General features: G+C 40.3%; 3 protein-coding genes and 1 long non-coding RNA gene across 7 annotated transcripts; all 4 read right to left on the bottom strand.

Moving 5' to 3' along the window:
• Positions 1-11,430: 11,430 nt before the first annotated feature.
• On the bottom strand, positions 11,431-37,319 carry impg2a (interphotoreceptor matrix proteoglycan 2a). The gene is made up of 23 exons (XM_004551226.3): positions 37,238-37,319; positions 36,992-37,102; positions 36,661-36,891; positions 35,403-35,569; positions 35,289-35,314; positions 35,143-35,175; positions 33,581-33,627; positions 33,194-33,258; positions 32,951-33,106; positions 31,852-31,910; positions 31,703-31,723; positions 28,935-29,143; positions 26,741-26,784; positions 24,672-24,843; positions 23,560-24,500; positions 23,178-23,465; positions 22,852-23,071; positions 21,872-22,082; positions 20,276-20,464; positions 18,116-18,317; positions 17,552-17,631; positions 16,901-16,964; positions 11,431-13,938 (listed from the first exon to the last, which is right to left on the bottom strand). Exons 1-22 carry the CDS (start codon positions 37,302-37,304, stop codon positions 16,922-16,924), a joined length of 3,582 nt encoding a protein of 1,193 aa, XP_004551283.2. The 5' UTR covers positions 37,305-37,319; the 3' UTR covers positions 11,431-13,938; positions 16,901-16,921.
• Positions 37,320-38,546: 1,227 nt separating this feature from the next.
• senp7 (SUMO specific peptidase 7) lies at positions 38,547-58,802 on the bottom strand. Of its 4 annotated transcripts, none has more exons than XM_004551392.4 (23): positions 58,684-58,802; positions 54,579-54,663; positions 53,671-53,736; positions 53,477-53,592; positions 52,447-52,701; positions 51,939-52,060; positions 51,494-51,594; positions 48,899-49,229; positions 47,488-47,636; positions 46,334-46,468; positions 46,212-46,245; positions 45,412-45,639; positions 44,884-45,293; positions 44,592-44,719; positions 42,651-42,767; positions 42,420-42,536; positions 41,952-42,047; positions 41,668-41,855; positions 41,513-41,559; positions 41,382-41,425; positions 40,351-40,419; positions 40,094-40,244; positions 38,547-40,010 (listed from the first exon to the last, which is right to left on the bottom strand). In XM_004551392.4, the coding sequence occupies exons 1-23, from the start codon at positions 58,785-58,787 to the stop codon at positions 39,855-39,857; spliced, it is 3,249 nt and encodes a 1,082-aa protein (XP_004551449.3). In that variant the 5' UTR covers positions 58,788-58,802; the 3' UTR covers positions 38,547-39,854. The 4 variants fall into 4 exon arrangements, with proteins under 4 accessions (XP_004551449.3, XP_024661205.2, XP_024661204.2 ...); XM_024805437.2 differs by having other exon boundaries at positions 58,627-58,799; XM_024805436.2 differs by lacking the exon at positions 53,671-53,736.
• Positions 58,803-60,964: 2,162 nt separating this feature from the next.
• Positions 60,965-62,462, bottom strand: LOC101473701 (uncharacterized). Its single transcript, XR_191186.6, has 3 exons — positions 62,308-62,462; positions 61,955-62,044; positions 60,965-61,594 (listed from the first exon to the last, which is right to left on the bottom strand). It is a non-coding gene; the product is annotated as an uncharacterized LOC101473701 (long non-coding RNA).
• Positions 62,463-63,826: 1,364 nt separating this feature from the next.
• On the bottom strand, positions 63,827-70,328 carry atp6ap2 (ATPase H+ transporting accessory protein 2). Its single transcript, XM_004551225.5, has 9 exons — positions 70,181-70,328; positions 67,560-67,690; positions 67,322-67,450; positions 67,129-67,224; positions 66,898-67,035; positions 65,453-65,506; positions 65,205-65,354; positions 64,995-65,114; positions 63,827-64,684 (listed from the first exon to the last, which is right to left on the bottom strand). The coding sequence occupies exons 1-9, from the start codon at positions 70,254-70,256 to the stop codon at positions 64,490-64,492; spliced, it is 1,089 nt and encodes a 362-aa protein (XP_004551282.1). The 5' UTR covers positions 70,257-70,328; the 3' UTR covers positions 63,827-64,489.
• Positions 70,329-71,491: the final 1,163 nt, after the last annotated feature.

Raw genomic sequence — 71,491 nt, 5'->3', positions numbered from 1 at the left:
AATAAGAACTCAATGTGAAAAAAAAAAGAAAATACTGATAATAAACTATAGGGAGAAACTTTATCCTTTCAGAAATAATGGTTTTAAAAAGAGAAGAAGTGAATGGAATTAATGAACCTATTTGACCCTGAAATAAATTTGGCTCTCGATGGTTTTGCATGAGTAGTCAACGTTAAAAATCTGTTACAGCAAACAGAGGCTCAGCTTTGGCTTTGATCATTGTTTGACTTTAATTTTAAACACAGTTTTCTCACAGATAAACTATACTCAGGACAGACATTCATCCACTGATCCACTTTCTGCTACTTATCCTAGGCTGGGTCATGAGGGCAGCAGTCTAAGCAGAATACCCCAGTTCTCTCTCTCCCTGGCCACCTCCTCTATCTCATCCAGGGGGACATCAAGCAGTTCCCAAGGCTGCCAAAAGATATCATCTCTGCAGAATATCCTGAGTCTTCTACAGGCCCTCTCCCTTTATGGACATGTTTGAAACACCTCAACCAAGAAATACCCAGAAGACATCTAAATAAGATGCCCCAACCACCCAAATTGGGTCCTTTCAATGTGGAGAAATACCAGCTCTCCACAGTGACTGAGCCTCTCACCTTATAGCTGCTTGTATTGGCATTCTCTTTCTTTCAGTCACTACTTAAAACTTGTGAGTCCATGGAAGCCAGAGTTTTGTAATTTCACTCAGAAAGCTGACTAAAAAAGGAGGAATGTTTGAAACTTTGATCTCACTTTGAGTGACCGTCTTCCCTCATTAACAGTACGGAGCAGACCGTTCCAACCAAAAACAACAAAGATCCAGATGTCATAAAGCCATTGCTTTAAAAAACTATAACCTCACATTCAGACATTATTAAGGAACTTTGTTACTTTGTTATTAGGGATTTTTCCCCTATTTTTAGGATTTAACAGTGTTGCTACTGAAATCTAAATAGGGTAATACAGTGAGCTCAAAGGCCATTCAAGCAGCTTCTTCCTAATGCAAACAAGCAATACATGTCTCCCTCTATAAGCTGATGCGCCAGAGGTTTCCCTGCGGCATCCTTTTCCCTATGAACCATTTGTTCCCACTCACCCCGAGGAGGACTCTGCTGACAGAAAGTCTGGAACAAGATAGCTGAGATCATGTTTTTCACACTCTTGTATTTCCAGTTCAGTTATAAATAATGCAGTCTCCATTACACACATGTAACTGAAAAGGATCATAATTGGAAAAAGTGTTGGAAAAAAGTATTCACTTTGCATTTTTTATGTCACTGGGGACAAATCCCTCACTACATCAAAGGTTTGTTGTTGTTTTTTTAAACCTGTGACTATTCCAGCCTATGACTGAACCTTTAGTGTTTGAACAACATACCAACAATCACCAAAACAAAGGAACAAATGGTGCCAACAAATCAAACTGATACTGAAAAATACTCAGCTGGTTAGTGTTGCTGCCAAAAATCCTGCTCCGAGCCTAACCCTGATTAAAGAAGGATGAGAATCAAAGCTGTTTGTGACAGAAAGACTTGTGACCTAAGATAAGCCTGTGCTTCTGTAGAGAAGGTATAGCGGATAATCTTAAAAAAAATCAGTTACTACATGAAAATTAATAACACCAATCAGTGTTAGCGAGGAAAAATGACTTCCTGCAAGCTCCACACCACCTGTGTGGGCAGCTGCACTGGAGCATTGGACTTGTGAAAGGTCAAGCACAGGTGAGGAAAGCGCAAAACTACAAGTCAAGTATTTTCTGTGTGGACACACCTCACTCAGAGTGTAGCTTGAGTTCATCTGACAATGCTATACATTTGTGATAAAATCTTTGACTCTAACAATGCACAACCGCACAAATTTGCTTTGTCTGGATGCTTTTAGAATGGAATCGCATTCCTCTGAAGAAGAAAAAAAAAAAGAGTAGAAAACAGTATCCTAACTGTTTTCCTTTCCGACTTCTTTAGACACCTCTGTTTCACAGCTAAAGGCATTACACTCATCACACAGACACTGAACTACTTCCCAAGAGCTCATCCCTGAACATCTGTGTCGTATAAATCACTCGCAGAGAAGTTACCTCACAAAACACCAGGTCTCAGGGTGACAGAGTGAGAGCGAGAGAAGCCCTAGGCTGTGACTGCCAAGCAAGAAAAGGAATCTAACACGCAAAATGCAATACATCATTTTAATCGCCAAAATACTGGAATTATGCTCAGAGAGGGATTTGTGGATAGATTCAGGCTGAAAAATGAGGGATGCAACAACAAAATGAAATCAACACGCTGTTGTGCTAAAATGTATCTCCAGACTCTAGTGCAGAGACATCCAAGGCTAAACTCTATAATGAATTATATCAAGCAAATATTCTACCTGACTGATACCTGGATGAAGCCCATCTACTGCCTAAGATTTGGTGTCAGCATTATGATCCAAAAAAGTTTTTATGGAAAACCAAATGCAGAATGACACACATTTATGTGATTTCATGGGCCACAGAGCAGAGGGGCAATACAGAAAAGAGTGAAGAGTCTGATGATGGCTTACAATATTATTATTATGATATTATTACTCTTATTATTGTTTGTTAAACAAAAACTTGACCAGTCCCGTTAGCAAGCAAACCAGGAAAACTGGCACATTTTTAGCATTTATGCAAAGCACATTTTAAAAGCATTGTATCATGCTCAGAACAACATCATCTACTTCTTTAACAAATGTACTTCATTAAAAAGATTACCATTCAAATATGACACCATCATGTTGTTTGTCAATGGACTAAAATGATATTTTTATAGTAGAGCAGGACCTATGCATCGCAGGGGACACATAAAAATAATATGTATAAAATCAGTCCCATATTTATCTCCTACTTATTTGTATAAATAAATAGGAGAAATATAAATATTAAACGACTGCAACAGCTATTTTTCCAAGATGACTGATCACTTTGCCAACAGCACAAACAGACCAAACAATTCTGCAGCATGTTAATTTCAGATACTGTCCATGTCTATTAGTGAGCAATCTTCTCTCTTTTCCTGCCTTTCTTGGCACATTAACTCCAACTCATGGTACCACCAGTAGGACACTGCCTCATGTCAACAACATATAGCTAAGATACAAACAAAATAAAGAAGCGCTCATGGAAACTTGACTCCAGAGCGCCACTGGATATATTTTTTCTCTTTTTCTTTTTTTAAATACTGCAGAAATAAAAGGCCAATCGTTTCCCAAAGTTCAGCCACACGTAAAGTTTGTATGCTTTCATAGTGATTACAGAGACGTGAAACAGTGAGCTAAACAATGCCAATTCACACAACCATCTGTTGAAACTGAGCCGCTTGGTCTAGTTTTAAAACTGAGAAGGCTGTGCCCTGTGGCAATGTCCATCAACTCAGTGAGACAGCTAAAGGTGACATAGATGCATATGAACCCATTACATGCAATACACTGCTGGTGAAGCACGTGGACTGAAACAGAGAAGTACTAAAGCCATGTGCCTTTTCTGACTCTTTCCTTGATCTGATTTGCTCCCGCCTTCCATCCCTCAAACTCGCTCCCACAAGAGATACACTGGAAACAATTATGGGTCTTGATCAGGCATACAGAGAAAAAAAAGTAATGACAAGGAGGGACCTGGTGAAAGGAGCAGGAGAGAATGAATAATAAGAAAGACAATGCTATTAAAAGTGATAAAGTTCTAATACAACTTGATCATAAATGTCTAGGGCTGACCCGAACACCATTTCTTTGGCTCCAGAGATTTTCGCACAGCAGGATCGCAGACTGACAGGAATATAAGTGTCCACCACCAGCCTGCATGTAGGAAACAACTTCAGCTAGGAGGAAACTCTTTTTCACATCTACAGGAGACAAAATGCAACATGTTTCATAACAAGGTTGTTCATGTTTTCCAAAGTTTCTAGTGGGGCTCATTTGGAGTCTTTGCTGGGCTAATTCTGGCCCCGGGGCCTTATGTTTGACACCCCTGACCTGACTGTAGTACTTCACTGACAAGCTGCTAATACCTAAACAAATTGATGCAAAACACCTGTTTATACTTCAAGGAATGCTGTGAATTATGGTTCGACACGATGGATGCTCATGCGCTGTCCCTGTTTGATGTGTGTGAAATTACTGATCCAAAGATAATAGAAATTGAAAAGAGGTCCTGCAAGTAGTTAAAACTGCTCTGGAGTCCAGCTGCTCTGAAGGCCAGCCACTTTGAAGTATAACATACAGCACAGTACATTAGCAGGCTTCCTTCTGCGGTACTAAAAGAGGCCAACACAAAGGAAATTGTTGGATTTTAGAAGGAGGCTTGATTTGAACACCACTCTAGAAAAGGTAGAGGTGGTGAAGAGCTGCAACAGAGTGGACTAGAAGTGTAACACTGAGGCTGTGTACAAAAAAGGACAGAGCAGGCTCTACTTGACAAAGTTCAGGTCTTTTAATGTGTGCAGCAAAATGTAAAATGTTGCATATTTTCTCGGTGTTGCCAGTGCAACTTTGCAGTTGTGGTAGCATCACAAGAGCCAGTGACACCAGGAGGCTAAACAAGCTGATTAGAAAGCCTGGCTCAGTGTTGTGTAGCCCCTACAACACTTGAGAGAAGGATGTTTCAAAAACCGCTGAACATACTGGACAACACCTGTCACAGCACACCAGTCAAATAGAAAAACTTTCAGCAGCAGGCTCCTTAACCTCCTAGGACCTGGCTTCCACATATGTGAACATCACATTTTGGGTTATTTAGACTAAAATACTAAATTTTGCTCTACATGGGCCTGATATCCACTTACGAGGACATAATACTGTTACTGTTCTATCAAAAATTTAAACGAATATCCTCATATGTGGCTCTTATTTTTCTTAAAAACAAAAATAAGGTTAAAAAAATCTGGTAATTCTTTGTTTTTACATTCATCGGGCCCCAATATGCCCAAATATCAAAGAGAAATTACAAATGCATGTCGTGGAAGAGTTCCTGTCTTAGGAGGTTAAACTACAAATAAGTACAGAAAATAGGAAATCTAACTTAACTATGTAATGATTTTAAGACACACTAGTTCATTGGGAAAGAAAGATGTAACTCACTGTTTGATGTTAAAGTCCGTTTTCTTCTGTCGTTGATGGCCCTGCTGCCCTGGTTGTTTGTTATTTAGGTGACAGCATCCCAACACTGCTAGCTAAAATACAAAACAAAAAACCGAAGCTAATAGCTGCCCGTTTCTGTTTTTGTTAGTTTTCCTTTGGTAATAATGTATGGCCACAGACTGACTTATTTCACATTTAACGTTTTAACGTTAACAGTTACTTTGTTGAAATAAATGGATTACACGGCGGTATTTTCCTGTTTCATATTGTCACGGGTCAGGACTCTTTGGGTTTTGTTTGACAGCTATGTTCTGTTGTTGCAGGCGGCAGCGTTACGGTTACCACGGTTACAGGGTGACTGTGTGTTTCCTGGGTGAGAGAGCGCCTTTTTGTTGTTGTTGTTGTTGTTGTGCTAAGCTAATAGGCAGAATGCTACAGGCATATCCCTAAAGAATGTAGCCTCATGGGCAGTATAGTCCGTGCTGCAGGGAGAATGGACTGCCATACACGTTATGTGTCTGTGAGCGTGAGGAGGGAGAAAAGGGAGAGTGGAAAAGTACGAGTTGTCATCGAGCTGAAACGGGAGCTGGAAGCATGTAAGTATAATAATAACCACTGCAGCCAAGAAGAGTGCCTGACGAGCCCAGTTGTAAGTAAGCTATTAAGACTCGACTGTACACTGTGTTCGTGTTTTCCTCCGAAAACAATAAGTTCCGTTGGAGCAGCCTTTCAACGCCTCTCTCTGTCTCTCACTAGCAAAGTTGACCCAGACAACAAAGTAAAGCTATTTTTTGGCTAAGAGCCCAACACGGAACGACGTATTGACCAGAGGTCCCTTTACTATGGTTCGGAGCTGCGGACCTTCAGTAATAGTAATAACTCACATTCATGTAGTTGTAAAAAGCATGATAATATATTAAGTAATTCAAAGTATTCAGAATACGTTACTCTCATTGAGTAACGTAACAGAATACGATACAAAATACATTTTGGGGCATGTATTCTGTAATCTGTAGTGGAATACATTTTAAAAGTAACCTTCCCAACACTGACCACAGAACACCACCGAGCCACTGTTCCAGGCATGCAGATGACACTTGTGTGAAAAACAAGTCATTGGACATGCCACAAATCACTGAACACATTAACTCAGTGGACAAACATATCAAGTTCACCAGAGAGGATATAAAAAAAAGACAGACTTGCATGACTAGAGTGTGAAATTACCATTTACCATTACCATAAACCAATGCGTACAGTATTTGAAATTTGACTCTTATAATCCATTGGAGCACAAACTGGGTGTCATCTGGACACAACAACACAGAGACACAGTGGCAAGGGAAGCAGAATATCCTGTCCAAAAGGCCCTGAGTAAATGTGGTTATCCCAGGTGGCCATTTGTCAAAACTGAGAAAATGCCTAAAGAATTCTCCAGGCAATCCAGGAGAGAGAAAGGGCAACTCCAGCCTAAGATATAAACTGGGGAAACCAAACAACTTCTGGCTAAGCAGATATCACAACACAGAAAAGCTGCCTCATCAGAGCCAGTCTTTCAATGATGAGGATGTGCATTTCTTCTTGGACAGGGAGAAAGGCTGCTTTGAGCAGAGTCAGGGAAGCTATCTATGTGAAAAGGGAACAATCATCTCTGAAGCAGGGAGAGGGCCTAAGAGTACATCTTTCCTGACTTTACGGTGCTGTGATTGCTGCCATTCCACAAATCTCTGTGAATAGTACTCATAGTCAGTTAGGCAATTTGCATATTGACAATAACGAAGCTGAGCTCGTTGTTCGTTGTTAGGCAGGGGTGCTAGTTTGAGTCATTGTGAAACTGTAGTGTTCATATGGCTGGGAAAACCTTCAGTAAACCGAGACTGAAAAAGTCAGTTCTTTGACTGATGAAGCTTTTCTCCCACTAAAATCACTGCGTCCAGATGAACAAAATCAACTTTCTGGCATGTGCCCAAACAATATAATACATGTACAATAGAAACATACATGCAAATTATTTCAAAACTGATGTCATGTTTAAGTGAGCTCAGAGTAGGGTTGCCAACTCCCTGAAAAATAAATAAGGGACACCTCGTGGCCAGGGCCGGGCGACCCAGTTGTCTTCACCCTTCCCAGTGTGGTGAATTTTCTAGCTCTTTTTTTGTGTGTGAAATTATTTTTTTAACCATTTGACTTGAAGTTGATTTAAGTAGATGCATATTCTATTCTTTGTGATATGAACACATGTGAAACAAATGATCATTTAGCCATTTATTTTTAGCTCAAAATGACAACATTAACACAGTAAAACAGGTCTCTTTCTTAAACAGAAGCCTGTCATGCTTAACTTTTGAGAATATAAGTAAATCTTTCTTTAAAAGCACTCTGTCCTGCTTAACTTAAAATAATAGAAAACAATAGAAAGAAAAATATTCTTGTAACAGTGCACATTTAGTGCATTTAGTACAATTGGCTTCAGTTGAGGTATTATTTCAGCTTTTCTAATGCTAATCAGCTGCTCCTGTTTGTAAACCCGCTTGTTCCCATGATTACGCATCATAACTCATCATCATTATTCATCTATGTATTACTTTTATGTATTAGTCATCAATTTGTTGTAATCATCTATCCTTGCAGTTGTTTATTACACAAAATAAATTATATTATCACACTTCTGGCCACATAGCGCTGATATTCACTGCACATGCCCATATTAACGTTTTCCAGCCAGGTGTTTTCCTTTTCCCATTCTTCCCTTTCTCTGAGGGGAACAAACATTGCTGCTCTAATGCTGGGCTCACACTGTGCGATTTTTGGCCTATTTTGAGCCGATTTTTGAGTGATCGGACCGATTTTGGCCTTCATCGTGCGTCGTGTAGTATACGTGGGGTAACGAGAAGTGATTAACACCTCACGACCAGCTCCCGATCATCAATCGCTCGTGAGGGTGTCACCACAGGCGCTCACACTGCTCACGCGCAAACGTAAACGTTGGTGAAAAAGACGGCGCAGCACGGCTGTGCAGCGTGTGATCTGGACACAAGCGATGGAGGCACAACTTGTAGAACTTTGGAAAGCTCATCCAAGCCTTTTCGATGTGGCATCACAAAATTATCACGACCACAACAACCGTGAAAATAGTCGGATCTACACTGCTGCTCAATCACAGCTGCCTGATCAATGTTTTTCATTAGCAATTTAGCAAAGTTGATGGTGGTGGTGTGTCTGTGTGAGTGAAAGACAGAGAGAGCGAGCGACAGATTTTCTGTTATAACCTTCATGTTATGGAGGCACAGTGTGAGCACTCAGGTCGCATCAGAGCATCGGGCGGTATAGTGTGAGAGTACATCGTGACATACGAACTTCTAACCCCTGCGAGTCAATCGTGCAGTTTGAGCAGGAGCTGAATAACGTGACTGAAAAAAATCGCACAGTGTTTGCCCAGCTTTAGGTGTACTGTCATCCGAGACTTGCACCGCAGAGTCGGCGTTTGTTTCCCTGTTGGCCATGCTTGTTGTTGTGGTCATCTGTTGTCTTCCGGTATTTTCTCCGCAAGCGACCTTTCCTCGACCAATGAGATGAGCGGTAATCTGAATTGTCATACTCGAATTGTCATAAGTGTGCTGTCAGCTCATTGGTCACAAAGCAGGAGAGGGGCTGGGAATTATGTTTTCAAACAAAGCGTTAATTCCATAAACATTTATAGACTACTTTTGATTCTCACTGTATTACGGGACAAAGTGCGTCCCTTATTAGCTCAATACGGGACGTGTACTTTTGTTTCGAAATACGGGACGATTCCGTATTTTAAGGGACGGTTGGCAACCCTAGCTCAGAGAAACTATGAAACAGATAAAATACACAAAAAGGCCATCTAGGCTAAAGACTGAATCTTATATTTTCCTGTTTTCACATTTTATAGGCATTGACACCCACTGATCTTCACCCAAAGCCACCAAATGGTCCGAAAATGATAATTTATTACTCCTTATTTTACTGTGATTACTCATACAGCAGGGTTACAAGGTTTACGAAAATCCAAACCTTTTTCTGAAGAAATTGGTTTGTCATAAATTAGAGACACCCGCATAATTGGCAGTAGGTTGAACAGACGTCAGCCACAGCAGTTCAGGAGTTTCCCCTCACTGCTGGAACTTCATATGTGTTTGTCAATCTTCTAATGAAATTACTTGGTGTTTTCCCTTTTTCGCTCATGTTGCCCAGCTATGAATCAATGTCAACCTGATAAACAGTCCAAACTGGAAATGATCAAGATTCATTCAGTGCTCCTTCCCATTTTTATTAATATTTAACACTCTGAGACCAAAAGTAGGCACACCCTCCTGCTTGATTACCATGGTGATTCAGCTTTTCTAATATTAAAATTAAGTGATGTTATTGCTGACAGCTGGAACACCCACTGACCTCACCAAACCACACCAAATACAATCCAAACCTCTGGAACAATAGCTCATACCAAAAACATAACAAAAAGAGGGCAGCTGCATCCAATTTTCTATGTATGCAGCACATTGACACACTGTTCAGATCTGTATTGTTTCACCAGACTAATGGTATGTTTACACAGTGTCCCAGGCTTGTGCATAGGCGTTAAATTACGCAGCCAGATCCTGGATCTGTATATATGTGTATGTCACAGACTGATTACTCATACATACTAATTTAGAAACTGTCATGTAGTAGACAAACCTGCAGTGCTGAGGTTTGTCTGCTCTTCAGATTATGTGGGATAGCCTCATACTCTACAGGAGAAAGTAAAATTATTAGCGAAATCTTTGTACAAGCAGCAATGGGAGTATTAATATTTAAGTGTCTGTTCAGAACTGTACTAATATATTCAAGTTCTATCTCATTTTTCTCAGAGTCGAAAGAGACTAAAGTATGGTGTTCAGAATGTCGGAGAATTATTGAGTCTGTTATAGGACTGTTGCTATTTCAGCTGTGTCAACATGCAAGCAGCATTTTTTAAACATACTCCAGACAGACAACATCAAACTCACCTCTCAGTCCTGGCAGATCAACTAATAAAAGCTGGTCTCAGTGCCAGCACACATCATGTAGTCATTCAGCTTCTTCTACATTCCTTCTTCATATCCAACTGGCAAATGCTATTTAAGGCACACAACTTCAGCTGCCTTAGACTGCCTGCCAGCAGTCGCTGCACATATGCAAGCCACTTTGCAACCCACCTCCTCCTTTTGATGTCATGTCTGACACCTGCAAGGTCCGCTGAGCTCAGTATGTTTGGATCTTGCATCAGCTGCTGTTCTGTCTAATGACAGAGCAATGCCACCAAATATAAATGAAAGCAGATATTTACTCACTGCCCACTTGAAAAGGTACATTTTGCTAGTACTGGGTTGGACCCCCTTTTGCTTTCATAACTACCTTAATTCTTCATAGAATAGATGTAACAGGGTGCTGGAAACAATTTTTCCTTAGTGGTATGATAGCAGTAGATAGATGTGTCAGCCCCACAAGCAGCAGCTTGAACTGCATAGATCCATGCTTTTTGACTCATCAGACCAGCCAACGTCTTCTTTGACCAATTTTGATGAGTTGGTGAAAATCCTTACTTTCCTGTTTTTAGCTGACAGGAGTGATACCAGGCGTGCTCTGCAGCTGTAGCCCATCTGCTTAAAGATTTGATGTGTTTTGATACAGTGATGCTCTTCTGCATACTTGTAACGAGTGGTTATTTGACTTACTGTTACCTTCCAATCAGCTCAAAGCAGTCAGGGCGTTCTTCTCTTACTTCTGAAATTAAAACATTTTCAACCAAAGAACATGTCAGATAAGTATTCCCTTTTAGAGCATTCATTGTAAACCCTAAGATGGTTGTGTGGGAAAATCCTAGTAGATCAGCAGTTCCTGGTATGGACCTATGGACCAGACCATCTGACACCATGACAATCTGACAATCATGTCACGTTCAAAGTCACTGAAATCACTTTCCTTCCTGATGTTTGGTTTGAAATTCAGCAGGTCATCTTGGCCATCTCTGCTTAGCTAAATGTACTGAATTGCTGCCATGTGACTGGCTGATACACATTTTCATTAACTGCAGCAGTTGAATAGGTGTACCTAACAATGTGGCTGATGAATATAAATAGCAATGTTCTTTTAACAAGATTCCTGCTGACTGAAATGTAATATTTGCTGCTAGGTTTATGCTTAGCAGTTGCCAGCATGACATCGTAATTTGCAGACAGTGTGTAAATAATGTCCAGTACCATGGTGGTAAATGGAAAGTAAAATTTTAACGTAAATGTGCTTCGTGATTCTTCACACAGGAGTGGATTCTTCATTTTATAATAAAATATTTTATTTTTGTACTTGTTACACCTTATTAGTCCTTTACACAGCTGCACAGCATGATAACACTGTTAACATGGTGTCATCAGTATAAAAAGAAAATGTTGAAACACTGCAAACACACACAATTTACATCCTACAGGACAACTGCTATTTTAATGGCAGGACACTGTATGTGATGATTGGCTTGTTTGTCCAGGTAGCGGATGTTATAAATGGTGGTGGTAAAAACTGTATGCAGACAAAAAAAAGCATACATATACAAATTGAAAATAAGTTGCAAAAGGCATGACAATATCATAAGAGTCCGTTCCACCAGTGTTGTTTTTCTCACTTGTGTAGAGCTCTAACAGAAGACCAAAGGATGGGATATGTGCTATGTAAACAAGAAGCTAGGACATTATTTATATCCAACATTATAATATTGTGGCCTCCTATAACAGAATCAGCGGATAAACTGGATGACGATAAAAACTAACTGGGTTGTAGCTATTAGGGTCCTCTAAAAGGACCAAAAGGGTCAAGTCCAACAAATCCAGGGAGGAATGGATGGGAATGCCAAAGAAAGCACTGGGTTTAGTCTGTCAGAAGGTTTCAGATTAAAGAAGAGTATCGTGGCCAGATAAGCAGACAAAGGACAGATCACTTTTTTTAAAAATCGCTGGTAACCGTACAGCTTCTCTCAGCAGAAGACATAGCTTGAGGTCATCTTTCCAAAGAGCATATGTTGTTTATCAGTTCGCTCATCCTAGTTTTTCCTGTTCTTCCAGTTTGCATTGCATTTTACATCTGAAAGCACATCATTTGGTCAAATCCCTGGGCCGCTTGCCTTGGAGCATTTTTCCACTGAAACGTGTTTTCACTTATTTCTGAGCTGTAGAAGGTTCATGCTCTCTGCCTTTCTTCCCTCACCAGCATTTTTTTCACTCTTGTCTGCTTTGTCATACACTATAAACAAACACCAAAGTTTGTCATTTATGAAGAGAAACAGAAACAGTCTAACACTTAACAAGTTCGCTGCTTTTGGCCACCTTAAAGGAATAGTTTGATTTTGTCACATGCATTGTTCCTGGAGTATGTTTAGAGGAAGATGAATACCTCTTCGATATCTGCACATCCAAACGTACAAAAACTGAATATAAGCAGAAACTTTATTGCCTGGCTCTGTCTGGAGCACCGCTAAAGGCAAATCCACATATAAAGTTTTTCAAGTGGCGAAAACCCTCTTTTTATGTTTTTGTTCTTTGACGCACATAGTGAAGCATATTTTTGTACAGACGGCTATAAAGATGTAACAAATCTTCAATATTTATATAACACTATATGTAGAAAAGTACTTGCCCACCTACACATTACATCTGGACGACCTGCTCAGCCAATGAGACCTATGACACGAAGCTCTTGGCGCACAGTTACGGTGCTGATGTTAACAACAGAGGAGGTTTGGAGTTTTTGTTACACCAATTTCAGTTGATTGTAGTGGGAAGAAATTTTATGAAGTGATTTGTTGTACGGTGGCATCATATCCTCAAAATCAGAGAACTCATTACAAAGACCCATTCTTTCACAAATGCTTGTGAAGGCAGACTGTGTGGCTATTTTTCAGCTATTTCACCTGTCGCAATTGGACTGAAGACAAATGAATTCAAAGATTAATACTGTTCTCTTTACACATAGTTGTAGTTGTGGCCTTTTAGCTTTTTTTCAGGAATTACTGATCAGAATTCCACTGCCAGCTTTCTGGTTTCACTTTGACAAGTAAATTTCCCAAATAAAACTAAAAAAAATCTACATAAAAACACGCTCGTCTTGAGTTAATATGTTAAAGCCAACCTGACAGACTCTGTCAGAAACTGAGAAGCGTACATCTGAAAATGCTGAACTATCCTTTTAATGTAGGATAATATCCAAATATACATAATTGGTTTATTGGTGTTGCTTTTAAATTGTAAAAGCGAATCATTGCAGACCTACATTTCAAAGAGCATTTAATATTAAAATAGCACCATTTACTAAAAAAGTTGCTTTCTCAGTATCTCTCTGAGAATCCCTACTGTAAAGAGAAAAATCTTCCCTACCAGACATCAGTTTAGCTATATACATACAATACATACATATTCACATGTATTTATGTTCTTCCCTTTTAAGAATGGACAGGTAGGCATGATGAAAAGAGCCCATACTAAATAAAAATACTACTTGATGCAGTTCATCTGTCAAAATTTCAAGTAACAGGATGCGGTCTACTTTTCCTTGCAGGGAAATGTCCGATGAATAAGCAGCAGACGCATCCCCTGATGTCACAACAAGCTCACCCTGTCAAGAGAAGGCACTGAGGGCGGAGGAAGAAGCATCAGCACCTCTGCCCTCGCACAGGCAGAGACGGACGCAGACTTTTTGTGGAGAGGCGTATGCTGTGAGACAGTCCAGTTTAAGCAGTGCAATCCAGGCTCTGAGAATTGTGGCAAAGAAAAGATGACAGTCTTGACGGGGAGCTTGACGTTGAGAAACACAGGTGCGTTTCTGTGAAGGGTGAGAGGAGTGTCAGTATGAAAGTTACAAACAAAACAAAATATACAGTATGGTACACACTCAAAACTATATAGTTACTATATTTTGCCTTTGAATGTATTATCTCTAATGATTGAGCACATGCTCTTGATTCAGCAAAATGAATTTAACATTAAGTTTTAGGAAATGTCTTATTTCTCTGTGATTCATGTGCAATATGCTGTGAGTGCACTGGTGAGCCAGGCTTTAATAGTTTGGAATTGTTGGAAATATGTAAATTTGGTTTTTGGGGACAGATGAAAAGACTGATATCGATCTTATTTCACCATATGAAGCTGAATCCAGCAGCCACTTAACTGCTCCTATACTAGTAATAGTGCTGTACTCAACCACTCATAAAAACAAAGAAAACAGTCCGATGTTTTACATTTTGTTTTAGTCTGCACTAATTTAAAAAGAATATAAAAAGCATACATTAAAAAATGCTGAACAAGTTGTTGAAAATCATTTAAATCCTGAGTGATTTTAATTTCTTCCACATCTGCAGAGAGCCAGTAACCCATGGGTCATTGAAAATGGAAAAGCAAAATGGAAAAGTATGACGTCATTTATCATTATCTACTGTACTTTATCTACTGCACGCTCAGTTTCTTCCCATCTACGGTGCGGTTTACACCAACCTAGGCAATCTGCTCTGGTAATCAATCAATTCGTTTGGAGTATTAAACCCCCCTTGTCATTTACTTGCCCTTTATCTTTTTTATCTTTTGTTTTCCTGCTCTTATGTACAAAATAGATAATAATCAGCTTCCTGAATTCTCGTTATCTAAATTTTCTTTACTGAAAAAGATAAATTACAATAAGTTAAGAATTAACTGGTGCTGTTCTTAAATGTATGAGAAATTACATTTCTTTTCTTACTTGATCACCATTCTTAAGAACTATATCGAGGAGTATTGTTAAAAGGAGTATTGTTTGCTTTCAGGAGCAAAGTGAAGGAGGAGATGAAAGCAGCACAGCGGGAGGTGAAACGCTGCCTGAGGGAAGCAAAGGACACCTACAGGAGGAAGGTGGAGCAGAAGTTGGAGAGGAACAATATGAGGGAGGTCTGGAATGGTGTGAAAACCATCACAGGCCACAACACCAAGAAAAGCACAGTGGGGGGGACTGTGGAGAAGGCAAACGAACTCAACAACTTCTTCAACAGGTTTGACCAGCCCACAACCCCCCCACCCTCACCCTCACCTTCACTACAGAGTCCAATCCCCACTCTCCTACCTCCCTCGCTTCCCCCCCTTCCTGACACCATGACACCCCCCTCCTCCAATCCCTCTCTCAGCAGCAAGACATCTCCCCCCCTCCCCTCCTCCCAAACATCTCCCAGTGTCACAGTGGATCAGGTCAGGAGACAACTGAGGAAGCTTCGCCCCAGAAAGGCAGCAGGCCCAGACAAGGTGTGTCCTAGGATGCTAAAGGCGTGTGCTGCTGAACTTGGGGAGCCGCTACAACGAGTCTTCAACCTCAGTCTGCGACTGGGGAGAGTGCCCGCCCTATGGAAGACATCCTGCATCGTCCCGGTCCCCAAAAAGAACCGGCCCAATGAGCTGAATGACTTCCGACCGGTGGCACTGACGTCACATCTTATGAAGACTCTAGAGCGGCTCTTCCTCAACCTCCTCCGACCACAGGTACAACATGCCCAGGACCCACTACAGTTTGCATACAAGGCGGGTGTCGGAGTGGAGGATGCCATCCTGTACCTCCTACACAGAGCCCACTCACACCTGGATGGGGGAAAAGGCACGGTCAGGATCCTGTTTCTGGACTTTTCCAGTGCCTTTAATACCATCCGGCCCTGTATGCTTCAGGAAAAACTGAACAGGATGGAGGTGGACCCCTGCCTGGTCGCTTGGATCTCCGACTACCTCACCGACAGACCACAGTACGTCAGGCTGAAGGACATCACGTCTGACACAGTGGTCAGCAGCACAGGAGCACCACAGGGAACTGTGCTGTCCCCTCTTCTCTTCACCCTGTACACCTCTGACTTCTGCTACAACTCTGAATTATGCCATATTCAGAAGTTTGCAGACGACACAGCCATCATGGGGTGTATCTGGGATGATCAGGAAGAGGAGTACAGAAGTCTGGTGAGGAACTTTGTCGCATGGAGGAAGCTCCTGAGAATGTTTTACCAGTCGGTGGTTGCTGGAGTACTTTTCTATGCTGTGGTGTGCTGGGGGAGCAGCACAGCAAAGAAGGACTCATCCAGGCTGGAGAAACTGATCAGGAGGGCTAGCTCTGTGGTCGGCATGAAGCTGGACACTCTGGTGACAGTGGCAGAGAAAAGGACATTAAAGAAACTGCTGGACATTATGGACAATGCCAGGCATCCTCTGCACACAGCCATTAACAACCAGAAGAGTCTGTTCAGTGACAGGTTGCTTCTCCCAAAGACAAGAACTAACAGACTTAAAAACTCCTTTGTCCCACACGCCATCAAACTGTTTAACTCCTCTCTGGAGGGGAGAGGGAGGGGAAACAGGAGGACAAAGGAGGGGGGAACAACTAAGCTGTAGTGCCTCTTCACCTCACTGTGCAATACCTTTTGTGCAATACTTTTGTAAATAGTCAACAGTGCAATAGACTCAATACTTGAAATGTGCAATTCACTTGTATTTTTATTTTTTATTCCTATTTATTCTATTTATCCCCTTCGTATATTTTATTTATATTGTCTCTGTATTTATATGTGTGTGTGTGTGTGTGTGTGTGTGTGTGTGTGTGTGTGTGTGTGTGTGTGTGTGTGTGTGTGTGTGTATTTATATATATAATATTCTGTAACTCTGTAACTTCTGTCGGTGCTGTGCTTTTTTGGAAATCGAATTTCCCAGAGGAACCCACCCGAGGGATTAATAAAGTTCTATCTAATCTAATCTAAAAAAGAACAAGCGTTCAGATTAAGGCAAAATACCTCACTGTTCACAGGACGGCTTCATATCTGTGTAGAGGAGCTCTCTCTCTGGGTATCCAGGACACTGTAGTACATGCAGAGGCATAGAAAAAGCATATATTAACCTTTATTTATGCAAGAAGTGAAACTCTTATTTTTGGGAAAGTCTTGGGCTTGGATGGGCAGGATTACATGGGAGAGAGCACACACACTCCACACAGAAGTGCCCAGCTTGGGTTCAAATCCAGGACTCCTTTGCTGTGAGAAAACAGTGCTAATCACTGAGCCACCATGCTGTAACATTAGATAATATCATTAGATACTTCTGAGGTTGATAAGTTACTTTATTACATTCAACATGGAACTACAATTTCACTCAGCTTGGTTTGGAGGTGATCTATTACCAGATACGGCTTAAAAACAATCAGTACCACGGGGAAACTGCTATCGCCAGGCAAGCTGGCAGTGGAATACATGTCTGCATCTTGTAATGGTTTCAACCTCACTGTATCAGTTCCAGGTCTGGCTGGTGACAATTTAGGAATGATAAATGTGTCCTGTTGGCCTCCTGTATCTCAAACTCGCTTCCCCTTCTCCTCACAGCCTGGTTTGTTTGGCCCGTTTCTTTATCTGCTCATAGTCCAAAAAGAGGATAACAAGTGAGCCGCTTACGCTTGGTGCTGCCGTACAAAGTCTGCAAACTGCCGGTCCTTAGCGTAGAGCTCAATGATGCGTATCCTGTCTTGGATTTCCTACAGAAAAACAGGATATATGTCCAGAAGGAACATTACATCACAGGCAGATAAACAGTAAACTCAACAGGCTGCAGCTTAGTGAAAACATGACATCAGAAAAAAGCCACAAAGAATTTTAAGTCAACAAAAGGCAGATGGCAATAAAAACCTGATATTAATTATTTTTCATCATAGACAGGTAAAACGTGTAATTAATATGTATTGCTCTTGGTGTGTAACTTCCTCAAAATTCCCAGCTGCACTGCACTCTTTTTTTGTTTTTTGGCCCAAACAGCAACAGCAATTTTCTCACAAAATTCGAGCCAAACAGTCTTCTGAGTGTTGTATAAACTTAAGCCTGGTGTTTTATGTGTACAGAGTAGACAGGGTGACTTGGGAATTACTTCTGCTTACTAATCCAAGAGTTAAAAGAAATAATGAGGTAAAGAAAAGACAACCCTCTCTTCTAATTCAACCACTGGACTGTAGTTCTCTCACGAACCTCCCTAGTCAGTTCGCTGTTCTCATAGATGTGTCGTATCTCCTCGCTGCTGAAGTCAGTGGAGGCCTCAGCGCTGGCACTGCTGTACACGGGAGCTTCAGGGTAGCGGCGGTAGTAGTGACTGTAGCCTGTGGTCGCTTCACTCTCATACATGGGGTTGTACTTGGTCGCCCTCTCTAAAGATGGGAGACTCTCTGCTCGCCTGCAAAATGACACAAACAGTGAAGTCAGTCGCATGGTAGAGAAAGGGTGGGAAACAGAGTCACACATCCAGGAGGAAGAAGTCAGGAAAAGAGCTCCGTGGCCATGAAAAATGTTATTGTACGTTTCATCAATAACTTGTGCCCATTAGAAAGTAGTACATGGGAATAAGAAGTTGTAGCACTTATTGATGAGTGGCTATGAGAAATGCAGTCTGTTGTTGACTCACTATAGCAGCCAAGCTCCATAGGGCTATTATAACACATAAGGCATGGATGAATTTGACAAATGTTGTTTAGCAGAAGCTTTAAATAATGACAAAAACAGATGTGGACCAGATATGAAAATATTGCATGCAATATGCTGCAGTTTTACAAAGGAGAAATGAACCTTGTCTACTCCTCGCTCGCTGAACTAGCACACACTCTCTAATGAGGGTGTTCTGATTGCTCTGTATAGGATCCAGTGTGTGCCAAATTCAAGCGACTGCCTTGACATGTGATAGGGTAAAATGAATTCAACAATAAAGCCTCTCAAAATCAAAATATAATGGAATTAAAACTAATTTATCCATGCTTCATGCGTAATAATAGCATTATAGAGTTCACATAGTGTGGCCAGTAAACAACAGACTAGTTATCTTGAGGCCACGCATTATTAACACACACACACACACACACATTTTTATTCATCAGCTACACAATGATTTACATCCTCCGTAACACTGTAGGTCTCAGTAAATAAGATGTTATTGTGGAATAGCCTTTATTAGGCTTAGATAAGCCAGCCTGCTTGTGCCAGAAAGTCAGATTCCAGACTAGTAGAAAGCCTAATGTGTTATGTGTTTAAGGCTTTTCAGCAATAGATCAGCACCATATCTGATCAGTTAATTGGCTGAGGTCAGCACAGTCATTCTCCACAGACAGGTCCGGGATCCATGCCAGACAGATCTTTGTGTGTGTGTGTGTGTGTGTGTGTGTGTGTGTGTGTGTGTGTGTGTGTGTGTGTGTGTGTGTGTGTGTGTGTGTGTGTGTGTGTGTGTGTGTGTGTGTGTGTGTCAGAGGAATTCAGGAAAGGAGCAAAGCAGGACACTCCAAACATCCAGGCAGCAGGAGACGATGGCTGTACCGCTGTAAGTTTAGAAGGATAAAGAGATGGTACAGTGGAAACTTTGACTGTGGCGACTGGCCTGGGATTTCTCAACTTAGTCTGTCCCCTCAAGAAAATAACCACGCTGATTGCATGGAAGAGGGTTGGTCATCAAACAGACTAAATTTAAGTATTTCTCTTCACTATCAAACCATAAAGTATGGTTTCTTTCCATTTAAGACTGACTGACAAAAGGATTTAGTGTTAATTTTCCTATTTTAATCAAATTTAATATCCATTTAAAGACTGAACCATGAAATAATTGTCAGAAAAAAAATTTCTGGCAATTTTTTTGAATAAATAAATAATGATTTGCATATATGATTTTTAATTGGTATCACACAAAACTCAGGTATCAAATACGATTGACCAGGCGTTAACATTTTCCACTGTAGCATGCACCATACGCATTAAATACAGCTCCAAATCTTAACTGAAACTATTTAAACTGTTAAATGTGGCTTCAGTGGATGAATCTGTAAATGAAAAACTGAAGTTCTGTGAAATATGCATTATATTGATACTCAGGTGTGGAGTGCACTGAAAAGCTGGTTTCTCAGTCGTGAACATGCCCTTGAGCCTTCTGAATGGTTTGCCCACTGTAGAAATCTAAATCCAACAGCTTTACAGAGAGGCAGCGAGATTAAAAGCACAGTCATAATTACTAAAGTCAAACAACATTACAAATATCCTGTAAACTCTTAACTGCAACAGAAATCCAAATTCTTTCATTATTAAACCATCCCCATGTGCTCTGTGGTGTTGAAATGACTCTTTGGGTACTAACAGCATTTGACGTGCACTCCTTACCGTATGGGGTCCTCTGACTCATCCTTGTCATACTGATCCCGTAAAGTCCTGGCCAGGAAGAAGATGACTCCAGAGGCCACCAAGAGGAAGCCAGCTACAGAGGCAATCGCTATGCCAACAACCAGCGGCTCGGACACGTACTCCTCGCAATGTTCTCCTCTGTACCACCAGTTCTCCCCGACGCGACACCTGGGGATGACGTTGGAAATTTTTCAAAACCGCGATAACATTTTTTTCCAGTGTTCAAAAAACGAAAAAGACGAGAAGCATTGGAAACAGCAGAAGATGAAAATGCTGCATCCCACATCATGATTCATACATACACGTCATGCGTCATGTTGTAACGTCTCTTTCTTTCACTGAATAACAAAAATCTTTAAAAAGTCATCACTGACGACAACAAGTCATTAAATCATTAATACTTTTGGAATAAAGAATCAACAATTCACACCACTCGTTTGGAGCACCACAACACTTTTGTTGGACGGTGTGAGGTAAACAACGATCCAACAGCATCTGGAGCTGCCTGTGTGTTTTACGATGTGGTAGTGGGTGTGAAACAAATGTTAAGCACTCATCTTGGAACAAAGGCCCGTCCTTGTTTGTTCATAATCACTCAAGTTGAGCACACCACATACAAAATCGTGAACATAGCCACTGGACATATTTCTGTCACTGATGTTGGATTGTTCTTGGCACGTCATCTTGTGCACAACTTACACACCACATACAAATTTGCACGTTTGGATATAGATGTATATGCACAGATCTTTAGTCACACAAAACAAAACCTGTGATCATCAGGAATGTCTTGGAAAATATGTAAAAGCATCTAAGGCAGTATAAAATTTAAGAAAGGGTTTGGACCATATCACATTAAACTGAAATCTTTTATCCTGGAGCAGAGAAAATTAATCACCATGTTAATCACATCTTAGCGTTACTGTTTTCAAGTATGTACAGGGCAACAAAAATAAATGTCTTCTGGTGTAGATAACTGAATATTAACTGGCAAAGTTTTGAGCCTTTGCAGATTTGCTAAAATCTAATACATTTTATTTTTAGGCACCTTTAAAAACCCTCAAGGACAAATTACATTAGTACAGCAAATTAAAGACATATACACAACAGTGATCAAAGTAACAATTGACTAAGACTATGTTACAATGAATGGTATGCATTTCTGAACAGATGGGTTTTGACCCATGATTTAATAATAGAAAGAGAATTTATGGTGGAAGTGCACACCAAAGTCATGGGGCAGGGCAACGAAAGGCTCTGAGTCACAAAGTCGTCAGATGAGCAGATGGAATAAACAAAAGAGAAGCTGAAGCGGAGTATGGGAGAGGGTAAGGTCAGAAAATAAATCTGGGCTGGTCTAATTATATTTTGTACCCAACAAAGCTATAAAACATAATCTTCATTTTATTTACTTATTTATAATTTGCAAGGCCAGCTAGATTTATGGGGAGACCCAGCTAGCACTTGAAAATCTGTTTATGTGATGGAGTACTAGCCTCACAAATCTGCAAACTCAGACACACTATCCAGCACACAATCTCAGATCACTTCCCCTAATCCCCGCCTGTCACCCACCTGCAGATGGCTCCCTGGCCAGGGATGACGTCGCATTTGCCGTCATTGAGACAAAAGTCAGTCTGCAGCTCACAGATGCTCTGACAGGGCAAGCCATCCACGCTGAAATACCCAGCATTGCAGACGCACTCTGCCTCCCCAGACCACTTGTTCACTTTACACTCAGCGTACTCGTTACACGCCTGGAACTTACAGGGATCGGCCTGGTCACCTGTAAAATAAAATAACCTTCTCAAATGTGCATGGTCAAGAGAACTCAGACTACAAATGAACTACAAATTGAAATAGCTAACAACAAACGGACACGTACTAGTTGGCTTATGTAATCCAGCTGAACCCTGGAGTTAGTTACTATACCGGGATATGTCATTCTACTCACACTAACCGGTTGGTCAGAGTGAACAGTAGATAATGATATGTGTCAGCATGGCTGCAGTCCAAGGAAGCCTGATTATCTCATTCCAGCTTATCTGTTTGTGACGCTCAGCTCTGCCACAAGTCACAATAATTCAATTCAGTTCAATTCAATTCAGTTTTATTTACGGAGAGCTAATTTTAAACAGGAAGAAACCTTCAGCAGAAGCAAACTCAGCAAGGGGAAAAAGGGGTTGGCAAGGTTTTGTAGGCTTTTGCGCACTGTGCTATACTTTGCCTTAGAATACCTTAGAATACTTTGCAAAGCAATATTCTAAGGTGACAATGAAGTAAGTGTTTAAAATTTATGGAAATAAGCCAATTGCCTTCTTTTCATGAGTTTGTTATACAATGCTAGCATGAAAGCATTTAAAAAGGCTAATTTAGATCCCCAAATACATGCAAGGAAGTAGCTAAAGATAGCTGGTGACAGGTGAGACTTTCTCATAGAACAGTGGTTCTTGGCAACAAGAACAGAAATAGTGATTTCTTTTGGAGACCTTTGACAGGGATCTCAAGAAGAAGTGCTGTCCTTATGACAGCACTGGTTGTCAGTGAGAGCATACCTGATTCAACATCCAGTGAATACTTGTCAATGGCCAGGTTCATGGTCTGGTAGGCTGTGTTACAAAAGTCCTCCAAGATTAAGTAGACAGTTGTTGTGACGCCACGAGCCACAGGCTTCCCGAATTTCATCCGGCTGTTGACTACAATGCTCCCATTTCGGAAGTTCAAGATCTCCAGGTTCTCAAAGTGACTGAGGTTGGATTGTAGGTAGGGCACAAGCTAGGGAACAGTTGAAAAATGTGCAGTTTGATGTTACAAGCAAAAGGATTTTACACAGGATTGTGAATAATGAAAATAACAAATACTGCAAGACGCAGGCATTTACCAGCTCGAGGAAGCGTTGCTCCAGAGCTTTGTACTCTGGGGAACTCTTGTTAAAGAGATCCTCTGAGAAGATCATGTTGGTCACCCTCAGACTAAAGAAAACCATTAGTGCTCGTCCAGGGTTTACAGGCATGGCAATACTAGCCTGGTCTGTGCCGTGGCCCACACCTATTGGGAATCCGGTGCTGCCCTCCTCTGTGTGGTTAATCAAACCATAACCATACTGAACCACATTATAACCATGGTCTCCAGTGGTGGTATCGTCCAAGCCATCATCAGTAGTCTGGATCTAGGCGATAAGAAAGTAAAATGATTTGATTATCAGATGCAGACAGCATACATTTTTTGTTCAAAACAAATCTTGTTTGATTCTATTGCTTTACCTCCACCAGTAAAGGCATGTCTGTGTCAGGCTCATCATCAAAATCAGGGTTTACATAAGAGATACGGGTAAAGGGTGACTCCCTCTCTGGAGACAGAGCAGTTGGTTGGGCAGGGCCCAGAGAATCTGTCACTGGTGGTTCAGGAACATCTTTGTTAACCAGTAAGATTTCATCATCTGTAAGATCTTCTCTAGAGATCTCTGGAGTTTCTGGAGGCTCTTCTACTACAACTGGAGCTTCAGACAGAGCCTCTTCATTTCTTTCGTGATCCTGATTTTCTACTGATTCTTCCAAGCCATTCTCTTCAAATACAGGTTCCTCGGGGCTGGCCGACAGCACATTAATGGCTGAATTTTCTGGTCTTAGGGTGTTAGCCTCCTCATTATCAGGTGGAATATCTGCAGGGTTAGACTCTTCTGATGTCCCCTCAATGGAGTTATCGCCAACAGGAAGAAGACTCATCTTCGTTGGCTCTGGCTGTGATGCTTCACTAGTTATATCTACAGCATCTGGAATTGGTATTTGGGCAGGTAAACCCTTTTCTTCCTTGGTTTCAGTTATGACAGTAAAGATTTCAAGTTCCTCTATAATCTCAACAACATCATCTGGATTCTCCTCTTCCATAGGTACAGCTGTAGGTCCAAATGTCTCTTCCTCAGCTCCAGATGTAACATCTGCATTTATGGTGATTTCTTCTGTTTTCACCTCTTCCTCTGAAGCAGTTTCCCCAAGGGACATTTCCTCCTCTTCTGGAGTGATTGTAGATGGTTCAATTAGCCCCTCCAAAACATCTGGGACTGAACCAGAGGCTTCAATTTCTACTGGGGGTTCAGGCAGTGTGACGCTTCCTGGCAGTTCAGCTGGAAGGTCTTCAGGTGGAGGAGGTTCTACAGAGAAAATCTGCACAGTATCCTCCAGCAACAAACCCTCCTTCTCAATCCCTGAAAAAACAAAGATAAGAAGAAACTCACTCTCTATTATAGAAGATATCTGACATATGATATCTTATGATATTATGATATAAGAACTAATGAAAAAGGTAGTCTTGTATAGCTGGAATGCTATGTGGAAAAATAAAGCATCATATGTAAAATTGCCCAAATAACACTTACCGGCAGCTTCAGGTATACGGAAGGTCAGATCAAGAGCAGGAGATGCAACTTCACTCTCCTCTAGAACAATAACATTATTTTCTATTGTTGCCACTGTGTTGGTTTCTGAAGATTCACTTTTGATGTCCTCTTCCAGCGTCAGGACCTCTGGCGGCTTATCAACAGCACTGATCTGCATCACAAACAGGAGCTCTGATTGGCCAGTCACCAGAGGCAGAGATTTTTAATCTTATCCCCAAACACCCTTTTTACTTTGGTGACAGTGGGAAGGAAAAACTCCCTTTCAACAGGAAGACACCTAGATATATCATGAAAGTTAATTATAGTAAATGCCTGACTTAATGCAAAGCCAGACACATCAGGAGGATTATGTGTGAGCCATGGCGGAGAATGGAGTGATTGCTTAATGCCAACTTTAAGGACACTGCTGGTATGTTAACCAAGCTTTGTTGTGAAATACTGCTTAATCATCTTTTATTAGAACCACATCTAGTGTTGAGGTAAACACTGTGTGTGTAATTAAAGACTGAACAAAGTTAGTTGAGAGTTAGTTGATGGTGTTGCGGTGTTTAACACTGTTGCCTCACATCAAGAAAGTCCTGGGTTTGAATCCATTCTGGGGCTTTTCTATGTGGGTTTTCTCTGTGTCTGTGTGGGTTCTCTCCAGGTACTCTGGCTTAGGTTACATGGTGATTGTAAACCAACCTTAGGTGTGAACGCAAAAGTAAGTGGCCGTCTGTCATTCTGTGATTCTGTCATTAGCCCTGCAACAGATTGACAGCCTGTGCTGTGACAGGTAAGACAAGCTCAAGCCCTCTTGCAACTCTGAATTGAGTAACAGGAAGAAAGTGGATAGTTGGAGCTTTCAATATGTATTCTAATGAATGTGTCTTTGTGTTGCATATACTTGTTAACCAAGAGGAAATGTTGGTGCCTGGTTAAATCACGTTACTTTGGTGAAGTGTGTGATGATTGAAGACTGCACAGCTGAAACTTGAGCTACCTTACAATAATGATTGTACCGTATATATATATATATATATATATATATATATATATATATATATATATATATATATATATATATATATATATATATATATATATATATATATGTATGTACATCTATGTGTCCTATCACCTCCTTATAGGTTGGCATATCTCAATGAAAATGTGCACAGACATAGTCACACATACAGCTATCATTAATATTTTTTTTTAGAGAATTGCATACAGTTTTTGTGAGTTTTTGAGTGCGTGTGTGTGTGTGTACTCTTTCTATTAACTGCTGCTAAACCACCCAAGTCTTTCTGAATAACTGCAGAGTTTTTATTTCAATAACTGTATCAATCTATATTTCATATAGATATATAATTATATGTTCTTGTTCCTGTGCTTTCACATTAAGTCTTAGTGGTCCAAGTCTTAGTTTTGCTCATGGACCTTGTGTTTTTGTAGTGCATTAAGCTAATTCCCTAATTCCTTTTTATAGTTAAAGAATTTCTACTATACTACTTTTGCTATTGTATCTATTTAGTTTGATGGCTTATCATAAGATTCATATTTCTCATAACAACCAAATGAAATCTTTATGTAAACCGTTCCAACTTCAAATCAGGGTAGAAACTCTCCAACCTCATACCATGTGTCAAATTATCAGGCTATGCTGAAAATGTGACCAAAGCAAACCGAACTGTGATTATCATTAAAAGCACACTCAAACACAAGAGAGCACGAACAGAGACATACTTTAGATGGTATTGCTTGTCTAGATAAATTCTCAAGTGCAGTCTCTGTTGACTCATGGCGCTGTGGTGCACTGCAGTCTCTGCCCAAGAATAGCAGTGGATTATTACAGCAAGAACCAAACTAATCCTCAAAGCTTCACTTCATCCTTGCTAGTGAGCTCATCCCCTACCTGCGCTGGTGTAGTCTGGATAACATCTCAAGGCAGTTACGGGTCTTCACCACGGTGTCTTTTAACAAAAGCGATGTACAAATTCCAAGCAGCTGGATCGCCTGGAGAGAGATTGTTTTCATGATAGCTGTGGAGGTAACTTGTTACTCACCATGGCTCCGTCTTCAGTGTTGATAGAGTGAGGAATCTCAGACACTGTGGAACCACAGAAGAAACAAACATTAACAAAAACTGACATACAACACACAAACGTGCCAAATAGCCTAAATATTTCTGCCTGCCGGCGTATTCAAAATTCTGTTAACTGTTAGTGTTTCAGCACAGACTGCCTGCTTTTTGACGGCGTCACCTCCAGGGGTAAATATCTACAAATCAGTGCTAAAATCTGGAATAAATATCAGCCACTGTGGTCCAAGGCTATTATTGCATCACCACCAAGGCAAAAAAAAAACAAAGCCAAAGCTGTGTCTTTAAGTCCCCAAGCCACATGTGTCAGCCATATGAGAATGTTTAGCCATCATTTTAGATGTCACAGCCTATAACTAATATGGAAATGAGAGGGCATCCATCTTTAAAAGTGCTTGCCTTTGCAGTAAACTAATGACCTGCAGTCTTTAAAAACACAAGGCTGAAGAAATCTCACAGGAGATTTCTTTAATTATATGTTAACGTATAATTAAATGACCAAAGTAAAAGGTAGGTAGGATATTGACTGCCTGAGTTTTTAGGTGGCATATTTAAAAAAAAAAAAAATCATTGTGTAAAGGTGTCTGTGATTGGGTGAATGGGATGAGGTCACAGGTGAGGCAACGTCTGTTTGGCTAAAGACAAAGATTTCTCCATTGCAGTGTCGCCAACATTTAGACATGTTGACTACTCAGTAGTAGTTACTGCAATATTACCATCTGCAACTTTGTTTTCACTTTGTGAGTCTGTTTGCATCTCTATGTTGAGATCATTTGGGGAAAATGAACAGCTCAAAACACTTACTGCAGCAGAAACTACCACAAAGCTGGCTGCACAGCTGGATCAACTCCTTTGCAAGACGGACTGTAGTTGTATATGTACTCATGGATTGGAAAGAGACATTAAAGACAGACACAAGGGATTCAAACAGCCTATTATTGAAATACAGTATGTATTGTTTTGTTTTCTTTTGTTTTTAATCAAACCTGACCTGTGATTCTGTATATGCAGTTTTTATATCCCACTGTAGTCTCACAGGACTGGCTTATAGTTTCAGTTGGACCAACCAAAGTTTGTGACCCAGTTTTGCGCTGTTGTCACATCTTGGCAAAGTCTACAGACAACATAAAAAATTGCAAAAGTACTCAAACAGTCTTTGAGATAGTTCTTGCCACAGAAGGTGTCTCCAGGAGCATATCTTGCATGGATAACACATTCACAGACTCACAAGGTTAAAATAATCCCCGCTTCAGTCTCTCAAAACTCAGACATCTGCATAAATATGTAGAATCTGTAGGCAAGGGACAGGATTTGGGGGGATACGTAAAGTAGTGTGAATGCTATTGATCAATATCTATGATAAACTTTAGAGGAAAGCAGGTAAACAGTCCATGTGGAGAACAAAACAGCAATGACATTATTGCAAACGCACTGATTAACAATGACTGTATGTTTGTATTCTCTTATTGTATTTTCAGCATCATGGTGCACTGTGGGCAATGTTATTATCACATATCGACACTTCAAAAAAACATAGGGAATAAAATAAACCATATCTTTGCTTTGAATATGCCTGCTTCCAGTCTGACCATCTTTAAAGGAGAGCAATGCTAAGTAGGTGAAGTCAATTTTTAAGAGTTCACTGTGAAATCCAAAATATGTATGCCCAAAAAAAGAAAGGATTACAGTAAAGCCTAAAAATCTAAAGCTCAGATTTCAAACATCCTTTCTGCTGAGTTCTCCTTTGCTGACCATTTAATGACGAGGATTTAACTGACACACTGAATAAATACACAGTTCCTATAACTGATGACTGTTATTTGTCCATTAAAAATGGCCCAGTTGTGGGACTGAAACTTGTCTCTGTCCATTTGACAGAAAGAGAGTCAAATAAAAAACAGATGAGACTATTAAAAGCCTGGAATGTTTTCTCAAGTGACGAACGGTGTGTTTTAATATCAGTGCAATGTCAACAGCGTCTCTATTTGACATGACACATGTAGGTTTGCCCTGCGATGCACGCACCACCTTTTCCAGTGCATTCCCAGTGACTCCACTGCCATGCTGGCAAAATAAATCTCTGCAGTATAGTGGAAATATGAGCGTATCAGTTTAGGGAATATCTTTAAGAAGACTGGCAGTAATGCACATCATCTTACCACTCTCCAGCTTTTTGTCATCTAGGTCTTCAATGAAAATTTTGTTGTCCTCACTGATGGTGAGGACCACAGTGGGGTGCTCCTTGAACTCCCGATAGGAGTTCTCCACTTGGTTCGACTGTAGGGTCAGGTAGTTCAGTTGTTCAGCGGTCACTCCTGCTCCATTCACCACCACTGTGACGGCATAGTCCACCACCAAACCACCAAACCTGCTGACACAAGTATGCTGTTGTTATATTATATCAAGTTCATATAGTGATCCAGGTTAAGCCTAGGGACAATTTTAATATAATTTTCCTATATTTTGGGCAACTGCACTCTCATATTGTACTTATGTTATGCTAATTATGATTGAATTCTTCACTATAAATATATTACGTTATTGATAATCCCCACCTCTAATCTCTCTCCTTTAAAGCTCCCATTACCGCTCCACTACAGCAGCGAGTTTAAATATTTAATTTAAAATAAGCAGAGAGGGTTTCTCATGCATTTTCATGACCAGTATATTATTATCCCATTCAATAGTTTACATTTATCCTTTGCACACAATTACACTAAAGGTATTAGAGGGAAAGAGGAAGAAAATTGTTCAGGCATTAGCTTGATTTAATGATAAACCTTTTTTTAAAAATTGTAGAACGCTAACATATGACTGATGAATCGTGTGATTTATTCTTGCTTGGAACGCAGGAGTGTGACTGTATAGCGCTAAAGGAGCCGAGTCAGCAGAATGATCAATATCATGATAATAAACATGGAAACCTCACAAGAGATTCCAGAGCCTGGAAAAAGCCATCTATCAGGCTTCATTTGACTACTGGGAGCCCTCCATGTCCATGCTGACCTAGTTTGTTGGGTTACTGGCAGACAGCTGAGCATGTGCTGACCCAAAGTCAGCCCCATTTAGAAGGAGATCCAGTTCACAAAAGGGCAGTCAGGCAGCGCTCTGCTCCTGCTGTGCCTTGTAAGTTGGAGTTAGAAGTTACATGCAAGGTTGATTACAGCAATAAATTCATTTCTTACTCACCTATTTAATGTATAGCCATAATTTCATGAATAAATAATATTCAGAGTACAGTTACCAAAAAAACTAATGACTGCTTCTAACTATTATAACTATGTTTATTCAGGTATTGAATGTGAGCAAACATACAAGGTATATAAACGTTGATTTCATTGCACCTCAACAACAAACTTTGTACCCTACAACATTTATCAGGCCTTTTGTATTTACAATTTTCTACACAGATTCATACATTGAATAATAAATGAATACTTCAAACAGACGACATGTGTTGTTTTCTCTTGTTTTCCAGAGGTTGTGAGAAACACATTACTCTCAAATCTTACTGTTAAATATGAAGCCCTGACCAGTTAGCGTAGCTTAGCTGTAAACAGCAGGGAAGACTGTTTTTATACAACCCCTTTGCAAAAAATGTTTTGGCGCTGCGTAAAATGTAAATTAAAAACAGAATGCAATGATTTGCGGATTTCATAAACACAAATTCACCGCTGTGTAAACAATCTTTAAAATGCCTGTGAACTGAGATCATGTCCACGTATGGCTTCTTTTGTGGATGGCAGAGCTTTAACCTGCATTTGTGGATGGTGCTGAGGAAATGTTCTGGAAACGTTCCCGAGCTCTTGCATTAATTTCCATGAAAGAAATGGGCTATTTTCATGCAGTGGCATTTAAGGGCCTGAAGACCAGGAGCTTCCAATACAGATTTTTGGCCTTGTCCCTTGTGCACTGCCAGTCTTTTTATCTTTTGGTGGTATTATTCCATCAAATTCAAAATTATTTAATATTTGTCATGAAATAGCCTCACTTTAAGTATTTGATATGTCTCCTGTGTTCTGCCATGACTTAAATATGGATTTATGGATTTTTGTGTCCCAACCCTTTACACAGCATCATAAATGTTGTGGAATTGGGTTTATATGTCCAACGATAAAATACCAGCACACCTAAAGCTCAATAATCAGTGCATAATAGCCAATGTGTTTATTCTGCACACACAATAAAAATGTCTAACAAAGTTGCATTTTATGAAAAGTTATATCAAAGCTTCTAGGCGCTGCTGGATTTAACGATTCCTGGAAGTTCCTCGTTCCAGTCAACGATCCAGCACAGCATATTGCAAACTAAATTCTTAAACTGTCATTTATCCCCTTCTGCTTTTGTTCAGCTCAAACAAACCAGTTCAGTTTAGCTTTCCAAATAGCCATTTCCCTCTGTTTCCAATTTTTGTTAAGCTAAACTAACATGGTGCTGGCTGAAGCTTTTGTACCAGTCCCACATAAGCATGAGACCTCTCATCTAAATCCCCATGAGGGAACGTACAAGCAGATTGTTTGACCCTGCATTCTGTTTGTTGTCCATTCACTTGCCTTTTGTAATTCCCTTATTTTTCTCCATTTCACCACACAAACAGGTTATTTTTGCCGATAACTCCACTCATTTCCATCCTTCCAGGTAAAGCTCAGATTATCGTCTCTATACAGGAGCACCTGCTCACTTGGTTCGATCCACCCTGATCCCACTTAACAGGTGAGTGACTGCGTTAAGTCCATTAACACAGGCAACTAGTGACACAGCTTAACACGTGCCCACGCTCACAGGTAAACACAGTGTGAGATGAAGCTGGGGTCACACACATACACAGCTCTAGTTAAGGTTGATAGGGATCTGTGGGCTTAAACACAACACAGGATGGGGAGAGCTATTCAAGGTCGAAGTACCAGAGCAACTACTGATGACTCACCCCTCTGCGTCATCTTGCGGCCTGTGTGAAACAAGCGAGATCTGTTAAACTTCTGCCGAGAGCTCAAATCACGATACAAGTATTACAAAAAGAGGCGGCTTTAAAAGGCCATTTGTTCTGACAGCCATAATCATTGGAGAGAAGCTGACCTGAAGTCAGTTACAGACACACTTTTAAATCCAGGAAGCCCCTCCAGAGCGTCTTCTATCTGCAAAGACAAAGTTGACCAGGCATCAGAGTGGAAACCGCAGTTAATTTGTTTCTTATTTTGAGTGGTTTACAATGAACTTGCTTGCCAAAATAAATCTCATTTATTGTTCCAAAAGGACTTGTTTCGTTCAAAGTACTCGAAATGTCGTCCCCGGATTATTTTCCTTAAAAGACAAACTGCTCATAGAAAACAGCTTGTAGTGGTTTTCAAGGCCTTGCTTCACCACACTAACATGAAAAAAGAAATAGATATAGTCGTGTCGTCCTGCAGACTCACTGACCCAGTTTATTAAATCTTCCAGAGATGAAGAAGTATGCGTACAGGTCTCCAGGGTCTTTCGTCTGCTGACTTCTCCTCCACTTCCTCTTTCTTTACACTCATTTACCATCAGTCCCTATCTTACCCTCCACTCCACTTTTCTTCTTTATCTCTTCAAGGCATGCAAACTTGCTTGTATGCATGACGTTTCTTGCTATAGACTACAGTATGTCAAGGTGTGTGCAGATGTTAGCTGTCCAGGAAATCCCCGCAGAGAATAAAAGCAGCTCAGAAATCAAAAGAAAAAAAAATACTGAAAGCATTCATCAAATGCAAAACACATACACGTGTGTGCACAAAAAAATGCACCAAATTGTCTGTTTAATGTTTTCATTTGCAAGGTTTTGTGCATCCGCTGCCAGGGAAAAGGCCTGTAGACATGTTTACTGAATCTTCCAAGTACCTGTAAAACCACTGGATACCTGTGCAGCGGCGTGCATGTGCGGAAGTTTATGTATTCCCAAGACATGAGTCATGAAGCTGGATTTTCAGCACATTATTATTTCACCCTAACCAACTGTGTATCATAAAGTCAGTGTGTTTTGAGCCCTTGCCTAACAGTTTGAGTTTAACTACTGCTAAAGTGCGAGTTATTAAAACTAACAGTGCTTCAATCACAGACCATAAACCAGTAGATATAGAGAGTCCAGGCCAGCGCCAAGGCTCAGATGGGAGATATAAAGGGAAACAGACATGAGGAGCCAGAGCTAGAGGCAAACCTTTTCAGCGAGCTGTCTGCTGAGTGTTTGGTACTGGAGGCTGGCCGGATCAGCAAGGCTCTCGTTGTACATTTCTCCTGACAAGAGGATGCTTAGCTCCACAACCTGCTCCAGCGGAGCAGGAGTAGGCGGTTGTACGGTTATATCATTGTAAAGCTGAGTAGTGAGAAAGAGATAAAGACGCACTTTAGTTAAGGGCAAATGATCAATCCCAGTCTGCAAGCAATCTGTGTTTACACTCACAGGACTCTCCTCTACTCCTGGTGAAATGGCAGGGGAATCCTCCTCCTTGTTTTCAGCTGTGTCTTCTAGGTGGTTAAGTTCATATGCAAAAGAAAAAGGGATTGTCGGTTTATTTGAGGTGGATGTCAGCTTAAACGTTTGGCAAGTGCCATGATTAGTGATAGTTATATGGATTAGACTGTCCTTACCCTGACTTCTTGCTAAATCTAAGGGTCAGCTGACCTAAAGCCAAGTTCACATACCGAGCACTTAAGGATGCACACTCCAAAACACAAAACTGCACACTAGACACGGGCCAGACACAAAAACAGCAAATCTATATCAGGGTGGTTAAATAAAAGGGGGATTTTTGCTACAGATGCCAGTATAATCAGGTAAAACACTGACCTAGCTCAGGAGCTTCAACGGATTCTGGTATGTCTGGTGTTGGAGTGCTGTGAAACACAGGAGGATCATGTTAGCGACGCCGATACAACGTTACACAATTATGATATAATAAAAAGGCAATAAGCACAACTATTAATGGCTTATGCACACTGCATGTAGGGTCGGAATAAGAAGTTAATGGAAGCAAATCCAGTTTCCCAGTGTCTGAAAATTATTGAAGGTTAGATTTTTGTCTATTAATTTAGTTTGTTAAAAAAGATTTTAAAAAAGAGGCAAAGACTGAGATCCAAGCAAGTCAGAAGCAGTCAAGCTATTTGTAATTGTTTATTTAAATTAGATAAACTGTTGCACCATTGGCTAACAGGACTCAACCATATCGATATATAATCACTACACTAAAAAAATAAATAAAAAAATTATTTCTTAACTTCCTTTCAACTAATTTAATTACTTGTATATTTTGTATGCAATTTTGTTACAGAAGTACAGAGTAAAATGTTAAATTTATGGAATCTTGTCAAATGAAATGTACTGGATTTGCATAAATTTAGAGCATCTGAATAAATAAACCTTTGATTTTATATATTTCACATGAATTTGACTTTGTGTTTATTGGGGGGTAAAAAAAATATTTTTTAAGTGTGCTGTTCAAATGAGCTGTAAAAGATAATAATTATATTAATCTGGGGGGAAAAAACATGTGATTCATGTGTTTACCAAATACCTTCAAACATTTGGTGAAATCGATGCTGTTTATACAACTGTGAATGTTACTGCAGACACATTGTTTGGCATTTCTGGGCACGATGGGAAACATGTGATATCCAAATCATGTGCATGTTGCTAACATTTGATTGAGGACTAGGGGAGATGCATGTATTACGAGGTCCTAACTTTCAAAACCAAATTTTGTACCAACTCAAACTCACTAACCAAGAAAAGGTAAACATGTTCCACGTTCAGTAATTTCAGGTTGATTTCTCAAAGCCTTCAGCAGATACGTCAACGATTTTTTTTTTTTTTTTAATTCCCAAGATAATCCTGAGTCAGTTTTAGGACGGCTGGTTTAGTGGTTTCTGTTTAAAGCGTCAAAAAAAATGTTTTTATGAACATGGTGAAACAAAATGGGTTTTTTTAATAAAAATCTCATATTCTTTAAACATCAGACAGCAAAGCTGTAGCTGGAGTAAGAAAAAATAAAATGATGGAAGACAGCTGACCTCAGGCCAAGCCATTTTACAGAACACTGCAAAGACAAACTGGAGTTTCAGAGTCTGAGTCAAACTTCATGTTTCCACATGACATGAATAATAAAAAACGATGAGAATTATAACAGGTACGGTTGTATCTCAACAGCTTCTTTGCTTGGACCCCTGTTAATATTATCATTTAAAGAGAGAACTCAAACAGACAGTGAGCATAAAGACACATACCTAAATCTATGACACATAAATGAAAAAAAAAAAAAAAGAAGCCAAAACAAATAAATGTGAAAAATCATGTTTGATAAGTGATGAGTGGGAATATGAACAGGTAAGGTTGAAGAGCTTTGACAACCTTACCTGCACATATGTTGCCAGGACCTGGTGGGCTCACTACAGATAGTGGTAAAAGTGACACATTTACAAAACACAGACTTAATAATGAGATCATGAACGCATCATTAAAAGGTCACTTTGGGGAAAACAAAGCAGAGAGTTTCTTTTACCTCTTCAAACTGGGCAGCGACATTCTCTGGAAGTGGAAAACAGTTTCATGAGCCAGCTCCAGAGAAAATCATGTTTTGTACTAATCGCATATCATTTTATTGTTATTTAGTTACCTTTTTAGCCAGAGTCTGATGCTCCTCTGACGTACTAAAGTAGCTGCCAATATCCCGTGCAGAGACTATGCCCTCCTGACATCGACTCATCCAGCTTTGGTACTCTTCTTGCTCTGGGAGGCGGTCCCAGAAGATCTTAAATGCCTCCCATATGGTCTCCTGGCACACTGGTTAGACCAGAGAAAGACAGCACCCTCTTAAAAAATTTATCTGGAGAACTTTCTTTCATAGTAATGTTTTCCAAGTTATTTTTATTGGGGTGAAACTTGAACCCTAACTTAAATGTATGCTTGTTTGACAAGGAAACCACGACACACGTTCATTAGCTGAGAAATAAGATCATATTTTATGAGTTTGACTCATTTACAATCTTGATATCATTAGTTAGAGTTTCTGGGGGCCCAAGCTAAATCATAAATCTATCCATTTCCACGTTGATGTCGTGATATAACTCTCATACTGGGCGCTGATCCAAAATCAGTGCACAGACATATGCTCCAATCTTCTTCTCTAATTAACAGTGTCCACAAGGCTGCAGTGATCACTTCTAAATCCATATCTAACTTGCATAACAAACCTGCCCATGCACACATATAAGAAAGAGCTAAATGTCTGTTTTTACTGTAACTTTTGGCTTTTTAGAAAAAATCTTTTTTTTTTTGTTGTTTGTGTAATATTTGTATTTTTTGTCTGCGTGAATTGCTAATTTCATGAACTATTCCAAGCGAAGTACTTTAAAGCAGCATTACCTACTAATATGCAACTTGGCTGTCAAATTGCATTGTGGGTTATTGGTAGATAATATAAAAATATATAATGCAGTGCTAAATTGTGCAATAATCCTTTAAAAGCACACCAGAACTCGTCGGCAGGGCTGGTAAGATGCAGTGTAGGTAACAACGGCTTCTTTTAATGGAGACCTGATGTTGTGTAGATGCTACCAGTGTGTGTGGTGTAATGTTATTTCAGTAAATGAGCCCAATAAGTGGAGCAATCTGTTTTGATACAAATCTAATGAAGTCTAATTGAGTCTGATGGATCTTATTGCGTAAACACAGCAAAGGTTAACTCTCTCGTCCACTGGAGAATTAAATCTTTTCACACTGTAGACACGCAAAGGGGAAGATACAGAGGGGGCAATCTCTCAAAATCAGTTTGTTTGTTCTTTTTGGTGCCATCTTCACACCTTGGTGTGACAGTGACAATGAAACTCCATTTACAATATTCATTTTTAACACCGATTCACACTGGGTCTTACCTCTGAGATGAAAGTAGCTCAGATGGTTTGCAATGACTTGCTCGGCGGTCTCTTGCGCGCACAGTTTGACTCCACTTGGAAAAAGGATGTTCCTTTTCTGTCGAGAGATAACCGCGTGGCTCTCACGCGATGGCTTCACCTCAGATATGTGAGTGATGCGTGGAAACACCACAGGCTCCTGAGTATAAGGCAGATCAAGGTATCCCATAGAGGAACCTTCCATCATTGCATCTGGGGTGCACAACAACAACAAAGTTTAAAATATAGAGTTTGTGTGTGCATTTAGGTAAGTAGTGAACGCTTGATTTTTAAGTCAACTAATGCCACGTACCTGTCTTTAGGTCCAGAAATATGACCATTAAACCAAACACAGCAGGGTAGAAAACACATTTCCACGAGAGGATGCTCATGTTAAATCCGTGATTGTGCTTAGATCCGTGGCCTTGGGAAAGGATCAAGGAGATACGTGTTTCGTCTCAAGTCACGCAACAGCAGTAGGACAAACTGAGTACGAGTTTGCATATTTCAGAATTCTCCAAAGAAGACCCCAAAGAATAAGAGAAGCCCAATCACAAACCATTTGCTGACACAGTCACACTGTGGGCTCGCGCTTTCCTCTGTGCCCGGGGAGAGGTGTTTCCCATGGTGCTGAGAGGACAGCTCCTGGCTCAGGTAGATAGGCAGATGGCACTTGAGAGAGAGGAGGATTTTTTAATGCTCTCTAATCCTGTTTACAGTAAGTCTTTTAGGAGAGCTCACCAAGAAGTTACTGGAGCAACACTGGGAGGGGAGGGTACTTAGTGTGGAGGAAACGTGGTCAGAGAGGAGGTAACAATGGCTACATAAAGGCCAAAGAGCAGCCACATGTACTCTATGTATGTAGAGGAATGTGAGGCAGGTCAAGGATTGAGTTGGCCATTAAGGTCATTTTGGGGAAAAAAAAAAAAAGAGTCCCTTTAACTGGCAGTCACCCAGTTAAATGTGCACTCAGACTCATGAGCTCAAGAGATGACATTTAGCCACTTGCTATTTCGATGGGGTTTAAACAGTTTTCAAACTGGAAATCTGCTTCTTCTTGCCTTTGAGTAGACCAACTTTTTGTAGCATTTACAAAGAGTGTTTGAACACACATTTGGAGGTTGAAATTAAAATAATATGATCCTTAAGCAAAAAGTAAGTAAATAAATATATTGTTAATTATTGTGATATTTAAAACGTGGGTCATGTAATCTCTCATATAATCTTAGATTTGCCTAAAAATGTGAAATTTTAGCTTCATATACCAAAATGCTTTGGGGTTTGTTTTTTTTACATTTTAAAATCTGAGGCATCATCAAAACAAACAAGCAAACAAAAAATGAATAATAAACAATCTTTAAAAAACTCACATTGCTAAGGACATTTAGTGATACTTTCTGGGACGCAGGTAAATCTCAGAATAATTTGAAAAAAGAAAAAACATGAAATTCTTAGTCACAAACTAAGATCATACTGGATTGAGAAAATATGTGCAGCAGATAGTTTAACTCAAACAGAACAGAATGTTGGAGTTTCCAGAATTTCATATCACAATTCCTAGGTGACGTCTTTCTTAACACCTTCAGAAAACCTCTCTGAAGATTTTCAGAGTTTTCAGTTTGAAAACTCTTACGTTGCCTTGTTGGGTGACAACAATATCCCATCACCCTTTAATGGCTGTGGGGTAACAAGAATCCACTACTGACAATAACATAGCGTGTGTACCAACTCACCAGTCAAAATAAAACGCTTCACAATGCACCAGTTTGTAAATCATTCTTCACAAGGACCAGACTGGGCTTATTAACTTAAGCAATTTAGTTTCAAATATAAACAGCAACAAAAAAAAAGACACATCAGAACAAGCATCATTTTTTCTACAAGTTTTAATATACAAATGAAACCAAATGTATTTTGGAATCAGTTTCTGTACATTCATCTGACAAAATAAAAAATTTAAAAAAAAAATCCCAAAGAGAACACCATAAAGGTGTTACACAAGAAAACGACAACTGAACAATCTGGCAAAAAGGGAAAACTGAGAACATTAATAAAGGACTGAATGGGTCTTCAGCAGGTCATTACACATGCCAGCGTGTGTGCCCTTAAACTTTTTTTTGCGAGGTGTATTCATGTTAAATTCATAAAGTTATCTATTAACCAGGACTTGAAACTCATTTTGCAGGACAAACCCAGGCAGGATAACAGCACAGGCCAGTGAAGCAATTTGATATGAAAGCAATGGCAATTTTGCACTTAATTCCTTTCCTACTGTGTTTCAAACAAGAACATCTGTTTATTTTTCACAAAGAAAAGAAAAAAAAATTGGCCGATATATCAGATTAGCAGACTTTTTTCAAATGAAGTATTGGTCGGGCTCTACAGAGAGTCACAGACACACACTGTTATACACACTTTAACTTAATTAGAGAAGTGGGTGACTGCCGGGTCTGTCTGTAGCTGGGAGGGAGAGGCACAGTCCTGTGGTTTCAAATCATATATTTTTCTAATGAAATTCAGTAAGAAAACTCCTGTCTATTAAATACCACACCGACGCTTCTTACATTTTGTCTAAAGTAAATCTCATCTAATAAAACTTTGATACAAAAGAAGGCAACATCAGGGACAACCTGGATAAGAAAAAACACACAACTGAGATCTGAGCTGAACTGAACTGTCAGTCGGATAATACACAAAATGTCTACCGGATGCCAGCAAGCTGAATTCAAACTACAAAAGCTTAAAAGAAACCAAAGATCAAAGCAAGGGGGATCCTAATAGAACTTTAAAAAAAATTTTTTTTTAAATATATCACTTTGCAAACTAAGTTTTACCACTGTTATGCTTTCACACATTATCTGCTTGGGCATACTACATAGAAAATTGAATTTTAATATTTCTTTATAAAATAGTTATCAGTATAAAAACAAACAGTAAAAAGTCTGGATTGATTTGTGTGTCTAGATATGCTTTTATTTTTTTTCTGCCCTTTACTTTTAATTAGCCAATTCTTTTATATTCACTAATAGGACCCCCAGGTAGTCAAAGGTTTACATTTTCAAGTTAATGCATAAAATAAAAGAATCTGCTTTAAAAGAAATATTTTCAGTTCACGCTGAAATGACCGTTGCTCAGTATGAGCAGTGATTTTTAATGGCTACAGGAATGTGATGTGCTCAACCGCTCAGCTGCTTTCCTAGTCTATTATCCAGGTTCTGATGTCGGTAAAGGTTAAGTACAAGATCTCGGATTTCATCTCGCTTCCTTCGCACCTGCTGCCGTGAAAACCATTGTTCTAGGTGTAGTGGGAGGTCAAAGTGCACCACGGGGTCCTGAAAGCAGAAGCAGAATTATTTATGCTGTCCTTGAACGCATTATTAGCTAAACTAAATGTGACGTTAAAAAAGTGCTTTACCTTCAAAAAGCACTCAACGTATTGTAGCAGGTAGAGGCCACAGTCGCTGCTGTTATCCTGAAGGGGGACGTGGCAGTGTGAGCTTTTCATCTGATCAGGACCAAAGTCCCTCGGTGACCCACGACGCACCTCCCATTCTGACTGCAAGTATCTGGCAGACAAATGTGTCATTAAAAAAAAATACAATAACATTTCACACAGACCCATACCCATGCATACCCAGCTTCAGAATTGTGGGTTTAAGGTGTCATACTTACTCCCGCAACAGTTTGAAGACTCGTTCATGAAGAGAAAGTTTAAGGGAATCCATGATAAGAATACACGGCCTACAGAGAGGACAGACAGCTGCAAGTCAGTGTTTACTTTTATATCAAGCTTTCATTTGTAAAGTCTTTTTGTTCAGATGTGTTTAAATACCCAGAGACCAGGGGGGAAACCACATAAACTTCCAAAACACACAAAGACCATTGCCTCTTTTCCGCAAGTGCCTACTTGGCTCAGCTCAGCTGTTAGGGGTTTTACATTAAGTTGTAGTGCCTTTTTAACCACTGTTGTAAATACATAAATTCCTGCACCATCTCATAGTATAAGAGCCATATCCCTATTATTTAACTGTGTTGTTTATTATTCTGGATTGAACACTGTACTATTTTTACTCTTTATCATGCTGCTGTAGCACAAAAATTTCCCTTGTGGGATCAAAAAGTATCCAACCATCTACCTGGTAGCAGGTATTTATTAGTACCTGCTCAGCCGGGGCTCCAAACAAGCCGAGTCGCTCCAAAGATGTGACATCATACTGCATGCCACCGATTGGTCGGTCAAAGGCATCACTCGATGACTCATGAGACCAACTCCTTCACAAAAATCTAAACCACCATTTTTGAAGCCCAGCAACAAGGGAAACCAACACATTGAGCGGCATGTTGAACTGAACTCAACGGGTTAAATCAGCCAGTGGTGGCTGACCAGTAACTGTCGACGATGCTTATGACTTCATTAGACGTATGTTGGAAGCAGCTTTCTGCTTAAACATATGCGCCTAATACATTTTGGATAGAAGTCATGTCAAGCTACACAAAGCAGATGAGCCTGGCAGGAAGTCACACACAGCCACAATTTAGAGCATTGGGCTGCTTTTCCTAATAAAACACCCCATCTAGACCCACCCTACTAAACCATTATCAGTGCATGAACATAAATGGTGTTAAGAGGTCAGAAAACAGATGATCAGAGGACAAAAGGAGTTTCTTTTTAGAATATGGACTAAAAAGGTGTAAAAACTCACCTTTTGCAAACTGTCTTCTTTTGCCACGTCAGCTCTGTACAACTCTACAAAGACAAAAATAGACTGAGCTGGTTTGCAGGAACAAACAGACACTTTTAAATATTCTTATATGTAACTGAATTATATCTTACTACTGGATTAGGTGGTGAATCTTTGGTGAATTCTTCCTGGGTATTTTCTAAAAGACACGAAACGACACACAATGATTACCTTCACCTTTCTGTCGTCACTGGTATAAACACCACATATAAACACCAAAGACAAAGAAGGCATGAGTCAAAAATACCTGTGTCTGTGTCTATATTGTCACTGCGCATATGTGATTTCTCCACATCATCATTAAAGCTTTTACTTCCTTGCGCATCATCTTGACTCTCAGACTCCTCCGTCACGTCGCTGCTCTTTCCTGTCCAGCCCTCGATTTTAGGCTCACCCAGTCCGGGAAAGCAAATGACAACTAAATACCAGTGAGCTCTAAATGGAGAGAGTCATGTGATGTGTTTAACAGATTTACTGAAAATTAAAAAGAGAAGAAAACTGTGCAAATAACACCTCCTGTGCTGAACTTACTCCTGATTGACAGGTACAAACAAGAAGTCCTTTTTGAAGATGTCGACGTGTCGTGTCCATGTCTTCACGCGTTGGTGCCGCCTCTGTCTCTGACAGCTGAATACAAACAAAAATAAAAACAATAAAAACATTTTTGGAGTCGTGCCTGTAACATGAATCTTGATTACAGGACATATCAGGTCTAAATACATTAAACATGCAATCTATTAAGCATTGCATTTTGGTCTTTGAAGCTTAGATGGTGTAGATGTGGACATCTACACTAATGACCAATGCATCCAACTCAAAAGGTACTGCAGGTTATAATACTGTTTAAGGAGGATGTAGTGTATCTTAAACGGCTGGCAGTTATTGTGCTATCTTGTTAAATCCAGTAAAGCGTAAGAAGGTAAGAACACTTTAAGTGAAGACATTTCACACAATCAGTACACCCCAAAGCAGACTGCAAACTCTATCAGGGTTACTTACGAGTCGCTGTTGCCACCTTCACTGGCATTGTCCCGCCGCGTCAGCTGCTTGTAGAAGAAGCTGCTGAAAATGTGGGAGCGCTCGACCACTGAAGCAGATGCGTTCTGGAGGAGGTATCTGGTTTTAAAAACACAAAAATCAAAAACGATCAATTTAGAAGCATCTCTATCCCAAGACTCAGAATCAATTAATGCCTTTTGTTTAATAAATAAAAAAAATAAAAGTTCATACTTGAGGTAAAAATCAATGATAACATCGTTAAGGTATTTCCCACTGTCAAGGCACTGCAGGTCCTCCATTGTAACAGTGATTCCTCCTTTCATTGGCGGAGGAGGAAACTGGATCAACCTAAGTAAGGAAGCAGGAGATAAGAATGAGCCGTTATTTAGATCATCAGAACTTTTAGGTTATACATATTATTCAAAGTGTTTTTATGAGGATGCACTGATCTCATAAGTCAGATTAGTATTACGATAAATGGGGACCTCATAGTAGTATTAACACCCCAAATAATTTGCAGTTTGTTTATTCATTCACTTTTGTGATTGATTAGTGATTAATCTAAGAATTAAGTTAGTCCAGTCAAAATATTCCCTGCTCTCCTCTTGTCGTTCATAAATATAATCCCAATAAGTTCCTCGCAGTGTGTTACAGCTTGAACATTTTAATCATTTTGCCTCTGGACATCACCACAGTGGATCCGAAATTAAGCAATCACAATGTGATCAAAGTGGAGGCTTAAAATTTATTCGAGGAGCTCAATAAAATATTATTTTAGCAATTTAGGATATTACAACATAGCACAATTTTAAAAGGCTCAGAATTAACTAAGAATTATACTTTGCAGTCAATAGGCATCCCCAGAGGTTCCTCCTTTGAGAAGCTCTGACAGCATTTACTGCAGCTGTGTTCAGCTGTTTGTTTGTGGAGCTCTCTGCTTTCACCAAGTGGAAAATAAGCTTGGGCTGAGATCAGTAGACTGACTTGGCCACTTGAGAACTTTCTGTTCCTTGTTTTCAGGTAGTTTTAGCTTTGTGTTTGGGGTCATTATCCTCTTTAATAAAGGTCATCCAGGTTTCCGGATTTTGACTGCATCCAAGTAGTAAAGCATTTTGCAAAGAATTCATGCTGCTACTTCTATCAGCAGTCACATCATCAATCAGCAACAATGACCCAGTTCCACTCGCAGCCATACATTTCCATGCCATCAGATTGTCTCTACTGTGTTTGACAGATGATGTGGTATGCTTCAGATCACGAGCCCTTCCTTTTGTTCTTCATACTCTTCTCTTCCCATCACTCTGGTTCACGCTCATCTGGACTTAATCTTTCTGCAGAATCCTACTCCACAGCTGGACCAGATGTTTTTTAGATGTTTCTTAGCAAAGTCTAACCAGTTTGTTCTGTTCTTGACCAATACTAGCTGTTTGAATCTTGCTGTAGCCCCTCTGTATTTACTGTCACAAAGGCATCTTTTGATTATAGCCCTTGATGGTGATACAGCTACTTCTTTATAAATATTCCCGAATTTGCTAGATGTGTTGTGAAAGGGTTTTCCTCACCTATGAGAGCTTTACGATCATCCACTTAACCTGTTTTTCATGGTCAACCATGAGTTTTTGGTTTTCCTCAAAAAACAACAAGTAGCAGGCCACAACTATCCACAAAACTGCTCCAACCTCCCTGAATTAACACCTACATCAGCCCATTGAAGACTTCATTCATAGTACACCAAAGTAATGAACAGATAAACAGTTAAATAACACAAAAGTTCCTGGTTTTCCACTATTTATACTGGGTCCACAGTTTAAAAATATAAAAAAAAACATTTCTATGAATTAATCAACTCAAATTATAAAATCTATTATAATAATAGGACAGTCTGTATAAGGAACTACCCAAACTTTTCCTGTAACTTTTTAACATTTAGTCTCACTTGTCCGGGCAACTTAAAATCAAAGTACCTGACATACACCTTTAATCACAGCTTAATTGCTGTAGTTCAAATCCTCTGTGTTGGCGTAAAGAAGCAGAAATTATAAAATTTGTGCCACTGTCCAAATACTTAAGGACCTGTCTGTACAAATATTTTAAATATACTGGTGGTCTGTATGAACAGATCTCAAACCTCCACTGATGAATCTCATAAGCATCTTAGCTTAGGCTACTTGCCTGTGAGCCAGACCCTGATGTTTATATTTAGTCCAGCTGGAGCCTGGTTTACACAGTGACACAGAGTAGGATCCTCTGGTTCTACGATGGCACATTGTATACACAGGAGTCGGTTCCTCTTTCTCCTTCTGTGGAGGGAAATGCACATCACAGACCAGTGGCTGTCAGGTGATTGTGAAGTGGGCACAAGCTAAATGTGCAGGCTTGCAAGCTGAGTACCAGTAAAGAAAAAACGGTTGGGGGGGGGGGGGGGGGGGGTATACTCTTACTGAACCACCCAGTAGACACTTACATCAGAGGGACATTCAACCCTTTGTTCTTCCTGATCAGGCTTTGGTTTGAGCAAAGGTGCTTCTGTGTCTGGCTCTGGTGCAATCTCTGTCTCTAAAACTGAGTCTGTCTTTTGTGCTGTGGGCTTTTTGTCTTCTTCAGGTTCTGTGTCCGTGTTTGTCACACCCAGCATGGAGAGCAGGAAAGAGTCTAGTCCAGTTCTTCTAATCAGCTCTATGCTATCATCCAGAGAAAGAACAGGAGACAGAACGTCTCCCAACTCACTAAATCTGTCTGTACTGTGCCTTAAATTGGTTTGTTCATTTGCCAGAGTCTTGAGACAGACAATGTCCAGGAGAGAGCGCAAAAAAGCTCCCTCCATTCCCTCCAGAGGTTCTCTCAGAGTCAGCAGGATGAAAGGGCTGGCTTTCCCTATTAAAACAGAGCGCAATATGAAATAATGCTGAATGCTGGCACTATATAACAGAAACCTTCAGCATTTTTAAGTTTAAATGACCAAAACCCTGAACTTGTCATCCAGCAGTCTCACCAGTGTTCACAGCTCCATCTTTTTTGGCCGACAGCAGGCGGAGGTCCTGCTGTACCGAAGCGGCAGCAGTTTCTGACACACAAAATAGCAGCACAGCAGCAGGTGTGGGCTCCTCATCACCCTTAAAGTGCAGCTGTCGTTCTTCCAGTTCCTGTCGCTCCCAAACACTGTACCTCCTCAGCTCCAAACGCTCAAAGGTCAACTTCACCTCCAGCTCCTCACTGGTGTCTGAACACAAGATGCGGTCGTAAGGACAATACATTTTTACAAACAGCTTTACACTTTATTCTTGTTTCTGGTATTTTACAATGTTTGTCTTGTTAAATTGACAAACAGCTTGTATATTTTGTGCAAGTATTTTTAAAGTATAAGGTAACAATTTTGTTCTTGCCTTTTATAAATTTTTTTCTAGCTAAGTAATACTTTTGTTTTTAATGCTTTGGAAAATAATGTTCAACCACTCTTCTTTAATAGAAACAAGGGTTACGCACACAAAGGCAGGCTAAAATGTCATTAAATGAACCCATAAATTGACTGAGTTTTACAGATTCAGAGGTGAAAATCTACTGGGATCTTGAGGGTTTGACGCATTAGCACAAAGAAGCTAAGCGAAATAAGTGAAAAGCTAGGAGAGGATACTGTGCCAAAACAAAATGAGGTGACTTGTTTTTGTGTCAAAGCTTATACAACCCTGCCCAATGGCACAAAAAATGATCAGAAAAGCTGATGGAGAGAGGTTCTCTTTAAAAGTTATTAGGAAAAGGAATTACTTAAGATCAAAACATATTTATAAATATTACCTTTGAGTGGGATGATGATTTCTTCCTCCTCTATCTGTGAACAGAGAGAAAGATGCATTAGATTTTCAAATTCTGTGCATGCTTACGGCAAAAAGCCCATCTTTGCATTTTATTAGGGTTACCGCGATGGGTCCATTTGCTTTTCCATGATAAACTCCACAGTGCAGACCACAGAAGGGCAACTCCATGCAGGAATAGTCTATATTGAAACTGGGAGCTGAAGTCACTGGAAGAGTAGTGTTGTGCACAACAAACACCTGCAAAACACAAACAGACACACACATGCAAAGTTTACAGGAAATAGAGCAGGCTGCGAAGCCGCACAACGATGCAAACAGATTAATACACGGTAATGTCAGGATAATAACAGACTACAAAGATAACTAGTGGCATGATTAAAGGGCAGCATGCAGAGGCTACATAAAATTGTTGCTTTGGCACCATCTGGTGGTGGTTAAAAGAATGACATGGCAGTTTGCAGGTATTCCGCTGTCTATTGAAAAACAGCATATCGAGATATTTGTCTTGATATGTTGCTCAAATGAGAAAGAAAGAGAAGACGCAGGAGGTCACCTGGTGGTCTATTCTGCAGGAGTTTGTTCAACCTTTTTGTGGCACTAAATGAAACTGATCTGTGATACTGTGCTACAGCTAAAGAACACACACACACAAATATTCTTACTCACTGCATGCACTGCAAAGCTATTTAAAGCTGAATTCAGTGACTCTTCCTGCCAAAATTTGATGCATGTGTTAAATGCATTGACTATAAACCATTGTTAATGTACCAGGTTTGAAACTCGATGTTCTCCTTATAATGCCACGATCTTACAATGGTGGCAGTTTTTGAAAGCAGCTGTAGAGTGATCTTAGTTCACGTGACTGTGAAATCGATAACATAATGGTTTAGAAAAGAACAAGTTCTTCCTTTTATTATATCCAGACATCCACGTGCATGGCTCCGCTCTCCCTTGATGTCATTGGGTCAGATACAAGACTAAGTGGCTGCCGCACAGGCAAAGTATTGTCTTTTAATTAGCAGTTGGTGACTTGGACACCCTGGGGTGAAGTAAAACCTTAGGCCCCCGGATCATGTCTGTAAAACACCCTTTGTGATGTCATGTTAATCTGGGCATTAGCTCAGCTCAGTTTAGAGGCATGTGCGAGGCTGTTGTCTGCACAATATAAAAAAGGAAAAGAACATATATAAGGGGATTATAAAAACTGAGATCACATATGAAATGTGTTTGTGCTGGACTGAACACACTCTACCAACCTGCATGTCAGCAGTGTGTTGCTGTTTGGCCTCAGCTTCCTGTGACGACTGACCCTTTATTACTGCGTCTTCCACAGCGACCAGTGTGCGGACTTGGCTGCAGCCCCGAGAAACGTCTCCACCCTCCTCATCGTCACTGGACAGCACAACTGAAACACAACCATTAAGACAACATGAGGCCAGAGTGAACCTTTTCTTTGGAATTCTCTAAAAGTACAAAACGCTTGAGGACACATAAGCCCCTATCTGATACTGTATAATGGAAATGTAATGGGCTTTAAAGCCACAGTGAGGACAGTAGTAATCCAGGAAAAGGCACGTGGGTAAGCTAAACAGTGAAAACATTGTAGCTGCTAATTGTATTTTCACGTGCTCCCGGATGGCCCCTTTTCCTGCGTCAGTCTTCAGTGTGTTCATGTGCCTCATAAACATAGAAAGAACATGGATGCTACAGAGAAGTTGTATTTTAGTGTTTAAGGCATTAAAATAACAGCTTGTTAACTTGATAAATAAGTAAGTCCTCAGGGTAGCTGACATCTTTGACATTTTTAGTAACTTTTCAAACTAATTTTGGTGAATGTATGCAAAAAGCAACTAATGGTTACAACCTAATAACATCCTGCTTCACACTCAAAAGAATCAGCTGAATTGGTTCAGGCATCAGACTCCTAGGATGCCTCCTAGTAGGGATGGACCCCAAAACCTGGTTTTGAATGAACCCTGGGAAAAAAATTATTAAAAAAACTGGAGAATCAATAAGCACCAAAATTATCAGTACTGCTTTCAGCCGTGGAGAAATAAAAAAGAAAGAAATTACATGTATTTATTGCTACATAAACAAAGTTATCATTTACATTTTATCTGACCACCATTACTGATTAAGAGATTCGTTTAAGATGCATTTAACTAGTCCAACAGATAGCGCCCTGTGTCACACATACGCACACACAAATCCTGGTCTTTGTGAAGAGGGCTGAGAGAATTAAACGCTCAAAAGTATAGCTGTACTTTGTTAGAGTGAAACGGTTCGTCACCACAAATGCAGGTCTTTTAATCTGTTAAAACAATCAGCAAAAGCCTATTTCTCCATCACATGCTGTAAATAGGCAGTAGCTTTCTCTCTCATAATCGGGAATATTGGTTGTGCAACTTTTCTGACTAAGAGCCGCTTATAACATGTATGACTTAGTAACACACTTTATTTTGATGGCCGCTATTTCAAGGTGAGTCAATTTCAAAGTCACTGAGCAGATGCAGCACAATTAATTACTGAAGTTTTGTTTAAATGAGGCCCTCACTCACACACACACACACACACACACACACACACACACACACACTTGCCAGGTTCTGGCCTGCTCAGACACACTCAGCAGTGGACTGAAGCCACACGTTTGTTGGGTGTACTCACTGGGCTCAGAGGGACTGATCTGATTCCCGTTGTCCTGTGTGGATGATAGGCTTTGTCTTGGGCTGCCAGTAAAATCTTCGCGTTCCAAATCAGGGTTGATGACTGGGACAAGAACTTCTGTTCCATTGTCTTCACCCACCGTGAACTGCACTATGCAATGCTCCAAGCTCTCCAAATCACCATCCTCTCTACTGTCCTCGTGACAAATGGGTGCAGAGAATGCTCCTCCATCTCTTCCATCTTCTTCTGTGAGCTGAAGAACGCTCTCGCGGTTGCGTTTGGGGCTCTCCGTTCCATTGCATTGGGACGCCGAATCCCTTCTTTTCCTCTTCTATCACACAACATAAAGTATAATGTATCACTTCTGCTGTTTACTGAGCACACAGCATAAACTGAAAGATCACAGAGCCATTTTTAGAATACAGTAAAACAAAATAAATTTTTAATCTCACTTTTTAGACACGGAATAACAACTGCTGAGTAGGGGTGCAACGATACACAAAATTCACGGTTCGGTTCGGTTCGATACTTTGGTGTCACGGTTCGATATTTTTTCGATACAAAAAAAATGTTCATGCCTTTTTAATTTGTCATTTATTAAAATTATAAATATATATTTTAACTCAAAAGTACAGTTTTTAAATTTAACCCTAACCCTTGTGCGTGTTTTTTATTTTGACAGCGAATACGCACCTGCGGACCACTTATGTGCAGCCCTGGTTATTTAGCTCGTCATATTGCAGCCACAGAAATTCTTTTGTCCATGAAACCATAAAGCTGCACTTTCTTTTTGCCTTATAGTCTGATTTGTCATAACTTCTCCGTTTTGTGGTAAGCTTTTCTTTGGCTGTCACTTCTTCACCCTGACCTGTCTTATTTGGCTCAGCAGAACTAAAATATATATCTGTCTGTGAAGGTTCTCAGTCATCCAGGTCATCGTAGTCAAATATATATCCTGCTGCTTTTACACACGCACTCACATAAGCTCAGCGATTCTCTGCGCGATCAACCTCTCACATGTTTAAGCTGCGGGAGATTTCACTTGTCATGTTTGCATAGTAAGCTAACGATTAATAAGATGATGTCAGAGGAATTGGTGCACAAATTATCATCACTCACAGATCAGTGCTGTCGCTCTCTATACACAGTTCGCACGATTGCAAAGTGAAAGCAAAAAAACAAGCGCAAATTCAAACGCGATTGCAATATGTCACATATTGACAGTGGCTCACCGATGCCAATGACATAATTACCCAGCTACATTTCTGAAAGAATGCAAAAGCATTGACATATATTTTTCCTTCCTACAATAGCCCGACGGGCAGGGAAGAGATAGATTTTGGTAGCCCGACTGAAAAAAATCGCTAGCTCCAGGACGTCGGGCTAGCGATATTGCGAGCCCTGTATCTGATTGAGGAATCACTCATCTTTGGAAAAGAGAGTTTACTACAGAGAAATGTCTCTTTCCAAAATAAAAGCTATACTATCCGCTTCTTCTGGGCTATATTCTCAGCAGCATAAGGAGAATCATGTGCTAACAGCTGTCTAAATGACTCGGCTAAAGTTAGTAGCATGCTTGTTGTTTTTGTCTTTGCACTAGGATGATGTCGGTGTAAATGTGCAGTCATATTCGTTGTGTTCCCACTAGTGCTTTCAGGTTAATCTCGTTGAAATGACCTTAACGCCACAACACGGCAAATCTCCGTTAACGAGCTACCGCCGATCGCTCCGTGCATGGGGCTAGACGGCCAACACGTTAACGAGCTAACTGCGCTAACACACTAGTTCCCACCCATGTAATTGAGCATTGCATGGCACATCCAACATACTGTTTTACTTTAGTCCATGACTCGCTTACCTTCAGGGTCATACGTCACATGAAAACCAAAATAATTCCAAACGCGAGATCTGAATGAGGGTGGGGGAGGTGCCCTGCGCTCTTCCTTCTGTCTATGCTGTCTGTGTTGAGGCAGGTTACTCGTTTCCCAGCTTTTGTTCTAATCTAGTTAACTGTAGCACTAAATTCACTAAAACGATACAGGGGTGGAATTCATGCAGTAACTCTTAGGCTCAGGTCACAACATGCTAACATGTACTGGGAAGTAAGATGTGCCCCGTCACTTTATCTCCTGAAAAAGTTCCTTATATCACTGAATCTCTTAAATTCAAAGAGGAAGTGAGCTTCTGTCTCAACCTAATCTGTCCAACAGTCACATTTTCTATTGGTTTGCCAACACCTTTTCTCTTGTCACCTGCCAGTTCTTGATCACTGAGCCTGCAGTTGGTTAGGACGCGTCTCTACTTTTTATCTCTAACTTTAGAGCCAGAATCTCCCCACACATGATCTCAATTGTTATGGCCAGGAAGTATGCCAATCAACTTTGGCTTTCAGTTTCTGTTTTTCCAGTGTTTCAGACTCTGACTGCTTGCGTGGAAAGGACTCAAAGCCTTATTCAAAGCACAAGGCTGACAAGAAAATTTGCTACCATGTTTGCATAGTCTGGTGCACACCTGCTGAGCTCTCCGGGGATTGGTTAAGTTTAATCAAGGTTGATTGTTCCTGGTTTCATTTTGAGTTTTAAAAGTGGTACTCACCAGACTAGGCTGTGCATCTTTTTCTGAATCAGTCCACCTGTCTTTGATGTCACAGGACACTATATCCTCAGCAGGCTCCCAGCTCAAAGACAACCCACAGTCTGCATGACAAACATATAAAGTTAAAATACACTCATACACCACTGACAACCTATGAATGGAATTCCCTGTCCTCAAAGCAGGTCAAAAACAGGAAAACGATTACTAAACTTTAAACACTGATAAGTAAACAGAGTAACATGTGATGTCCTTTGCTCTATATAACTTTTGTTTTTTTTAAAGCTACTCTGGAAATAAGACCAGCGGTGGATGGAACGGTAATGTCTCGAGTACACGATTTATTCACAGTTAAATCCAACATTGTCTTTATGACAACAAAGTCAGTCACAAAAGAGCGCCAGCAGCATTAAACCAACAACTGCATCAACTCTTCATGTTTACCCACCTACAACTTCAGCAAATCTGTCATCTTCTGTGTTGTCCTTGCCTATTATCACCTCCTCGATATCTTTGCTTTCTTCTTTGTCCTCTTGGTTGTCAACATTTTGTGGTCTTCTAAGGCTCAACCTGTGGAGAAAAAGACGGGAAAAGATGTTCTGATTATGCTGTACAGTTTATTCCTATTTTTAGCAAACTGTTAAAAATTGGGCGTTTCCATTCAGGTCTGGGTTGAAAAAAAAAAGTATGCTGGCTTTAGTGTAAAGTGTGTTGTATGTAAATATGTTTCCCCAATTAAAATGAGCTACTGCAGATTCTACAAGCCTCTAAAGATGTAAAATTAATGAAAATGGCCAGAAAGACATACACTTTTTAACTTACTTTCCCCCCCCTTCGTCTTATTGGGTTGGTCGGTGTTTACCAGAACTTACTGCTCGTAAGGATATTTGAGAGAGACCGACTGCTTCATCTAACTAATAGTCCTTCACATTACTTCTTTTACAATGCTATCCCACCTTTGGGAGGTTGGAGTGACAGTCCTCTGGTTGCGCTTGGGTGTCACACTCTTGCTCCTGTTATTCCTGGCTTCCCTCTGACTGGATCTAGTGTCTCTGTAGGTCGGTGTTTCCTCTCTACACTGACCGCTCTCCCTCCGCCTGCTTGGCGTTTGTCCTCTGTTCTTCGCACTATGAGTCTTTTTTGTCCTTTCCATATACTCCATGCCGAATTTTGTCTTCAGGACATCTGTCAGGATCAGAAGAGGCTTCCTCCTGTGGGAGAAAGCAGAGAATCGTTGATTCACAACCTTCCTCGAACGACGTCTTCTCCGCATATTGTTCCCATCAAGCCCACTGAGGTATTCAGGCTTAAAACTCATCTATCTCTGCACGTGAGACTTTATGTGTGCCAGCTGATCAACAGGGTGCGGTCTAATGGTGTAGATAAGTCACATGTGCAGAAATGATAAGCTTGGCTTTGAGTCATGGTGTTTGCAATGTTTCCTTTATGGACCGCAACTCTGACCACTGTGCAAAATTTATAAAATATATACAGAAAAGGCAAATATGCCTGGGTGGCCCAAACAGGCATTTTAATGGACGTATACTAACTGTGCAGCACCTGTCTTAAAGAACAATGACCACCTCCATCTATTTAATTTATCAGCACTCTTTACCCTTCTTCTCCCATTTCTGTTGCTCCTGCAAGTGCTCTGCAGAGAAATGATATTACCGTACTCTAATTTTGAAGAAATACTGCAGTGACACTTTTTTATTTTTGTTGTCCTGGAGTAATGAAGGTTAGATTAAGAGAGACCTTGGAGAACTTCATTATTAATTGTGAGCGCCCCATTTTGTGAATGCTTAAGACTGCAAAAAAAAAATTTTTATTTATTTTTTTTATTTATTTTTTTTTACAGAGAACATAAGCGCAGTACGCTTCAGTGTAGACAACAGCACATATTTATGAGTTTTAAATCATAAGCAGATATTTTAGTCCGCAGTTTAAAAAAGTCAAATCATCACACGACACTTCTTGCCTCCTTACCTGTCCATGTCCAGTGCGATCATAGCTGCATGGCTGTGATCAAACTTCGTGGATCCGTTTTTATGCGGTGACTTGCGATTTCTGAATTTGCAATCTGCAAACGCAGTCCAGGAAACCTTTCAAAGAGGAGGCAGACACTGTTAGTTATAAGAATAACCCAGAATAACCATGTTAGCATAAAGATAACGCTGTACCTGTCTTTCTAATTTTCCATACTCTGATGAAAGACATGTCATGGGAATTCTGAGTGGATTTTCCATCTAAAATTAATATGGTTGTTAGTGACCATGCTTGTATGAAACACATTGCAATGCAATAAACAAAAGCGCAAGATTTCTTTCACACAACTAAGGAAATATGCTAAGCTTGTTGCATGCAGTTGCAACTGTCAGACCAGCTGCTGTTAAAGCGGTGTGTATAAGCTAGCGTCTATAATTCCAGTTCAAATACAATGATGGGTAGCAGTCAAAGCTCCCTAACCCATGAATTGTTGGACGAGTCAGCTGACACCTATTTAAAAATGTTGACTCTCGGGCAAAAAGACCTGCATTGTCCACTTTCAGCTGTTTCTCAAGAAGCATCTGTTGCTTCTCGTTTTGTCATTGTAAACTAAATCTAGACTTCTGTTAGGAGAACTTAGCATTGTGGTATCTTAAGAGGTGTTATTTTTGCTAGTTTTCTGATATTTTACAAACACCAGCAATGAATAAGTTCACCGAAGACATAATCAGCAGCTTCAGTGGGAGTCAAAGTAACTCTTAGTTGCAATCCTTGTAACAGCTTTTAAGCGTTGATTATGCAAGGAAATCCACTAAGTACAGCTCCCTATCCTCAATCAGTCAGGTCTCCAGCCCTTACTAGGAAGAGAGTGGGCTCACTGATTATCAGACTGACAAGAGCAAACATGTGAGAAAGTAAAAGAATCCCAATTTGCAACGTGCTTGTGATCAGCAAAGGATATGAATGCAGCAATGAAGCCATCAGCACCACAGGATTGGGCCAAGAGGAAATACAATTAAAACGGCACACTCACACAAGCTCACAAGAATGAATGGATGAAATGGAAAGTGGGTATTTCATAAAACATAGGTGATATATATACCAGGTTATCCTTGCCCACTGTAAATGGAATAGTTAAGGCTCTCCTTTGCTCCATCATGGTCCACGGGTAAGGCACAGCAACAAGACTGCAAGAAGCAAACAAAAAGACAAATGTGAAAAAAGCCATATAGTGTGCCATCATTATTATTATTATTATCATCATCAAGAACAGTAGCATGTAAAATGGCCTGCATGTGAATGTGAAAATGGTATAAATCTAACAAACAACAAGTTTTGTTGGAAGAAAAACTCCAACTGGGTGGCTCAGTCAAATAACTTCCAAAAGATGGACATGCTAACAGATTCCTGCCAAATGTTAATAAAATTTAGACAAATGTGATAAAACAGAGAAAAATGTGTGTAATGGGAAGACTAATGACTTCCTAAAACAGGAAATACTTGCTGACATATAGTTTTATGACCTATAGTTAGCTGTGAGACAAATATTAACACAGGAATACAACATAACTGCTTCCTCTTGGGATATGTTTTCTGAACATTGAAACAAAACACATTTTCCAGTTTTTATGGAATATTTTATGAACAAAAATGACTGAGCCTGATTTAATGAAACGTGACATAACACTGTGTTTTTTTTTATTTGCTCATGCAAAAACATCAGTACTTCATGACTTGTTGTGGTCACGCACACATGGTTAAATAAACAGCAGTTAATCAGCTTGTGTTTAAAAAAAAGAAAAAAGAAAAGAAAAATGAGGGGGAACATGGCAAACCACACATTCAGCTAAACACTCAAACATTATTAAAACTGAATAATAACCCCAGAACATTACCACAATAAGCTTTCTTTAAAAATAAATAAATAAATTGAGTAATACATTCATTCCCCGGACACTTTATTAGATACACTTTGTTACTATCAGGTTGGACCCCCACGTCAGAACTGTATTAATTCTCCATGGCATAGATTCAACAAGTTGCTGGAAATATTCCTCAGAGATTTTGGTCCACATTGACATAAAAGCCTCACACAGTTGCTGCAAATTTAATAACTTCGCATCCACAACCCACAGGTGGTCTATCGACTGAGATCTGATAAACTCATTGTCAAGTTCAAGAAACCAGCTGGAGAAGATTTGACCTGTGTGCAGGGCTCTAGAGTGCGACCAAATTTCTCCATGGTGCGACTAATAAAAAATACTTGGTTGCACCGGTGCGACCAAGTATTTTCTCGGAAAAAAAAAGTTTCAGCAACCCTGAAAGTCTCCGTGTGTTCAACAACAGACACACATTATGCCCATGTCGTGTTCTAAACCAATCAGAGATACTCAGAGGCGGGGACCTCTGTGATTGGCCGTGGTCCAGATATTCCTGCAGACCTACTTGTGTTTACGTTTGAAAGTGCGGGCAGATAGAGAAGGGTGAGTAGCCCAGGTCAGAAGTGTATGAAGTTGGTATTGAGAAAATATGAAAAGAAAAATTGATAACTTTTTCGTTAAGTTAAGGCCTGATCAGTCCAAAATTCTGAGCCAGCGCTCTGACACGGAGCCATCAACCTCTCCGTTTTTGTCAAACACTGGTCCGGAGACGGCATCAGAAAATGAGCCACATACGATCGACTCCCAGCCGGAGTCCACTGAAAGTAAAAGTGAGAAAATGTATAGATTTCGAATCGAGTGGCTTGACCAGTTTCCCTGGCTAAGATACAGCCAAGCTGACAATATGATGCACTGCATTTATTGTCGCGAGTGTGGAAAGACCATGGCCGGCAACACAGCATTTGTCACTGGTGCTAATACGTTTCGAATTGAAACGCTGAAAAAGCATACAGCATCGAGAAGACACATTATATGCCGCGATAAATGCTCTGCCAAAATGTCCCCGCTCCTCACTGCCTTTCAGCGGCAGGCAGGAGTAAACAGGTCATCGGAGGAGGCCGAGATGATCATTAAGTTTAACATCGCCTACAATATTGCAAAAGAAGAAGTTCCGTTTACTAAGTTCAAGTCAGAAATAACTCTTCACAGGAAAAATGGCTTGGACATAAACCCCACATACAGCAATGATGTTGCGTGCGCCCAGTTTATAGGCGTAATCGCTGACACACTGAAAAAAAAGACGTGAGTGGAAATTGCGAACAGTACATACATGGCCTTCCTGATCGATGGAGACACAGACATCGCTACAAAAGAATGTGTCATTGTGTACGCTCGTATCTTGCAAAAAGGAAGACCAGCGAATATACTGATTGGACACATTGAGGTCCAGCATGCCCATGCCCAAGGTAAGCCATGTCATGTCACGTAGCCTATGTATATGATTAATAATATTACGTCGTGTTACTGAATTAACCATATCTAGCATGTTCTTATCATTGAAAATTAAACATAGCAATAATACATGAATATAGAAACTCAAACTGAAAAAGACTGCATTGTAAACTCTTGATCTGAGAGGTAAATGGGTTTTTTTTTAATTTGTTTAGGAATTTATGCTGCCTCAAAGAAAGCATTTGCTGCTCTTGGGGACCAGTGCAGTAACTGGTTGGATAAAATCATTGCTATGGGGGCTGATGGAGCTGCTGTTAATTTGGGCAGCAAAGGGGGTGTCAAGTTAATCATTTTGAAAGGTTGTTAGTTAATCATTTACAAATAAAAAAAAAAACGTGAACATGTAAAACTGCGGTGTTAAGTAATGCAGTTAAAAAATTTGGGTACGCCTAACTTTTGTGCTTGTACGCCTAAATTTTGTGCTGGTGCGCCTAAATTTTATTTTTAGGCGCACCAGTGCAACCATGGCAAAAAGTTAGTCTAGAGCCCTGCCTGTGTGACATAGTGCGCTTTCCTGCTAGAACCAAACCTGAGATGATGTTTACACTCTGGTCATAAAGGGATGGACGTGGCGAGCAATTCTCAGGTAGGCTGTGATGTTTAAACGGTGCTCAGTTGGTACTAAAGGACCTTAAGTGTGCAAGAAAATATCCCCACACTATTACACTTCCACCACATGCTTTCATGTTGTTTACCTTAAATTATAATGCTACTAACAAAATGTTGCAGCAGAAACCAGACCAGAATCGGACAATAGAGATTGGACGATTCTGGTGAGCCTGTGCACAATGTGGCCTCAGTTTCCTGTTCTTAACTGCCACTCCGCTGTAGTCTTCTGCTGCACCTTTGTTCCTTATTCTGATGCTCAGAGTTTGAACAGGTCCTCTTGGCCATATCTACATGCCTCAAATTGATGCCATGTAATTGGCTGTATTTGTTTTGAGTTGAACGGGTGTACCTAATAAAATGGTCAATGGGCATATATCATTATGCATCTGACATAAATGTCTCTCAGAGTGTGTCAGACTGCAGAATATTGCAGATACATTGCCCACGTTGTTATCCTGGCCAGCGTATCACAAAAGTATGAGTATTTCCAGGGTATTTCCAGGGTTTGAAGTCAGTTAACTGACTTCAAACCCTGGAAAAAGTATTATTCAGTAAATAAACCCTCTCCAAAAGGAAACTACATCACATGTTGCTGTAAAAGGGGAAAAAGGCACTTGGCAGACCACACGAATTGCTGCCAAACATGATCAAAAGAAAATGTACTTCCTATATGTTTAAACTCACATGCATTTCCTATTTTGCATCAACCACCATCGACATATCTTATGAAGTTAAATGAATTATAAATCAGTTTCTTTGTGGACTCTCATAAGCCAAAATGATGAAATGCAAACTCAGAAATATATATAAAACTCAGTGTTGTGACTGTAACAGTACCGACTTGCAGCTAACCATAAGCGACCGACACTGCCAGTTCAGCAAGCAACACTCCAGCTTTCTTTTGTAATTGAAGCTGATGTTTAGCGCACATGCTGCTCCCAATCCAAACAGCCAACCTTTATTATGGTTGTAACACGGCACATTGTAACCTCGGAGGTCACCGTGCAGACCTCGTGTTTATTTATGTTTATTTTCTCTGCCTGAACACACCAGAAAGATTAAATCTGATTAGCTCTCGGCTACAGCTAGCAGCGTTAAAGCTATGGCTTACCCATGATGCTAGAAACACGCAGGAAAGCTAAAGCTTACCCCAGGCCACAGCCGCTCGCAAGTGCAACGCACAGTATCAGGAAACTGGAAACCTACTTTCCCACGGACGTGTACACCTGCATCTTACAGTCACAGAAGGCACACATTTTCCACAGTCCGATAGTGTACCCAACGGGCGCTGCAATATTCCTTAGGAACATCCGGTGAAACCCGGAAGTGCATCCAGAGCAAAACAAGAGCGTGAAGAGCAGTTTGTTCCCAGGCGGTGTTGTAGCGCCGGTGTTCTGAGCGGGCTGAGACCAGGGCATTTGCCCGGTGGGGCGCTCGTGATTTTTCGTTTTTATGGGCCGATGGGGGTTTATTTCTTCTTTTTTTTTTAACGATATAAATGAATGGTGGTGGATTGGCCAGTTGGTCATGATCGAATCTGGGCTTTCATCTTAGTGACTGACTGTTTAATTCTCATACTGTGATGTTGCCGGTAGATTCGTCTCATTTCAGCAAATCTTGTAGTTGATTTTATTGGATTTGTGTCTGGGAGAACTGATGGCTGTTTCCATGTTTCCACTTCTTCCAAGTGGAAACATGGAAACATGTTTCACTATCACATGAAGATGAATTTCAAGATGCATCCCAGCAAGTATCCCAGCAGAACAATAACTAACTTATAGTTTAATTGGTCTGCTACTCCAGCACCCACAGGACCCAAAATTCATATATATAAAAAATATACCATCCACTTTTACAGTCTTTTTGTTTTTTGTTAAACTGCATACCAATTACCAGGGGCAATAAGCATACCAATGTTAGACCAGCAATAATACAGCTGTAAGTTTTACAACAGTTTCAGCACATATGGTGCTTAAACTTAATTATCTACCTATCTATCAAGTTTTTTTCCACAAAAAGATTTTTTACAAAATCTCTCAGGATAAATCTGTACATACAGCAGAAAAATCCATGATGTAATTATTCACAACTCATTCAACAGTCAGTAATCCATGCTTTCTCATCAACATGGCTGTCATGGGACATTATAGTATTCCCTGAATGGAGCCAATAATGCTGCCATTTCTATCCTGTGCTTTTCCAGCTTGGAAAAGTCAAAAGGCCCAGCACGAAAAAAAAAAAAGTAATTTTAAGGATTAAACTCGGATTTTCACTTCACCATTATTCCATCCATCCATTCACTTTATTCCACTTATCCAGGGGAACACCAAGCCATTCCCATGCCAGCCGAGAGATATAATTTCTCCAGCGTGTCCTGGGTCTGCCCCAGGGCCTCCTCCCAGTAGGACATACCCAGAACACCTCAGGCATGAGGCACCCAGGTGGCATCCCTGTCAGAACCACCTCAAGTGGCTCCTTTCGATGTGTAGGAGTAGTGGCTCTACTCTGAGTCCCTCCTGAATGGCCGAACTCCTCACCCTATCTCTAAGGGAGAGGCCAACCAACATTTGGAGAAAGCTCATTTACGCTGCTTGTATCTGCAATCTAGTGCTAGGTGAGGGTAGGGATGTAGATCAACCGAAAATTGGAGGGGCTGATTCTCATTCCTGCCGCTTCACACTTTGCTGCGAACCACTCCAGTGCAAACTGGAGGCCATCACCTGATGAATTCAACAGAACCACATCATCTGTGAAAAGAAGAGATGAGATTGTAAGACCACCCAAGTGGAAGTCTTCCACCACTTGGCTATGCCTAGAAATTCTGTCTATAAAAATTATGAACAGAATCGGTGACAAAGGGCAGCCCTGGCAGAGTCCCACTTATTACCGGGTGTGTGGCCCAAGCACTTGCAACAGTTGTAAAAGGAACGAATGGCCCATACCAATGGACTTGATGGACAAGTCATCCCTCTCGTCCCCAGACTCTACTTCCTCCACGGAAGATGCGCCACTGGGATTAAGGTGATCCTTTAAATATCTCTTCCACAACCTGAAAAGATCCTCAGTCGAAGTCAGCAGTGCTCTACCTGCACTATACACAGTGCAAGTAGAGCACCGCTCCCCCTCCTGAGTTGCCTGACAATTTTGCCAGAAATTCTTGGAGACGGTCCGAAAACCTCTCCAAGCTCCTCCCCCACCTGCGTTTTTGCTTCAGCCACAGCCTTCAGCCATAATTGAAATAAAAAATAAATATATTTTCAAAAATGTAGAAATCAAACAGCAAAATTGTTTCTGAAAGCTGTAGAAAAAAAAAACTCACTTAACTTAACTAACTCAGTGAAAGAACGGCCACTCACTCATTTATTACTAAAATAAAATAATTGAAGATTTCATTTTTTACATAGATATTTTCATTTTTCACAATTATTGTCAATGCATGTTTACTGGTACATTCTTATTCCTTATATAAGAAAATATGACCACAAGAGCATTTTTATAATTTATTGATGTAACTGCAGAAACATCAGGCCAGCTCAGCCCCTGGAAAGAGGTTGGTGAGCCGGCCTTCAAACACTGCAGCAGATAAACTTCAGATTTTACTTACAGAGAACATGTTGACCTACCACTCACACTTGATAACATATGCAGACTTTTTTTTAAACAGATTTTGGGTAATGTTATTATAATGATATTTTCTATTAGCTATGCTAACTTCATGGTGTGGCAAGTCAAGATGTTTCAAGTAATAAAAATTTGACCACTGGATACAACATACAACATGGACAGTGCTGGAATAATATTTCTTGTTTGTTTGATGTTTGCTTTTGTGTAAAAGAAAAATAACAATGTAGATCTTCACACATAAACTGTTTGGTGTATAAAATGAATGAGTACCCCCCAAAAATGAAATTAAATAAATAATCGATTATTTATTTTTATTGACTTGTCCATGGTCCTAGTGTCCAGCGTAGTCTTTAATGTCAGGAGCCACATTTCTGCACAGCTGTCTCTGATGACGTCCCCGGCCCTGCTGCTTCTAAGACGCCTTCATCAGATCCTGGGCTCAGTGATGCAGCAGAGGCTTTTTCTCTCAACCCCTGCCCCGCTCTCTTTCCAGCTAAGATGACAAGAGAAACACATGGGAGTCAGTGATATTTACAGTGTAATGCTCCTGCATAAATCTACACGCACACTGTCTTTACCGCTAATACCGGTAACCCTAATCTCATGCTTAACGATGTAATGTCTTAAGAACTATGTTATATGTGCAGTTCACTGGTAAAAATAAGTGTTGCTTGTTTACTAAATTAATGTTTTGCATAAGTGTAAGACAAAAATGACTCATTAGAATGAAAAATAATAAATAGAGGCACAGTTCAGCTAACATTTAACGAAGATCTGCGACATCCACAGTCATAGACAGTTTGAACTTTTTTCCTGCTTGCAGTTTATTTCCATTAGTTGGTTATTATCTTACCTATAGCACTACATGGTGTCAGGATGGGCTTCTCCTGTTGCTCTCCTTCAGCGATGGAAGCCCGGATCCTTCTAACCACGTAGATGCTAGCTGCAATATGAAACAACAACACAACAAAACAACACGATTTTCTATGAGTATGAGTGTGCTTTGTGTAATGTTTTGTTTTGTTGTACATATTTGTCTATCTATACGTGTGTGTATATAAAATATATAATATATAAATATACAGTCAAGCCACATGTATACACTGTATATACAGTCACATAGATAGGTAGATCTTATTGTGGAAAAAATGTAAACACCGCGTGGACGCGAAACGGTTTAACAGGGATTTCAGAAAAGTCTCCTACCTTTTATTAGCAGTCACACCATCGTTTCTGTCCAGTGTCAATCTGTACTTTTCGTAAACTTCTCCGTAACAGGTACACACAGCTTCCTGTGTCCGCGAATGGTTATAAAAGCTCACAACCTACTACATATTGTGCCGGAGGCGGGGCTTCAAGAAACACTGCTTTCTGATTGGCTGAGCTGTTACGAAAGCTGAACATGTAATGAAGACGATGTGCGATGAGCAATACCTGTGCAGTGGTGACATAAGAATGATTATACAGAATTGGGGTTGACGTAACATTTACAGGATATCTAATAAAATATAATAATAATAATAATCTTTACTTATACAGCAACTTTCAAAACAGATTTTACAGATTTAATAGAACTACAAATTCAAAAAAACTAAAAGGGTAGGCAGGCATTGAAGGGATGTCACCAAAAAGAATACAAATATAAACAAATACAAGCGAGTCTATTGAAATGAGCTTTAAGAAGCGATTTCCTCGGGTGGATCATTTTAAAGTTGAGGAGCCCTGATGGCAAAAGTAGTCACCTCTAGGTTTAACTCTTGATTTTGGAACAGCTGTAAGTGCTCTGAATGTGGATCCAAGACAACTCAGGCTGTATCCCAATTCAGGGTCTGCAGCCTTAAAGGCCGCATTTTAAGGCCGATTACGTCACAGCGACGCGGCGAAGACTGCTCGAAATGCGGCCCTCAAATGCGTCCTTCATTTCCCTGAATTTTAAGGGCGTGGCGGTGTAGACTTCGTGGCCCAACATATCCCAGAATGCATAGCGCGGCGGTGGGTGTGGATAATTTTGCTGAAAAAAAACAAAACAGCGGATGAGGGGCCCCGAAGAGTAAACTTTAAGTAAGTACTGAATATTATGTGACTTATTTATGTGCAAATGTTTAATAACGAAGAACATTAAAACTTTACTGTTGGCCACATGTCGGCAAAGTTATGTGACATTAGTGATGTTTGTACTAACTTGGTTTTAAAGCCTTTACTTTAAAATATACGCCGTTCAATAGCTGACCTTAATCTTACAGAGAATGATCAAAGCTCATGTAGAAACAAGCAAACAAATGAACAAAATATGTTCTCCTTCATTTCTGTCAAACAATGCTGTATGAAACGTTTCCAGCTGTTAGTATCTTGGTTGCTAGGCAACCTGGGCAGCGCGACGGAGGCTAGACCGTCCCATTTCACAAGCCTCGCACTTCCGGCCTTAGCGGTCTTTGAGTACGTGGCCCTTGTGGACCGTTAAGGCTGCATACGTTAAGGCTGCAGACCCTGAATTGGGATACAGCCTCATGCTCATATGGGGTCAATAACTGTTAGCAGCTTGGGGCCAAATCCAGGAGACTTTTAAGTGGCCAGTAAAATATTAAAATAAAATAACATGTGCAGGAGGCCAATGCAGAGAACCCAGGAGAGTGGCGTTGTCTAGTAGATACTAGATAAAACCTTAATCAAGCTTCATAATTATGCACAGTGTGTGGTATATAGGAGTAAATAAAAATCAGGGTGATCCATTTAATAATTTATTGTCATTCACATATTGCAATTTACAGAGCTTCATTTATTCGAATCCAATCCTAACAAACAACATTTAGATCCAGTATTTGTGTCCCAACACATCTGTAATCTAGAATAGAAGCACGCTGAAGTCTACTTGACATCCTTTTACAAGAGCACAGCCGTTTCTCATACAGTTGCATTTGTATATTCAATATATACACATAAAATTTCATTTAACTTAAAACTGTTTCCCACAGAAAGAAAAGCACAACAATTTCACAGAGAAACCAGATAAATCTCCTTCTTTCATATTACAATATATTTTTTACAACAACAACAAAAAACAACTTCAATCACCAAGAAAAACAGATGAGACACAGATAGTGAGTGGTTAAATTTATAAGGAATGCTGTGAGTTTATAGAGAGGAAGTTTCAGTTTGTTCTCCCAGGACATGAAGAACGATACCGCTGTAGATAAACTGAGGAGCCGCTAACGAAATGTTAATATTTTTGTAGGTTCTGCAGCCAGAGTTCTAAACAAAGACGTGAGTGGTATTACGGTCTTCCTCCCATCAGAGTCTCACAGTTTATTCACTAAATGAGACCTCACACAAAACACAAACATTCACTAGAGGGCTCTAAGGGGACAACAGGAGATTTGACAGGCAGAACTTAGTCCATCCTGATCTTCTGATTGGTCATCCTGTAGATGATGCTGTCGTAGCCCGGGTCCATGTTCCACAGGTTGTAAGCGATGACGATGACAGCGAGTGCGAGAACGATCATGAGCCACAGCACGATGTTGAAGACCACGGCGTACTCGACGTCGTACTTGTGAGCCAGGTTGTAGAGGCTGCCTCGGTTACTCTGAAAAATGTTTGCAGTAGTCAAGAAATTTAAAACAGCTATTTGGAACTAGTTTAAAGTGTCAGTGTCCGCAGCTAAGAAACAAAACAAACTCAGAATCACCACACAGCTGAATGAACGCCTCTCGAAAAGAAAAGTAATTTTGCTGCTATTCTCTGCTACATGACGCAGACCTCTAAACTACATGTGTTACAGAAAATGTGCTTGAAATGTAAATAAACCCATTCTAATTTGGTACATTTATGTCATGTTCAGCAAGTATCTCCTCTGGCATATATATATATTAAAAAGTAGGTTGACCCAGACTTACAATCTGTCTGGATTCCAGGATTGAGCGGGACTTCCTGGTTAAAGGAGCTTCAAAGGCCTTCACTGTAACGACCTCCACCACAGAGCTGTTGCCATAGAGACCATACACATCCTGCCCAAACTGAAATGAAAAAACAAAAACGCACATGGTTAAAATGTGGTTAAATTGTTAGCTGCAGAGGCGTATCGCTTCTTCAGATCTTCTTCTAACCTTCTGAAGGACAGAAGCGAGAAGGGCCGTGGCATCGCGGTACTGAGGGGAGTCTGGACCATAGAGCCGGCTCAGCTCCTCCAAGCCAGACAGCTCCAACGAGTACAGGTCAGGGGAGTGGTCCTTAGCCAAATGTCTGTGTCTCTGCAGCTACAGGAGGGAAAGAAAAGATTTGCGTCAAACACAACTCTTTTTTCCTTTTTTTTTGTAAGTGGAAAGAATTGCTTCAGTCCGAGGGAACAACTCACCAGAGCGGTGATATCATGCAGTACTTGGACTTCAGACAGGAAGAGCAAATCGGCCTAACAAAAATAAGAATAAAAGGGTAAGAAAGGCAAAGGAAGGAATTTTGGTTAACTAAGGAGTAAGAACTAGAGATGGCACGATACCACTTTTTTATGTCCGATACGATACCGATATCATAAATTTGGATATCTGCCGATACCGATATGAATCCGATATAGTGTTTTTTAATCAACAAAACTGTTTTTTTTAAATATCTTGCTGAATTTTGTATAAGTTCATACTCAAGTTTAAAACAACAACTACACTAAAGCTATTCTGTTATACCTGTATGCAAAAAAAAATGTTTCATAGTTCAGCAATACTGATCAATCTAATAAACTTAAACCTACACCATCCTCCCTATTCTGGTATTTTAAAGAGTACTTAGCGTAAATATTAAGCAACCTAACTAATAGGGTTCCAACTCCAATCAATTATTTTTCAAGAAATATTAAATAGATTCAACATCTTTCTTCAGCAAAATTGCAGACTGCACAGATGGTACCTTCCCAAAGGAAAAAGTACTATAGCTTACTAGGGTATATATATTACCGTAGACTTAATAGTTTCTATATACAGTAATGGACTTCTATTCCTTTTACATCAAATTAAAACTTTGGGTGTAAGATTCGGATAATTATTTATTAAAAGCTAGACATTTTAAATGAGAATAAAGAAAAGTGTGTCTTTGTGCCCCTTTTCCCTGTTAATGCCCTACCGGCCCCCCTGGCTAAACTTTGCTAGATCCGCCCCTGCACAGTTACCAGCCGTCAGCTACGTAGAAAAAGATCCTGGTGTAGAAAGTAATATTAAATAAATTCTAACAACAGCTGATCAAGCTTAAACGTGCTGCTGCTGTTCAGCCGCTGGTTTCCTCTTTCTGGTGCAAAGTGGGCCAAAAGCAAACTAGAGAGACGGACTCGCGACAGAAAAGCCGATCAGCTGATCGTTAAGCAGTTTCATGATTGAAGTAGCAGCAAGAGGAGGCAGTCGCTCCATATATCGCTTGTTAAGCTTAACGCAGGAATGCTTTACAAACATTCAGAGATGGACTTACACACTTGCTTTACTTCTCTCGGGGATAACTTTGTCGGAGATGAAATGCCGGGTTGCTAGCGAAGCTCCACATGCTATCCAGACCACCGACAGGTCCCGCATGCCACAGCCGCTCTATCACGTGATGCATACTGCTCCGACGTGCTAACGTTCTGAGGCGAGTTATGGCGCGTTGCAAGTTTTGTGAGGTGCTTTCGTGATATTTAATGGATCGGATTACATTTTTTATTTTTCTCCGATATCCGATCCAGTAATTTAGGTCAGTATGGACCGATACCGATACGTAATATCGGATCGGTCCATCTCTAGTAAGAACTAAGTCTTTTGGTTTTAAACGTGGCTAAGAACTGACCTCTGCATTTCTGCTGAGAGAGTTGAGGGGAAGAGAAGACAGCACTGAGCCATCCTGGGACAGACGGGCCCGGATCTGCTGCAACGTGACGGGTAAGTCCTCAAACACAGCATTGGCCTTGCCGAGCATATAGAGCCGCTGAAAGAAATGAAAGACAGGTCAAAGTAAATAACTAACAGTGCCTCAAGAGGGATGTCTCAGATAAGAAGTACATCAGCAGACTTTTATTACCTCCTCACTGGGGGCCAGCTGGAGGACTACAGGGGTGTCCTCAGCAAACAAAGAGTGTACAGTCTCTGCAACACTATCCATGGTGAAGGGAACGGGCTGCAGAAAAGAAGATAGCACCCTCATATACAGGTCTACACTTCTATTCTATTTATACCAAGATAAAAAGCTGATGCACAAAAACGGTCATACTTACATTCTCCAGGGGATATGAGGCCACGCTCTGAGGCAGAGCCAGGCTATCCACTCCTCTCACCACAACAAGAATGTTGGCCCGGGGCCGCTGGAACAACGGACCAGCCTGGAGGCCTGGCCACAATAGATCCTGTGCAATTGGACACGCATAGTAGAGCTTAAGCTGGCGTAATTATGAGCTTAGTCTTCTTCTATAACACTAATAAAACTGTGGAGCATGAGTTGAAGTAACGAATCACCTCTTGAACTGAGAAGCCCATGGTTAAAGCCACAAGGTCTGGAATCTTCTCTCCAGAAACCGGCCAGTCACCTTTCTGGAAGGACACAAACTCTGGAGCCTGCAGCACAGTGAAGCTGTCTCCATGGACACCTGAGGGGAAAAACAGCATGACTGTAAATCTAAGTGGAAAAGAATAGGGTACGGTTTTGTTTTTGTTTTTTAAAGTAAGACAAAAAAAAAATATCACCACCTACAAATATAATTATTAGCTTAGCTTTCTTTTTGATCCCAATCACCACCAAACTTCAAACAAAACTAAAATAACCAGTGAAGTCACTATCTGTTGCCTGGTGCACTTTCTGTATCCAACTCATTGCCCAATTTTGTATTTTAAAACGTGGCCATTTTGCAATCACAAATTCCCACAAAAGGAACAAAAAGAAGCGTCACATGGCAACATGCACAAGTTTTTGAAAGAATGGCACATGTACTACTTTTTCTGTGAATGATTTAAAAATTAAATTACAACGAATTTTGTCCAATTCTGTCCGGAAACTTCTTTTGCTCCTGTACTGAATACTGACTCAGTGAATACAGCATTACTTAAAATATTTACCATCTAGCAAGAACTTTAGCTATCACCCCTCAGGCTAGTTTAGTGAGTAAGACGATCCAGTCGGGTTACACAGGAATACTTTCTTGTATTGTACCATTTCTTTTACCTGTCACAGATACAGAGTGATTTTTATCAACATATTGACCATTAAGTCGTGAGTTCTCAGAATCGGCTCTTTGAGCACAAGAATGACAACATCACAGAGCGCAAGTATGGCGACGCTCGCGGCTCTCCAACAGATTGCGAGACCAGTGTTGGACTGTAGAACTGCTTTGAAATTCATGAGCTGTTCGCACTAAAGTATTTCACTGCAGGGCAACCTGCACGTGGCGAATAAAGCCTTGATTGATTGATTGATTGAAGTATCTGTTTCAAGGCTTCAGTAGCAGTAAATCTAGATCCTCTAGATCTATTAGCTACATATGAAAGCAAAACATTACAATATAATTATGAAAAGTGGGACATTACAATAAAATCAAAGCCAATTATGTTTACCAGGGTTAATGACTCCAAGTAAATGTCAGTTTTTCTTACCAAACCAAGAGGGCCAATATTTGTTAGTGTTAGAACCAGACTGACACATTCATGGCAGTAAACTGTTTTACATCTATAAATATCACATGTGATTCATAATGACACATATTTCTTTTTTGCTGTTTTTCCAAAGAGGGCAGCATTGTGGCCTCACTGGTTTGTATCCAGCCTATGGAGTCTGCATGGGTTTGCAGATGGTTGCATGGTTTCTACAGTCAAACGACATGCACAGGTTTACACTAACTGTAGGCTCTAGTGTGTCTGTAGGTGTGAATGAGAGTTGTCTGTCTGCGCCTTAGCCCTGTGACAGACTGCAGACCTGTCCACCATGACAATATAGTGGCGACGCTTAGTTGGATATGCGTAATTAAAGAAATTACCTGTTTTGCATGACTCTGCCTTACTGTTCCTACATTATAATCAATCCGGTCCTTCTTGGCCACTGTGATTGCCATTTCTGCTACCCTACTGGTCAGATATCTCTTGAAAAAGACATTTTTAATATACATGATAAATTTACATGGACAAAGAGAGAATATATAAACTTCTACGTCTTCAACCTTGTGACAGGAATGTTCATTCTGGCTCAAAATGACTTGATATCATTCATTAGAGATATGTTTGACATATTATAGGTCAACACGTCATTTGCAACAGTTCAAATGTGGGCAATAATTTTTTGGCAGACAATCACTTTTTGATACAATGGAAGTCCCAAGCCTGGATAAATGGGAGGCCTGGAACGGCATACAGTTTAAAAATCTCTGCAAATCCCTTAGGAATAAGGAAACAGTTAAAAGTATTTAAACAGTGATAAGGCGTTAACACTATAACATTTACTGACTGTCAGCCCTGAGCTGCTGGAGGATGGCGCACAGTTTCTCACTGTTACAGCAAACACAAGAAGCAGCAGCCTGCTCAGTAACTATCGCCCCTCACCTTTCATGTGGATGAAGGAAGAACTCGTGACAGAGAGCTGATGGTGAATAAAGGGGAACCAGTGGCGTAGAGCATGTCACGTGACCACCCAGGCTTCTGTAAAATCGTAACCCTCTACCAGGAAGCCGTATATTTAGTACTTTCTTCATTTTTACATGACCTGGACGGATTTGTCAACCTCGTCCTTACGAATATTAACCACGTCCTCGTCGTCACTGGCAGATTTTAAGAAGCGACTGAGCTATAATCTCCGTTAGCAACAAGCTAACCCTGTGGTCTTCCGCTTGATGATAGTCCAAAGCCGAACAATGATTCTCAGTATCCGCAGAGTTATTATTCCACTTTTCCTCGTTTATATTAGCACGGTCGTACGAGTCTGGCCACAGAAATATTACAATGAGTTAAACGGCAACGCTAACAATGTTCCGGGCTCGGCGAGCGACCTACCATTCAGCGCATATAAGATACTTTACTATTACACGTAAATACGTGGGGGGAGGAAAACACCCCAACACGTCAGTAATGAAAAACTATTATTATGTATTTCTTACCGACTGTGAACAGACAGTAGAAGGTCAAAGTGACGGTAAAAACAGACTCCATCCTTCGCAAGATCTTCACAGACATCTCTCTCTCCTCTACAGCAGCGATCAGCTGACCTGCGTCTCGCTCTTGTAGGACTTCACGTGCGCTACCGCCGCCTGCTGGACTGGAGGGGAAACAACACTCGCTGACGACCAAACGTCGCTGTGATGTTTCTCCAAGGAGATTTTATTACATCGTAGTTATACTTCAACTAAACTTTACACCCTATATACACCTTAATCTTATCTAGTATTTGCTGTGCTTCTGTTTTACTGTATTTCGTTAGCAATTTTTGTTTTATATTGCTTTATGGATTTTATTGCGCTATTCTACTTCACTTGATTCTTTTCCCAATACCGAGCCACTACACAGCTCTTAGGATTCCCCTACGTGCTGAATTCCACGGTAACCTTGACTGTATTCATTTTATTGTTAGTGGTGTAGTCACTTTCTATGATGTACGCAACAAAAATAGTCATTGTCCTAAATTATCTTTCACTGCATGTGTTCTGCATCACCCATTCAAGCTCATTACAATAATTAGAAATAGAGTGTATATTTTAATAATATTTGTATTTTCATGCACTAATATCATTTTATTATTACACTAATATAGCACAAGGTTCAGTTACCTTTGTACAAAAATGCTTAGAAGAATTGTCCTTCAAGGAGCTAATATTTACTGTCTTACTTTAAGTACATTTTTGGAGCCGAGGTATTCTGGGAATCCATCCTACCTGGAAAAACATCCTACCCAATGTTTCTGCGCACAAAACCAACGCCAAATTAACTCCAACACCGGTACCTTTCATGTTTAATTGAGTAAAGAAGTTTCTTCAGTACTTCAGGGTTTACTGGAGTAAAGTTGTTTTGTTTGTTTGCTTTTAACACGGGTATCTACTTCAACTCAAGCAAGGAAGGTCTGCACTTTAGCCACCTGTGGTTAACACTGGGTCAACATTACAATGAAGTGAGTGCGATGAGGAAAAAACAAGTCACCCAGCATCTAAAAAATATGATATAATAAGATATATTTTTTTTAAAAAGATAGAACAATATAAAATTAAACTCCACTAGAGACAGAAATAACGTTTAAAAAGTAACAAAAAATAAATATTCTTAAATTTACATGTTACATGAGGTGTCATGGTGGATTTGAGTAAAAGTAAGCATTCATTTTACTGGAACCCTCGAGTTCCTAAGTATCTCCTTCCATATAATTTTTTACCAGGCTAATTTCACCTCTTCCTTACGTTGTTGTTGGGATTCCCTCCTGC

This window comes from Maylandia zebra, linkage group LG16 (genome assembly GCF_041146795.1).
Source record: "Maylandia zebra isolate NMK-2024a linkage group LG16, Mzebra_GT3a, whole genome shotgun sequence".
Lineage (NCBI taxonomy): Eukaryota > Metazoa > Chordata > Actinopteri > Cichliformes > Cichlidae > Maylandia > Maylandia zebra.
The sequence above is the reverse complement of the archived record's forward strand: the minus strand, read 5'-3'. Positions and strand labels throughout refer to the sequence as shown.

What these genes read in the sequence shown, in the direction of transcription:
- impg2a (XM_004551226.3), bottom strand. Translation starts at nt 37,304, where the DNA reads ATGGGAAACACCTCTCCCCGGGCACAGAGGAAAGCGCGAGCCCACAGT. An exon ending in ACATGCCTTTACTGGTGGAG is followed by an intron (nt 23,466 to 23,559) that starts GTAAAGCAATAG and finishes CTTATCGCCTAG; the next exon opens with ATCCAGACTACTGATGATGG. An exon ending in AGCAACGCTTCCTCGAGCTG is followed by an intron (nt 23,072 to 23,177) that starts GTAAATGCCTGC and finishes ACTGTTCCCTAG; the next exon opens with CTTGTGCCCTACCTACAATC.
- senp7 (XM_004551392.4), bottom strand. Translation starts at nt 58,787, where the DNA reads ATGTTCCTAAGGAATATTGCAGCGCCCGTTGGGTACACTATCGGACTG. An exon ending in GAAGGTGGCAACAGCGACTC is followed by an intron (nt 42,048 to 42,419) that starts GTAAGTAACCCT and finishes GTTTGTATTCAG; the next exon opens with CTGTCAGAGACAGAGGCGGC. An exon ending in ATTCACCACCTAATCCAGTA is followed by an intron (nt 41,426 to 41,512) that starts GTAAGATATAAT and finishes TTGTCTTTGTAG; the next exon opens with AGTTGTACAGAGCTGACGTG.
- atp6ap2 (XM_004551225.5), bottom strand. Translation starts at nt 70,256, where the DNA reads ATGTCTGTGAAGATCTTGCGAAGGATGGAGTCTGTTTTTACCGTCACT. An exon ending in AGCTGGCCCCCAGTGAGGAG is followed by an intron (nt 67,036 to 67,128) that starts GTAATAAAAGTC and finishes CATTTCTTTCAG; the next exon opens with CGGCTCTATATGCTCGGCAA. An exon ending in CTCTCAGCAGAAATGCAGAG is followed by an intron (nt 65,507 to 66,897) that starts GTCAGTTCTTAG and finishes TATTTTTGTTAG; the next exon opens with GCCGATTTGCTCTTCCTGTC.